This window comes from Lotus japonicus, chromosome 1, assembly GCF_012489685.1.
Source record: "Lotus japonicus ecotype B-129 chromosome 1, LjGifu_v1.2".
In the NCBI taxonomy this organism is placed as follows: Eukaryota; Viridiplantae; Streptophyta; class Magnoliopsida; order Fabales; family Fabaceae; genus Lotus; species Lotus japonicus.
In genome coordinates, this window is record NC_080041.1 from 36604697 (window position 1) to 36657425 (window position 52729).

General features: G+C 39.3%; 1 protein-coding gene across 1 annotated transcript; it reads right to left on the minus strand.

Moving 5' to 3' along the window:
* Positions 1 to 32424: 32424 nt before the first annotated feature.
* Positions 32425 to 34369, minus strand: LOC130734586 (serpin-ZX-like). The gene is made up of 2 exons (XM_057587066.1): positions 33737 to 34369; positions 32425 to 33478 (listed from the first exon to the last, which is right to left on the minus strand). Exons 1-2 carry the CDS (start codon positions 34256 to 34258, stop codon positions 32705 to 32707), a joined length of 1296 nt encoding a protein of 431 aa, XP_057443049.1. The 5' UTR covers positions 34259 to 34369; the 3' UTR covers positions 32425 to 32704.
* Between the last annotated feature and the right edge of the window lie 18360 nt (positions 34370 to 52729).

Genomic DNA, 52729 nt, shown 5'->3' on the forward strand with positions numbered 1-52729 from the left:
ATTGCACTTATTGAGAAAGCAGGTCTGATGAAGACTATTCAGAATGTTGGAAGGTGCTATGAGAAGCTTGTGAGAGAGTTCCTGGTGAATCTCTCTGTTGATGTGGGACTTCCTGATAGTGCAGAGTTCAGAAAAGTCTATGTACGGGCTGAATGTGTATTGTTTTCCCCTGCTGTGATCAATCAAGCACTTGGACGGAGTGCTATTGAATTTTTTGATGAAGAAGTGTCCATGGATGATGTTGCCAAGGAGCTTACTGCCGGTCATGTGAAGAAGTGGCCCAGCAAAAAGTTGTTGTCTACTGGAAATCTGAGTGTGAAGTATGCTATTCTTAACCGGATTGGTGCTGTGAATTGGGTTCCTACTCAACATACTTCTGGTGTTTCTGCAACGCTTGCCAAATTGATCTATAGGATTGGCAAGTCTATGGCTTTTGACTTTGGAACTTTTGTGTTTGAGCAGACATTGAAGCATGCTGATACTTGTGCTGTGAAGCTGCCTGTTTCATTTCCTTCACTTCTTACTGAGATAATCTTAAAGCAACATCCTCAGATTCTGAGGGCAGATGATGTGGCTATGTCTCGTGGAGTTCCAATCACTTTGGATCACCGTTTGTTTATGGAGTCACATGTTCTAGACATTGCCTTACCAACCAGCAGGACATCTGCTCCTCCTGTGACTGAATCTGACGCTAAGGCCATCATTGCTGAATTACTGAAGGTTTCCAAGGCCTTGTAGGAGACAATCAGGGTGAGCACTGCCAGGAAGCTCAGAGTTGATGCGTTGCTACTCAAGCTACAGGAAGAAGAACGTCAAGATGGTGAACACCGTGCTGCTGCTCCGAATGTGAGTAATGAAGAGGAGGAAGGATCTGAAGAGTGTAGTGCAGGAAAGGACTCCAGTTCTGAAGACTAGTTTGTTTTGTTTCTGCTGTATTCGTGCACCCTTTGCAAATTTGTGCTAAAAAGGGGGAGTAGTTGCTAGTATGCATGTGTTTTGTTCAGATGTTTAAGTGACAGATGTTTTCAGCTGTTTTTGAAGTTTCAGAAGTGTGTGAACAGTGTTTTCAGAAGTTTGTGGTTCAGAAGTTGTTTATTTTCAGAAGTTTGTGGTTCAGAAGTTGTTTATGTTCAGAAGTTTGTGGTTCAGAAGTTGTTTATGTTCAGAAGTTAGTGGAAGTTGGTTCTGTTCAGATGTTCGCAGATTACAACCCTCCAGAAGTTTGTTTTGGTTCAGATGTTCATGTTCTCAGAAGTTAGGTGAAGTTGCTTCTGTTTCTACTGTGCTATGTGTGTTCTGAAAGTGTTAGCTCTGGTCTGAAGACAAGTTCAAGACGATGGCTATGTTTGTTTTCTGAAATGTTACTTCTGATGAGCGGTATTTCTGACGGTGCTTCTGATGAGCAGTATTTCTGTTAGCTGTACTTCTGGGTATGTGCTGCCAGCTTCAGATGGTAGTATTTCTGATACGATGATGTTCAAGCTAATCTATTTTGGTGTCATCATGTGCTAAGGCTGATTGTACCTTTGGTTTTGTGTTTGTGCTGCTAAGTGGTTGTTCCGACTATGTCTTCTGAAGTATGGTAGTTGGTTGTGTAGATGCATCAGTTTGAGGGGGAGCTCTGACTAAGGGGGAGAATTGTCTCTCTAGTTTTTTATCCTCTCTGATTGTGAGTTGTTTTAGACAAAATTTGACAAAGGGGGAGATTGTTGGAACATGTTGCCTTGCATTTTGTCAAAACAACTGATTGTCGAAGCAGATGTCGTGGCATCTGACCTCGTGAGGCTAGGACATCTGTCCTCAGCTTGTGTTTCTGTTATGGGCCTTCTGAAGATTTGTTGAAGATATGTTTTGAGTTACTTGAGGAGCAAGTAACTATCTCAGAAGGGTTTTAGTTGTTGGGTTGTTATTTGTTGAAACAATCTTTGTCAAAAGATTGATTTCTATCTTTACTTGTGCAGTAAGAAACCGAATCTATCAAGATTGCGTTTTCAAATTGCTGTTATTGGAATCTGTTTCTTCAGCCCGTGCTAACCCTAAAGCCCATGCTACCGCTGCTGAAGTCTATAAAAGGATGAAGACCTAAAACGTGAAGTCTACCGAAGCTGATAGAGAGAGATCGTGTGTTTTAGGATTTGTTAGTGTGCTTCGTTCTTTGTTATTTGTGAATCCTCTTTGCTCACTGATTCTATAAAGCAAAGTAGGGTTCTGTGTTGTTTGATTACATTCAAACTCTGATTGTTCATTGTGTTTACCAATCACTGTGGCAGTGATTGAGAGAAAGTGAGAGGGGCTCTCATACTTAGGTTGAGATTCTAAGTAGAAATACACTGGGTAGATTAGGAAGTGAACTATGAACTGAGGTGTTCATGAGTGTCTGTAATTCCTGAATCTTGAGATAGTGGATTTCCTTTCTTTGGGTGCAAACCCTCCAGACGTAGGTGAAAGTTTTCACTGAACTGGGTTAACAACTTCTGAGTGTTATTGTTTTGTTGTTAAGTTTTGTTTATTGTTAAGCGATTGTCGAACCTCTTGTCCCAGCATCGTGTAGGACAATCGTATCAGAGGGAACCTGAATTACACACTCTTATGTTCATATTCCTCTAAAATCTAAATATAGCAGATAAGAATCATGGTCTTAAGCACTTTTTGTTGTTCCAGGTTGGTATGTTATTGGATTAATTTAGCAAAATCTCTTTTGTTACTGTTTCTCTCACCCACCTGTATCCACTTTCTTCTCTTCACAGTGCTCCGAACATGACAATTCTTATTTGCTCTCTCATGGTTCTTTGATTTCTGAATAATGTTTTTATTGCTTTGCAATCACCATTCACTTCTAAGTCCTTAATAATTTTTTCTGTTTCTACTTTCTACAACCCTTTTTTCGCCCTCCCCGAAACTTCTTCATTCACGACACTGTTCCAGCCGGGGAGATATTCTCCATTTGGCTATTTATTTACTTCCCTTAAATATGAGATAACTTTGCAACTTGCATTTCCTTTTCAGATTTTGTATGGCGAACACAGCACATGTGAGTGAAAGAATGACAGAGTAGTTCAACACGTTAAAAGCTTTTTAGAATTCAGATTGAACGGCAGATGATAGTTATGATTATGAGGAATGAGTGAATGACTGAATTCAAATTAAATTGGATGCACAGTTAATTGTTGAACATGTATGAGTAACACTGTAACATCATGGGCCTAAACGCGTTACAGGACTTGGAAACCAATTTGCCAATTTCCAATGTCCTTGAAAACTTATCATGTGTCCTTCAATTGTTAGATTGATTTTTGTATATGATATTTTCGTTAGTGATTTTTGCAATTGTTATATTAATTCTTGCCTATTGTTATTTTTCCACCTTTTGGTTCACATATTTTTTTCATCATCCTTGACATTGGAACGTTAACATCGTCCATCCCCATGTCATATGAATTCTGAATCTGAGCGTAACATTAAAACGTTAGTATCGTCCAGTTTTAGTGGATTGTAAGCGAACAACAAAGAAACAAAGGAACGACACCTCGGTAGCGGATGTTATGAATTCTTCTAATTGCTGAATTGGGTAGAAGGAGTCAGTAATGGCTTACGGTCTAGGTGTAATGCTCATGAACTTCATGTAAGGGCCACTAAGAACACATGAGTTAGTGTTTGAATCTTTCATGCTTTGCATTGATGCTTTATTTTTATTTTGTTATATTTTTTGGAGTGATTGTAATTTTGGATTTTATAAATTGAATTGGTTAGTACTATAGACATCAAATTTTTGGTTCAAGTTGTACTCTTTGTGCTTTCGTTGTCCTTTTGTGGTTCTAAATATTGTTTTTTCAATTTAAGCATAATAAATGAGAATTTTAATGTTATGGAGCTTTAAAAAAAATTATGGAAACTGTTTTTGGGAAAATTTAAACATATTGAAACTGAAACAAGAAATTGGCATCCCAATTTATATTTTAATTTGAGTAATGTCAATATGGGTTCACACAACTTAACTGACTTTAGGTTCCATATTTAAATCTCACTTCCCCATAGATTGGGGGTTCAAATTCCCCTCGGGTTGGCAAATCGCAGCTGGTGGGCAACCCTCTTCGGAGAGATCCATCAGTGCTCCTACCTATGAGTGAGCCTTTTCCGGCCACCCCAACATGCATGCCACTCTGAGGTGTTTTCTCTTTATTCTATCATTTTTATAAATAAAAAATTGAGTAATTGAAAAAATTATTGAGATAATGTTGTAAATTAATTGAAGGTTAATGATGAATCATAATAATAAAGAATGGAAGAGTCATGCATAATACTCTCTTCGTTTCAAAATATTAAGAAATGCAATTAATATCGTTAACTTTTTAAAACATATAATTTGTTTCTCTACTTTTTAATATCGTTAACTCTTCATTTATTCTTCTCATATGGGCATTATATGTAAAAACATCAATTAATGTTCTATTGAAATTCTAAGTGGACAGCTATTGTGAAACAAACTTTTTCTTCATAAGTGAACAATTATTATGAAATGGGGGGAGTATATGATATGTAACGGCTGAAATTATTTGTTTTTCAACTGATTTTCCTTTAAAGACAATTTAAACCTCACACAGAAATAATAACTTTTAATTACTCCCTCCGTTCTAAAACTATGTTGGGAGCAATAATAGAAAAGAGAGAAGAGAGAAAGAAATATCACACAGGAATTTTTAACGTGGTTCAGAACACAATGTGTGTACCTACGTCCACAGCTACACTAGGTAGTAATATTTCTCTTTGGTGTGTATAATGCTTACAATGAGGTGCTTATATATAGTAGGAGTAAGTCAACCTCCTCCTTATTCTAAGCGATGTGGGACTTACAAATAGACTACATAAGCAATGTGAGACTACAAATAGACTACATAACATAACAATTCTCCCACTTGGAGTCTAATTGTAGTACTTCTTGTAAGCAATAAGCTAATCTGCTCTCCACCTAGTGTAGCGCCTTCGTCTTCAATTATCCTCGAAGGCCAGCTGAGGCAATGCAAAGCCTCAGCTTATCAGCTGTAACAGTCTTGGTCAACATATCAGCTGGATTCTCTGATCCTAAGATCTTCAACAGAGATAATTCTTCATCATTGATAAGTTCTCTGATAAAGTGATACTTCATCTGTATGTGCTTGCATCTGGAGTGAAAGACAGGATTTTTTGCAAGGCAAATAGCACTTTGACTGTCACTAAACAATGGAGGAACATCTTGTTCTTTTCCCAATTCTTTGAGAAAATTCTTCAGCCATATCATTTCCTTGGCTGCTTCTGAAATGGCAACATATTCTGATTCAGTGGTTGAGAGAGCAACTCTATTTTGAAGTTTAGACTTCCAACTCACAGCAGTTCCTCCTAAAGTGAAAATATAATCTGTGGTGTTTTTTCCACCATCCGAGTCTCCTCCTAGATCTGCATCAGAAAAACCCTGTAAAGTGAGATCGTTTCTTCTAAAGCATAGACACATTCTTGAAGAACCCTTCAGATATCTTTGTATCCACTTTACACCTTCTCAATGCTCCTTCCCAGGGTTTGACATGAATCTGCTGACAACTCCCACTGCATGTGCTATATCAGGTCTGGTACAAACCATAGCATACATCAAGCTCCCTACTGCAGATGCATATGGAACTGTTGACATGTGACTTTCTTCTTCATCTGTTTGTGGGGACTGCTTCTTTGAAAACTTTAAGTGATTTCCCAAAGGGGTGCTTCTGGTATTGACATCTCCAACATTGAATCTATCAAGTAATTTTTCAACATATTTCTCTTGAGACAACTTCAGAACATCTTCTGATCTATTTATGGAAATCCTCATACCAAGGATTTGTTTGGCTGGACCAAGATCCTTCATCTCAAAGTTTTCTGACATCTGTTGCTTCAACCTGTCAATTTCAGTCATATTTGATCCTGCTATCAACATGTCATCAACATACAAAGCAAGAATAATATAACTATCAACAAATTTCTTAACATAGCAACAATGATCCATGTCACATCTATTAAAACCTGAGTTGCTCATAAACTCATTAAACTTTTTGTACCACTGTCTCGGTGCCTGTTTCAGACCGTACAAGCTTTTGTGAAGCTTGCATACAAGATTCTTCGTGCCTGGAACTTCAAAACCTTCAGGTTGTGTCATATAAATCTCTTCTTCCAAATCCCCATGTAGGAATGCAGCTTTAACATCTAACTGCTCCAAGTGAAGATTCTCTGCAGCTACAATACTCAGGATAACTCTTATAGTGGTCATTTTGACAACTGGAGAAAAAATCTCTGTGAAGTCAATTCCTTGCTTCTGCTGAAACCCTTTCACTACAAGCCTTGCCTTGTACCTTCTGCTGCCATCAGATTCTTCCTTCAGTCTATAGACCCATCTGTTCTGTAGAGCTTTCTTTCCTTCTGGTAACTTGGTCAGAGACCATGTTCCATTCTTCTGAAGGGACGTCATCTCGTCTTTCATTGCTAACTCCCACTTGATAGAGTCATTCCCCTGCATGGCTTCACCAAAAGATTCTGGCTCTCCAGCATCAGTTAACAACAAATAATTCAACGAAGGAGAATACCTTTGTGGTGCTTTCGGCGTTCTTGTAGATCTTCTCACTTGAGTTATAGGAGTTTCAATTACTGTTGTTGGCTCTTGTTCTAGCTCAACTTCTACCCCATCATCCTCGTTCTCGGGATTAATCTGGTTTCTTTTGGCTACATCACTTTCTGAAATTTCTTCCAATGCCACTCTTTCAGAAAGTTCCAACTGTTTACTTGAACTCATAGATTCTGCAGAAGACCTGTCTTTATAAAGCACACTTTCATTAAAAGTGACATTTCTGCTTCTAATGATTTTCCTGTTTTGTTCATCCCAAAACCTGTAGCCATACATATCAGACCCATAACCAATAAAAAACATTTTATGGCCTTGGGGTCCAATTTGTCTCTCCTATCGGAGTCTATAAGAACATAAGAGACACAACCAAAGACTTTCAAATGTGAAAGACTTACCTCCTTTCCAGACCATACCTCTTCAGGCAACTAATAATCCAAAGGAACAGATGGTCCCCGATTTATCAGGTAAGCTGCTGTATTAATGGCATCTGGCCAAAACATTTTTGCGAACCCGGACTGGATTCGCATACATCTAGCCCTTTCGTTCAAGGTCCTGTTCATTCTTTCCGCGACACCATTTTGCTCAGGTGTACCTGGTATTGTCTTGATCATTCTGATCCCATTTTCTGAACAAAATTTTTTGAACTCCTGGCTGTCATACTCCCCGCCATTATCAGATTTCAGACTCTTAATCTTCAAGCCTGTCTGATTTTCAACTTCTGTTTTCCACTTTTTAAACACAGAAAACACATCAGATTTACTTTTGAGAAAATAAACCCATACCTTTCTTGTTGAGTCGTCTATGAAGGTGACATAATAGCGTGAGCCTCCAAGAGATTTCACTGGGGCTGGACCCCACACATCTGTATGCACCAGTTCGAGCTTTTCTGATTTTGATTTCCTGCCTGCTTTTGAGAAGCTAACCTTTCTCTGTTTTCCCAAAATGCAATGCTCACAAACACCAAGATCAACATGCTTCAAATTTGACATCTTACCCTTTGATGCCATGATCTTCATTCCTTTTTCACTCATGTGTCCAAGTCTTTGATGCCATATAGATGAGCTATTGACAGCTTCAGTTACTGCTATCATGTCCTCCTCTGCAACCATATAAAGGGAGCCTCGTTTCTTTCCTCGAGCTACAACCAGATTGCCTTTCGTTACCTTCCAAGATCCACCCCCAAAAGTGGTGTGATAACCCTCATCATCCAACTGGCCTATAGAGATCAAATTTCTCTTTATTCCAGGGACATGTCTGACATTATGCAATGTCCATAGAGTTCCATTAGAGGATCTGATATCAATATCACCTCTTCCCACAATATCAAGTGGTTTTCCATTTGCAAGATAAACCTTTCCAAACTTTCCAGAGATATAGTTAGATAATAATTCATTTGAAGGAATAGTATGAAAAGATGCACCTGAATCTATAACCCATGAATCAACAAGACTATCCAAGCTGCAAATTAATGCGTCTGCTACTTCCTCAGTTGCTGCATTAGCAGATTCATCATCATCTTGCCTCTTTTGGTAATTCTTCTTCTTCCTTGGGGCTTTGCATTGATTGGTGAAGTGACCTTTCTTGTCACAATTCCAGCACGTGATGTCGTTCCTGACTCTTGTCTGACTTCTTCCTCTTGATTTTGATTTGCCTCGGCCTTGGGCTTGATTGTGACTCTTCTGGCTACCTCTTCCTCTACTTTCAGTATTCAATGCTGAACCGGAAGCGTTTGAAGACTCTCCTGAATCTTTCCTGCGAATATCCTCGCTTAAGATCAGGTCTCTGATGTCATCAAACTTCAGCTTGTTATCCCTTGCAGAGTTACTGACCGCAGTGACAGTTGCAGCCCAACTATCCGGTAAGGATTGTAACAGACTCAAGGCCATCAATTCGTCGTCAAAGGTAATCTTCACTGACGATAGCTGCGAAATAATTGTATTAAAGCTATTAATGTGTTCAGTTATAGAGTTACCTTCTCCCATTCTGAGATTGAATAGACGTCGTATCAGATGTACTTTATTGGCGGCAGATGGCTTCTCGTACATATTTGATAATGCCTTCATCAGATCTGCAGTATTCTTCTCATTCACAATGTTGAACGCAACATTTTTGGATAACGTCAATCTGATCACACCAAGGGCCTGTCGATCTAACAGATCCCAGTCTTCCTGCTTCATGTCGTCTGGCTTCTTCCCTGTCAAGGGTTGATACAACTTCTTTTGGTACAGATAGTCCTCCATCTGCATCTTCCAAAACCCGAAGTCTCTGCCATCAAACCTCTCAATCTTCACCTTCCCTTCTTCCAGCGCCATTGCTCCCACTTCTTCCTCTAAACTGAGGATCTATCCCACGAACCTAAAGCTCTGATACCAGTTGTTGGGAGCAATAATAGAAAAGAGAGAAGAGAGAAAGAAATATCACACAGGAATTTTTAACGTGGTTCAGAACACAATGTGTGTACCTACGTCCACGGCTACACTAGGTAGTAATATTTCTCTTTGGTGTGTATAATGCTTACAATGAGGTGCTTATATATAGTAGGAGTAAGTCAACCTCCTCCTTATTCTAAGCGATGTGGGACTTACAAATAGACTACATAAGAAATGTGGGACTACAAATAGACTACATAACATAACAAACTATTGTAGTTTAATTGTATGTACGAAGTTTAAGAGTTCATTAATTAATGTTATAATTTGACTGAAACACCCTTATTTAATATGATTTATATGAAACACCCTCTATTTTTTTTTTGGTGGAATATGAAACACCCTTTATGATAATGGGTATGTTAAGAAATGCATGATTATTTCACTTTAAAGTGTCCATAATCACCCCGCGTACATTATTATTTCGCTTAGCTCAAAACACTAATTTACATTTGTTCTGTACTAGGGATGCTTACGTGAGAGAGGGAAAGAAAGTAAACCCTAGCAGAGCACTTAAAATAGCAAAGATGTCATAAAAGGTAAATTCTCATTAAATGTTCAAAAAGTGGTTCGTACAAGGTGATGACCTCCCCTTTTATAGAGGGTGTGGTCATGATATGGACTTTTCCTATATTTGGGCCTGACAATCAGGGCCCAAATCTCTATGCGTATAAGACAAATCCAAAGGAATCTTCCAGCTGGCTTGTGGGTCTGTTTAAAGAGAGGGCAAGATTCCTTGTTGTTTCACCAGTTCCCGCCATGGCTGCCTTCGTTCATTTGATTGCTTGATTTGGGCGGGCATAGGGTATCTCTATGTCCCGCCCAGTCCACATGCCCCCAAGACATGAGGCTCAGGTAGGTTGAGTCGAAATGTCTTTAATATGCTACTTCGTCGCCTGCTTTTATCATTTACTTTGTGCTTCTTGTCGTTATATTGCCGTTCCTCATGATCGCGGACATGTCGCCACGTTCTCGTTCATGGCTACGCTGCCATTTCTGTTTTTGTTGATATGACGCCACCTTTATGTTCCTTATTAACTCGGCATATTTATTTTTGTTGATACGTCGCCATTGTCACAACCGTCAATCACATCTATTCAACTGACACACGTGATCCTTGTTTTCCGGGATTTTCATCATCATTTGCCATGAATGCAGTTTCCGTTTGTGCGTCTCGAGGAGTTACACCTTTTCACTTCACACCTTTTTGAATTTCAAATCCCACGACTCTTCACTAACTATCCCACTCATTCTCTCTCCTCTTTTTCCTCTATAAAAACCCCTTTTTACTTTTCACTTCTTCACTTTTCTGAAACTCTTACTCTGAAACTTCTCTGAAATTCTTGCTTTCTCCTCTTCGAACTCCGGCGAACCACTGTTTACTCCGGTCGTCATCATTGCGCGGTGTTCCCCTTTAGCCGACGTTCTCCTTACCCAATCTTCCATCTCTTCCTCCGGTGAGTTCTTTACACCCTTTCCTCTCGTTTTGTTTTCTCTTTCTGGAAACTGTTCATCTTCTTTTATCTTCTTGAAACTGTTCATCTTCTTCTTTTATCTTTTATGAAATTACCCAGCATGTCTTTGAATAATGTTAGTATTTCTTCCATGGAGCTTTCTTCACCCTCCACAGAGGGGGAAATTTCTGCCCCCACTGTTATTGAAATCCAATCCTCGCCTTCTACTCATGAGGATTCCGGCCCAGCCGGTTCTGTCGATTCTGTCCTTTCTTCTAATGGGGATTTATCCTCGCCCGAATGGCGTAAAAAAGTGCATTTATTTGAAGATAAATGTCTGTGGCATTCCATCTGGTGTAGTATTGGGAGCATCAACTTACCGGGTTTACGAAGATAAATCCCGCCACTTCTAATAACGAAGATCTGCAGTTGAATGTCCTTCCATGCGGCGAGGATGATTGTGTTCTTTTACACAAAGAATCGTCAGATTTCTTTTTCGTTTATGGTTATTTTTTCACTGACTTGAATATTAAACTTCCATTCTCGCCTTTCATATGTCACGTTCTATCCTTTCTGAACGTGGCGCCTTGTCAACTCCAGCCCAACGCCTGGGGTTTTATCCGTTGCTTCGAAATTCTTTGTGAACATTTGAGCTTCACGCCCACCTACCCCTTGTTTTTTCTTTTCTATAAGTCTGTTACCAAGAAACCTACGTCCGTAAAGTGGGTCCCTCTTTTAGCTCGCAAGAAAATGAGCCGATTCACCGCCCTTAAGAGCCACTACAAAGTGTGGCAGAAAAAATATTTCAAAGTTGTTGAATCGCCTGAAATAAAAAACTTGTTTCGAGATTCCGATAATAATCCTCTCTTCCCCTTTTATTGGACGAGAAATCCTCGCCGAAAAATCTTCGTTTCCTATGACGCCTTGGATGATTCTGAGCGAGGGGTCGCCGATTATCTCCACTCATCGCCGGTAGTCTCTGGTCATGATTTGATTGAGGCGTCGAAATCTGGCACCTTAAATCAATTCTTTAGTAAGTTTATAATCTTCACCGATAACTTGCTTTTTTATTCATACGTTACGTCTAACTTATACTTTCTTGTGCAGCCACGATGGGTAAGGGAAAAGTCGACGCCAGCCCACTGAATATGAAAGCATACCTCGCCCAATCTGCTAAAGTAGCGAGAAAAAGAGCGGCGGAAGCCGAGCAAAAGAAGAAGCTTGAAGGTGCTTCGGATTCTGACAACCTCAAGGATCCCAAGCGCCAAAAAACTTCAGGCGCCGTTGAAAAAACTGCTGGTGGTAAACCCCTTCACCAGACAACTCTCAATCCAACTGGTTCGGGCTCCAAGAGTAAACCGGTGGAGAAAAAGAAGGGACATGACCACGTCCCGCAACCCCAACAAGATTCAGGCATGATGATTAACCGCCCGCCGACCCCATTTGGCCATGCTGGCACTAGTTCAGCTATTGGAGGCGAGGCTCCCCCCCCCCTTTGCTAAACTTGTCTGATCCTCACTTCAGTGGTTTGGACTTCATGAATCGAACTTTCGATAACCGGCTTCATAAAGACATTGCTGGTCAAGGCCCCCTCAACATTGCTTCTATGGCCATTCATAATGCGCTTTCCGCCGCCAGTACCATGGCGGGTATGGCTCATTATGTTAAGGACTTGCACGCCGCCAAGAATCATTTTGAGAAGAAGGCGACTGACTATAAGGCTGCATATGAGCGAGCAAAAGTCGACGCTGAAACCGCCAACAAGCATCTAAAGTCTGCTGAGGAGAAATGTGCTAAGTTAACTGAAGACTTGGCGACTTCTGACCTGCTCCTTCAGAAGACTAAATCCCTGAAAGAAGCCATCAATGTCAAACACACTGCTGTTCAGGCTAAGTGCCAAAAGCTGACCAAGAAATATGAATGCCTGAACGCTTCCATTTTAGGGCGCGCATCCCTTCAATTTTCTCAAGGCTTTCTGGCGGCCAAAGAGCAAATCAGTATTGTTGAGCCGGGATTTGACCTTTCCCGCATCGGGTTTTTGAAGGAGATCAAAGATGGCCAGGTGGTCGGTGATGATGATGTTGACGTTGCCCTCCTTCCTCAATTTGATTCCGAGAGTGAACCTGAGGAAGAAGGTGATGATGCTCATGGCGAGGGAAAAAATGGGGATGATGGCGAGAAAGATCCACAAGCTGTTGCAAGTCAAGATAACGACGCCAACAATGAGAACTTAGCTTGATTTTACTTGTTTTATTTTGTTTAAGTGTCTTACTTTGTTTTGGGCTTTGCCCTTTTGCTTCCTTGTTGTTTTAAGAGATGTAGGGGCCACGCCCTTTTTGCTATCTTAATGAAGTTCTTTTTAATTCGACTGTTACCGTTTACCTTTAACTGTTGTTATCTTGACGTTGTTTATTTACTAAATCGTTGTCGTTTATCAGTTGATATACCTTAGTCGATTTTTCGACGTGGCTTGGTTTCTAGTGGCCACTAGAATTGCCAAGGCTTTTGATATTTGATGACGATACTTTCTTATTCCTAAAGGATTATTCGCGGTATTTTGATACCCTGATACGACTTGCGCCGCATAAACTTGCAATGTAAATTAAAACATAAACAATTTCTTGAAATGATTTTTTCATAACTGTTCATAAATGGGAGCAATTGTCCCTTCATTCTTTACATATGCCGCCTCATTAAAAACCCTTCCAAAGAAAGGGAAAAAAGAGTGCGACTTCATTCATTTTGTTGTTGCCTTTAGCTGAAATATTGCTTCAAATGAAAGGCGTTCCATGTTCGTGAAATCTTTTGACCATTGAGTTGTTCCAATTTATAAGCTCCTCCTCCAACATCACCAATTATCCTGTAAGGCCCGCCCCAATTGGGCGAAAGTTTGTTATGCTTGTCGGGTATAGTGTTCTTTCGAAGCACTAAGTCCCCCACCCTCATAGTTCTTGGAACTACCTTCGTTGCAAATTTCCTGGCAACTTTTACCTTCCCCGCCTCATTCCTTAGGTGTGCCTCCCGTTGTTCCTCAGGCAGCATGATTAAATTTGCTATCAAGTTTTCCCCATTGTCGTCCTCATTAAACCGAGTTACTCGCCAACTTTGGTTCTCAATTTCCACAGGGAGCATGGCATCAGTTCCATAAGTTAAACGATATGGAGTTTCCTTCGTGCTTGTCTGCTCAGTTGTGTTATATGCCCATAGGACGCTTGGTAGCTCCTCCGCCCAAAGACCTTTTGCCTCATCCAATTTCCTCTTTAAGCCTTTCAAAATAACCTTGTTGGCTGATTCGGCCTGTCCATTTGTCTGTGGATGTTCTTCTGATGCAAATCTCATTTCAATTCCCATATCTGCACAAAATTCTCTGGTGACATTACTTGTGAATTGAGTCCTATTGTCCATTACCAAAGTCATGGGGACCCCAAATCTGCACACAATACGTCGCCACAGAAAATTTTTGACCTTGGCGGCCGTAATAGTTGTCACTGCTTCCGCTTCTATCCACTTGGTAAAATAATCAACCGCCACAATGATATATTTTAGTTGTGCCTTAGCTACTGGGAAAGGTCCTAGAATGTCAGTCCCCCACATAGCAAATGGCCAAGGTGCCATCATGGTTGTTAACTCCTCAGGCGGGGCTTTATGTAAGTCAGAAAAAACTTGACACTTTACACACTTCTTAACATATTCTAGACAATCCCTCTTCATTGTTGGCCAGTAAAATCCTGCCCTCAAAACCTTTACTGCCAACGATCGTCCCCCTATGTGGCTAGAACATACCCCTTCGTGGACCTCCGCCATGATTCCCAGGGCATCTCTCGCGTCGACACATTTGAGCATAGGAGACATAATTCCCCGCCGGTATAGTTCACCATCTACCAGCGTATAAAAACTAGCCTCTCTCCGCCTTTCTTTCGTATTCAGGGAATTGTCCTTAGGGGGATCTTTGAGGAAAGTTTTGATTGGCTCCATCCACGAAGGTTCGCCTTCAATCACTGACTTCACTGACTTTAATTTCACTTCCACCAAGTCAATACTGGGGCGAGGGAGGGTTTCCTGAATGACTGTTTGATAATTACCCAACCGCCTCGTGCTGGCCAACTTTGCTAGTACATCAGCCCTTTCGTTTTGACTTCTTGGAACGTGTTCTATTCTGATCTTCCCTATCTCCATCATTAATCTACGCACCACCTCCAGGTACTTTGACAGTTGCGGATCCTTGACTTGATACTCGCCCTTTACCTGTTTAACAACCAGTTGTGAGTCGCCTTTAATGAACAATTTCTGAACGCCTAATTCAATGGCCAGCCTTAATCTGGCGATTAGTGCCTCGTATTCTGACCGGTTGTTGCTTGCCTTGAACTCGAATTTCAAAGATTGTTCAATGACCATCTTATCCGGGCTTTCAATAGCTATTCCAGCCCCACTTCCAGTGTCGTTTGAGGATCCATCAACAGACAAGATCCACTCGCCTTGAGTTTTCTCGCCTTCCGTGGGTGTCAATTCCGCCACAAAGTCAATCAAGCTTTGGATTGTAACTTGTCCCCTTGGCTCATACTGTATGTCATATTCAGACAACTCGACTGTCCAGCTGACTAATCGCCCATACAAGTCGGGCTTCTGGAGTACCTGTCTTAAAGGAACATCAGTTTTAACTCTGATTGAGAAACTTTAGAAGTATGGCCTAAGGCGTCTCGCTGTTTTTAGAAATGCCAAGGCCGCCTTCTCAATTTTTTGGTATCGCAATTCAGCACCTTGCAGAGTATGACTTACAAAATATATAATCTTCTGCTTCTTCCCCTCTTCCTGAAGCAACACAGTACTGACCGCCCTATCCGTGACTGCCAAGTAGAGCGTCAAAGGAACGCCTGGCGTAGGTTTGGATAGTACCGGCAACGTTGCTAATGATTCTTTTAATTTGGTAAAAGCTTGTTCACATTCCTCTGTCCATTGAAACTTCGAATTCTTTTTCACACAAGTGAAGAACGGAGCCGCTTTGTCGCCCGCCATCGGCAAGAAACGAGCTAAAGCAGCCATGCGTCCTGTTAATCGCTGTACTTCCTTGACACTTGTTGGGCTTTTCATGTCCAAGATCGTCTTGCCTTTATCTGGGTTTACTTCAATCCCCCTTGAGGTTATCATGAAACCCAAAAACTTTCCCCCTTGAATCCCAAATGAACATTTCTCGGGATTTAACTTCATTTGATATTTTCTTAGCTGAGAAAATGCTTCCTTAAGATCGTCGTCGTGATCCTTAGACTTGGCTGACTTAACAATCATGTCATCTACATACACCTCCATATTTCTTCCAACTTGCTTTGAAAAATTTTTATCCATGAGGCGTTGGTATGTGGCTCCTGCATTTTTCAAACCAAAAGGCATAGTTTTGTAACAATAATTCGCTTGGTTAGTCATAAACGCCGTACTTTACTCATCCGAAGGGTGCATCATGATTTGATTATACCCAGAATATGCATCCATGAGACTTAAAAGTTCGTTGCTGGAAGCCCCGTCCACCAACTTATCAACATTGGGAAGAGGATATGAATCTTTGGGACACACCTTGTTCAGGCTTGTGTAATCCGTGCACATTCTCCACTTCCAATTGGCTTTCTTGACCATCACTACATTGGCAAGCCAGGTTGGATACTGCACCTCGCGAATAAATTGGGCCTTCATTAACTTCTCAGTTTCTACTTGCACCGCCTTGTTCTTTTCATCACTCATCCTTCGCCTTGGTTGGATGACTGGTTTTGCTCCTGGCCGTATTGCCAGTTTATGAGTGATCACGTTGGGGTCAATCCCTGGTACGTCATTAATTGTCCATGCAAAAAGATCCAAATTCTCGCCCAAAAGGGTGATTAACCTTTCCTCTTGTTCTTTTGTTAAACTGCTGTCTATTTTCAAAACCTTATCCTTGACTTGTGCTGATTTTGTTTCTTCCAAAGGTTGTGGGCGGAAGTCATCAGCGTCATCTCTTGGGTCTAAGCTAAACCCTTCGTGTGGAAAAATCTCTGTGATACGGTGGCTTTCCTTGGCGGCCTTTCGCCCATAGAGAGCCACACTTCTTAAGTAACATTCTCTTGTTGCATTCTGATCCACGCGAAGGACCCCAACCTTCCCATTACATGCTGGGTACTTAACAATTAAATGTGCAGTTGAAATTACAGCACATAACTTGTTAAGGGTGTCCCGCCCCAAGAGTACGTTGTAATTGGCCCTACACGCCAATACCAGATACTTCACCTGAAATTTCTTGACAAACTCCCCTTCACCAAAAGCCGTTGAAACTTCAACATATCCTTGCACATTAACACGGTCTCCTGTAAATCCCACCAGGGTTCCTGTATATGGTTTTAAGTCTGACTCCTTTAACCCCAGGCGATCAAAGGCGTCTCCATAAATGATGTCCGTCGAAGATCCCTGGTCTAAAAACACTTTTTTCGTCATGTAATTATTAACCCTGATTGTCACTACAATCAGATCATTTTCATGAGGAATAACATGTGCAAAATCCTGTGGGGTGAATATAATGGGAGAGTGATTCAACCAGCACTCGCCCTCGTACGCCTCATGTACAGAATGTACGGCCGCCACATAACGCTTTCTAGCCTTGCTTGAAATCACGCCCCCTCCAAATCCTCCTGCAATGGATGAGCATTCCCCAACAGGATCGCCCAACTCTGCAACTATCTCCTTTCCTTTGCCTTTGTCCCCTTGAGTTACCTTAGTGGCCTCTGAAGTTGCTGCCTCTTTAACAAAATTCGCCAGATGGCCCGCCTTGATCAACCTATCAATCTCCCGCCTCAGGTTCCAACAGTTGTCTGTGGTGTGACCCAACGTTTTGTGGTACTCACACCATCTGTTTGTATCCACATTAGATGGTGGCCGCCTGGGCGGTGGCGGATATTGCACCGCATTTGTCTGTCCAACTGCTTTCAAGATAGTGCTTAGAGGAGCATTCAATTTAGTAAGTGGGACTGGAGTTGGCGAGGCTCCCTGTTGGCCAGCCGGGGCTGTAGTGGTACCTTGGGGATTTCTGTGCCACGTATTCTGGAATCCAGGCTTGGAATTTTGATAGGGGCCAGGTCTTGGAATACGTGGAGTTTGAGCTACCCTTGTTTCCTTTCCAGTCTTGTGTTTTTCCTGCGAAACTCCGCAAGGCTGGACGTGTTTTTGCCCGTCCTCCCTTTCTTGCTTTTTCTGATCGTCTTGCTCAATCAAAATGAATTCCTGAACGCGAGCACGAAGATCCATCATGTCCCTCGCAGGCCGTCTGGTTAAATCTCGATTCAAATCCCCCGCCCTGAGGCCATTTTTGAATGACACCAGGCACACATCCGGGTTGTCCTCCTCCAGTTGAACAGCCATTTTGCTGAAGCGCGCCATGTAGTTCTTGAGCTTCTCTCCTGGCTGTTGATGTATGTTGATGAGGTCAAACATGGTTGCTTTGGTAGTTTTGTTGGCGGAGAATTGAGTTAGGAATTTAGTAGACAAGTCTGTAAAATTGTCAATGGAGAAGGGCGGCTGTCGGATGAACCATTGCATCGCCATTCCCTTGAATGTTGAAGGTAACAATCTACACTTCACCTCATCTGTCGTCCCCCAATAACCATTTTGGTGTTAAAGTATCGCAAATGTTCCATGGGGTCAGATTCGCCCGAAAAGGCGTCTAAAGCCATCGTTTGCAAATGCTTCGGTATGCCCACCTTTGTGATGGCTGGAACAAAAGGTTGAAACTCGACGACATCCTCGGCCTCAAGGCGTTGTCCTTGCTTATAATCTTGCCGCTGGGTTAAATACTCCACCTGGGCTTGCAACTGCTCGTTTTGGCTTTGTACTTTTTGCAAAGTATCCAACATTTGTTGCAAAGCCGCAGGCGTGATACCCGTCATTACTTCTTGTGTTTTCCTCGGAGCGTTGTTTTTGAGGTCTTCTAGATTCACATATTCAGGCGGCGTTGATCGTTGCCTGACACCTGGATCTGATTTGGCTATCAGATCTGAGGGCCTTCCCGGAGCCAAATTCACCAACGACGCTGGTGACTGCGCCACTGAGTGAACCCCTTCCGAGGAAGCCTCATGTTCCTGCTCTTGAGGTATTGCACGATTGTTGTATCATCCGCCGCCGCGGCCGCCCTGACGACCACCACCTCTCCGGCGATGATCACGGCGGCCCCCACCGCACGAACGGGTTTCCATGGATCGTAACTCTCACCCTCTACGTCAACTGGTAGATCGAGGTTAGACCCACAGACGGCGCCAATGTTCTGTACTAGGGATGCTTACGTGAGAAAGGGAAAGAAAGTAAACCATAGCAGAACACTTAAAATAGCAAAGATGTTATAAAAGGTATATTCTCATTAAATGTTCAAAAAGTGGTTCGTACAAGGTGATGACCTCCCCTTTTATAGAGGGTGTGGTCATGATATGTACTTTTCCTATATTTGGGCCTGACAATCAGGGCCCAAATCTCTATGCGTATAAGACAAATCCAAAGGAATCTTCCAGCTGGCTTGTGGGTCCGTTTAGAGAGAGGGCGAGATTCCTTGTTGTTTCGCCAGTTCCCGCCATGACTGCCTTCGTTCATTTGATTGCTTGATTTGGGCGGGCATAGGGAATCTCTATGTCCCGCCCAGTCCACCATTGATTTTAAAAGTAAATTCTCATCTAATTTAATTTGAATTTGAAAATGTATATATTTTAAAAGTAAATATATAGATAATTTATTATTTAAATTTTAAACCAATTAGAATGAATTATTTTTAATATATAGATTATTTCTCTTTTATTTTAGATTATTTATCATTTAATAATGAATGTATAGATTATTTTGATTTAAATTGTGAATTAAATTGATTATTAAGCAATTTTTTGAAAGTAAATATATAGATTATTTTAAATTTTAATTATAATTTTAAAAGTAAATTGTGATCTAAATTGGTCATCTTACAACAATTATGACAGCCTAGATGATATCAACACATCAAAGTTTTAAACACAATTAACTCTTCAGGTTTGTCTAATCATCAATTAAGGCTTAAAATTAGTGTTCCCGTAATGCTTCTAAGAAATATTGACCAATCAGTTGGAACATGTAATGACACACGTTTGATTATTACTCAAATGGGAACATGTTTTGGAAGCAAATGTCAGACAAATAGTTTCCACCAGATAGGAGAAGTCCTTTTAAATTTCAAAGGAGACAATTTCCTATAACACTCTCTTTTGTCACGACAATAAACAAAAGTCAAGACAATCATTAAAAAATGTGGAGATATATTAGCCAAAATCAGTGTTTCAACATGTCCAACTATATGTAGCATTCTCTAGAGTCATGCGTCGTAGAGGATTAAAAAACCTCATTTGTGATAGTGATGACACAATTCTCATAGTACTTCAAATATAGTTCACTAAGAATTCTTTCGCAATGTCAGGAAATGTGGATCAATACATTCTTAGTTTTATTTTAATGTAATTATTCTAATTACAAAAAAAAAAGAATTCATGTATATTTTTAGCACATATATGTTACTTCAACTACCTGTAAGAAACTATTTAATAAATATAAAAAATCATAAATCGAGCATTTAGGAAAACAAAGACAAATGATTAAAAAAAAGAGCAACTCAAAAAACAAAAACAAACAATTAGTACAAAAAAAAACTTAAAATTTTATAAATTTTTATATTTAAAATAAACATTATTCTTTTAATCCATAAAATATCTTTAAAAAAACAAATTTTAAAACAGAATCTTACAAAAAACAAAAATGAATATCCCCGTGCATCGCACGGGTAAAAGATACTAGTTGTGACATAATTTTGCGCTTACCATTTTTTTTTTTAAAGTTACAGCATTTAACATGTAGCTTGATATGTTTAACAGCACAACTCTTCATAAGTTGTTAAATTTATCTAAACGTTCTTTTAGTATTGTATTTTCACTTTCCCAAATGCGAAGCTTTTTATGTACATTTTAAAGAAATTTTAAACATATAATTGCTGAAGATTTTGGATTTGCCTCATCTAAAATGAGTTTTATTACTTAAATATATTCATGGCTCATGAATATACACACAAATCAGCATCAAAATTAGATCAATACTGAATTTCTTATCAGCATCCTGTGTTTAAAACTGTTTTTTGAAATAAGTTTTTAAACTTATTTTGAAAAGAAGGACAAATTGTTTGACCAAGATATTTTGCAAGGTTAACCGACATGGCGTGAAAATTAAAAGCAAAACAAACTTGGTATTATGAATATTTGGATGTCTATCAGAGTTAGGAGTCCATGGGCCAGACCCACATGTATACTTGTTCAACACTCTAAACCTAATAGTATAAATACAAGGGAGTCTGCACCTAGCAGAGCATCCCATCACACTATTTCTCTATCTCTTGTTCCTCTATTCTCCTCTCTTATTTACTTGCTTACTCTTTATTCATAACACATTATCAGCACGATAGTCTCTCCATAATTTCTAAGTGAAAGAGTAAGTACCACTTCCAGAGTAAGTACCACATCCATGTGGAAGGTTATAATTTTTAATTTTTTCTTCTTCTTCCTTCTCCTTCTTCTTCGAATCATTTATCTATGAGTCCATAAGTACCATAGTAATAAAATATGAATCCTGAAGATTCATTGGAAAAATATATGAATCCTGAAGATTCATAACTTACGAGTCTGGAAGTACCGTAGTTGATTATCCAAAATATGAATTCTGAAGATTCATTGGAAAAATATATGGATCCTGAAGATTCATAACCTACGAGTCTGGAAGTACCGTAGTTGATTATACAAAATATGAATCCTGAAGATTCATTGAAAAAATATATGGATCCTGAAGATTCATAACCTACGAGTCTGGAAGTACCGTAGTTGATTTTCTAAAATATGAATCCTGAAGATTCATAACCTATTGAGATATATTCTCTTTGAGATTCATTGGAAAAATATATGAATCCTGAAGATTCATAACCTACGAGTCTGGAAGTACCGTAGTTGATTATACAAAATATGAATCCTGAAGATTCATTGGAAAAATATATGGATCCTGAAGATTCATAACCTACGAGTCTGGAAGTACCGTAGTTGATTTTCTAAAATATGAATCCTGAAGATTCATAACCTATTGAGATACATTCTCTTTGAGATTCATTGGAAAAATATATGAATCCTGAAGATTCATAACCTACGAGTCTGGAAGTACAGTTTCTTATCTAAAATATGAATCCTGAAGATTCATAACTTATTGAGATATATTCTCTTTGAGCTATGAGAAGTACCATAGTGTAACACCCCGATTTCCAGGTGTCACTTTAGTAACCAAAAATAAACTTTACGCGGAAAACAGGTAATTTTTTTTCGTTTTCTTTCCTTTAAGTCAAAGCGATAAAGAAGTAAAGACAACACCCAACAACTAAACTAACCGATATACAAATATAAACATGTACAGCCTCAGCTGCACTCCCCCGTCACGCGCACTCGCAGTGACTCCAAAGTAGTACGCCCGTAGGCAAATATGTACAAACCCAGAAGTGTAAGTGAGAAAATTATAATTACAAACCACTAGGAGAAAGTCGGCCTCAATATGGCCTAAGCAAAGACCCCTATGGTCCAACTGACTCACTGTGATCCCTCAGTAAGAGAACCACACAAAAAGTCATGCGTCGGGAACCTACCCTGTCCCAAAAGCAAAACGAATCAGAGCTCTACACAAAACATGACGCCAGCCTAAACCTACCCACCCACAACTGCTCACATAACCGAGTCCTCGGCGAACTGAAGACGGCAAGTTGAAGCTCAGCTCCATGCGTCGTAAAGCTCCTTTCGTCAAACGTCCACTCTCGTCAGTCCGGTTCTCCATGACCCTTCCCCGGTACGTCGCTCGATGACCCACAACATCGATCACCCAAGCGGTGGGGGCAGCACGGTCCACAAGCTCATACCTGATCCCCCCCGAGGGAGAGACCATCGAAAACCAGTCGGCCATCGACATCTGGCAGCAGGCCGACCGCCCAAACACAAACATACAACCAAAGCCAAGGCGCTAGGGTCAACTCACGGAAATAAGTAGATATACACTCAGCATGTGATAGGGGGTATAGATATATGTTGATATATGTATATATAAACAATCCTAGCATGTTATGGCTCTAACATTGCTTCAATAAACAAACAGCACACAATTCAAGTCAGCATGAATGTATGCGTGAAATGCACAATATGATCCGGATTTGTGACGCGTTCCCGTTCTCCACAAGTGAAGCATTCCCGTTCTTCACTATGGATGGACCATTCCCGTTATCCATCCTGGATGAACCATTCCCGTTATTCATCCTTGGTGAACCATTCCCGTTATTCACCATATGATGAACCATTCCCGTTATTCATCATTTATGCAAGGTGAACCATTCCCGTTATTCACCATGATATGCACAGGTGAACCATTCCCGTTATTCACCTGATTGATGCAATATGGTTAGCCAAACAACGAATCGTCCTTACCACGAAAGTGTTTAGCTCACAACCCAATCTCAACAAAACCCATGAGTTAGTGTCGGTCAATACAACACAACTCGGAGTTGGTGTCGGTCAATACAACACAACTCCACCAACAAGAATACACAAGGATCTAGTGTCGGTCAATACAACACAGCCCAAACAACAAAACCCAAAATCAAAGTCAGAGTCAGTGTCGGTCAATACAACACGACTCGGAGTTAGTGTCGGTCAATACAACACAACTCCCACCACAAAACCCACAAACAAAGCCCAGAGTCTGTGCCGGTCAATACAGCACGACTCGAACAACACTCCCAAGAGTACTAGAGTACTCGGTGACTTTCAATCATCACCGTAGCTCACCTTAGTGGCTTTCCCGATTCCAAAACTCACAACAAAGGTCGACTTTTCCCCGTCTTTCGTAAATATTTACCCCTTCAGTTTTCCTATACTTCAACGTTAATAACAAATGATTTCAATTCAGATTAGTCAGGTTATGAGTTTATTTCTCAAAGTCTAAGTTTCCCAAGTCTTTAGTTTTCAAAGCTCTATCATTCTAAGTTTTCAAAGATCAACCACCCAAAATACATTTCCCGGGGAAAGTCTAAGTAAACCAACGAATACCAACAAAGGGCTAAGTCTCAAACCCCACATTTGGACTTGCCTAGGGTTGTTCATCCAACCCGAAATATCAAAGATCACCAGATCAATGAATCTCCACTCCGAAGTTGCGTCAAAACGCTCAATCCAACAAAAGCACAACATCACAAGTTATGGAAAACATCATAACAACAACTCATCATCATAAACAACATCAGATAAAGCATAGGTCGAATTTATCGACGCCTATCATGCAATCATAGCTAAATATAGCAAGTTTCCCTAACCTCGAGCTGATCCAGCTTCGAAATCACAAGCTCCTTCACTCAAGTGCTCTGAACCTTCCAAAGTTCCTTCAACTGAACCTCGGAGAAAACAAAGCAGAATCCAAACAATATCGATTAGTTCGATCACAAAACAACACATAAACGATAGAAAAAGCATTAAAGCTTCAGAATACGACATCCGGGTACGAAAAGACAAGTTTTCGAAACCGAAACACTCCCCCCTAAAGGAATAGCCCACGGCCACTAAGGAAAAAGGGGCTTCGGCTCTTTTTCTTCGATCAAATCAATTTACAAGTTAGTTTTAGGGTAAAACTAAGGTAAAGAAACTGTCAGAACAATTTTCGGACAATCGGGTCGAAATACGGCTATCCAGGGGCATTTTGGTCCAAAATAAAGGCTCAAAACTTCAAAGTTATCAGTTCTGAAAACAAATTTGACAGCAATGATCCCCATGACATCCGTGACAACAAATCCTAAAGGCACGAAGGCAGATTAAGTCTTTTCGACAATAAAGTTTCGAAATGTGAGACAAAAAGGGTTTTGAAACAGTTTTTCAGATCCTGGAAAACTGGATCACAATCAGCGATTACTGACAGAGGTTTTAGACTCATGGGAACGTAAGGAACATAACCCAAGCAAGAAATCAGAGAAAACGGACAGTTTTAGAAAAAGCTCAAAACTGTGAGCACAGAAACGACTTCAAAAACGCAACAGAAACAGTAATCAGAGGTAGGATTCATGCTAGTTACCTCGATACCTTGAAGTAGAGACGAACTCCACGAAGATTGGTCGGGTTTTCGCGAAAATTCTTCTCTCCCTTGCTCCCTAGAACTCGCGGCCTTGGAGGAAAGAAAATGGCAAGATTTTGCTTTTTCGAGCTATTTATAGGCGGGCGAAATCGTGGGAAAATGAAAATTTCGCGATTCCGATTTTTGCAGCACGTTCACCGAGGAATTCTAAGAGAGATTCTGGCGTCAGAATTCCAGAACTCAAAACAAGTATCTATGATTTGGGAAAAACGATATCTAAAATCCCAAAGGCGGTGTAAGTTAATCTGTCCCGAAAAACTACTTTTTGCTGTGATGCTCAAACGACAAAACTTCCTACTGAAGAAAGATTGGAAACGTCGAAACAAGTCTGGCATCGCGAACGGAATCTTCGTAAGAAGTCCCGAATAGAAAAATTCTTCATCCATCGCTCGAATCTAGGGTTTCGGAGCAAAGAAATTAGCGTCGGTGGGCATCCGAAAAGTGAAACCTATCATGCGTACAGTCCAGAGTTCCGAAATGAAACGCTGGTCGAAGGAAAAATAAAGAGAATCTTTAAATTTTCCAAGAGTTCGAAATCTCACTTAAAACGTTGCTCTAAAAGCGATATAGCCTATACTGGACACGCTCGCCATAAGGCAGGTGTGCAGACGACTCGCACTAACTCCGAAAACGACTACGCAACATTCCTCAAGCAATTCCTGGACTTTCTTCTTCATTAATCTTTCTCAAATATCAAACTCCTGTCACGCTTACACTGATTCTACGCGTGAGTCGGAAACTAGCTTGTTCTGAAAATCCAGGTCTTACACATAGCATGAATAAACAAAGAAAATTTCTAGAAGAACTAGAAATTTATATGAGATATATTGACGTGAATGAAATATCATGGAATATTGATCATTCTTAATTCCTTCCTTGAAATATTATTGAATCTTTCCACCAGAAGTGGAAGAGGTAAAGAAAGTTCATAAGATACATCATATTAAAATAACGGGTAGAGATCAAGAAAAGAGTCATAAAATATACTATATTTTAGTTATTTAAATTGAATTGATCTCTTTATTGTATTGACTACTTTTATATGATTTGTTACATAAATCATTTTATGATAATTGATTAAGTTAAATTGTGATATCTTATTTTAAATTGAATCATGCTATTTGTTGACTCTATCTTTTTTTTTTTGAAATTGGGTTTCATTCAAAGAGAAGAAGCCACAGAGGCAAAAACATCATCCTGGATGAGAGAGGAAACCTCCAACGGAGCCTCTTCAATCCAAACCAAACAGCCTAAACGAAAAGCAAGTTTTGCCAACGCGTCGGCAACAGAATTGCCGGTCCTACGAACGAAAGTAAAAGTAAAAACATCAAAACTACAAAGCAGTAAACGACAATCCTTAACAACTGTTTCCAAATGGGAGAAGCCACCCTCTCTACGTTCCCAATAGTTGTATAGCACCAAGCAATCCGTCTCAACCCAGATGCGGCGAAACCCCAATTCCTTTGCCAACCCCAAGGCCCAGCGCAAAGCAAGTGCTTCTGCCAAAACCGATGAAAGAACCGGGCCCATGGTCGATGTAGCAGCAGCCAAGACCTCCCCCTCCTTGTTCCTTGCTATAAACCCGAACCCAGCCGCATGAGATTGCAGCAATGAAGCATCAAAGTTCACTTTAAAAATTCCTGCAGCTGGTCGACGCCATGAAGAAACATGCTCGCGGCCATGGCGGTGAGGAGCAGTTAACTGGTTGCTCGACGGGCGAAGGCTAGACGCTCGCAACAGGATCTGATCAACAGAGCTTTGCTTCGCGCTGAAGAGAAGATCATTACGTGCCTGCCACACTGAATATAAGATGGAGAAAAACATACCAATGCCATTACAATCAGCTGCACCCAGAAATTCAGTAAAAAATTCTTGCACAGAGCACTCCTCATGAAGACGAAACCCCAGCGGAGAGGCAAACCAGACCTGTTTGATAAACGGACAAAAAAAAAGAGCATGCTCATGTGTTTCCGGAGCCGCTAAACACCGAGGGCACAATGGATCCATTGCCACTCCTCGACTGTGTAATAACGCACGAACAGGTAGCAAGTTGAGGCATGCTCGCCATGCCGTTTCGCAGCACCTCGGTGCTACCTCTGCCTTCCAAAGTTTCAACCAAAGAGCTGGCCTCATAGCTGGAGCTGAAGAGCCCGATGCCACACGCGCATGATGCTGATTTCGGATGAATTGATAACCTGTTTTGGAGGAGTAGCATCCATCAACAGTAGCTGGCCAGAAAAAGCTATCCTCCTGATGATACATGGGCAAGGGGACAGAAAGGATAGCTGTTGCAGTAGGTGGCCAGCACAGGAACTCAACCTTGTCACGGTCCCACCCCCCTCCATTTGGAAGCATTAAATCCGACACATGAGTGACATGAAGTTCCGCTGCCACATCCTCGCGGTACACCATTGGGGTTGAGGAAGGGATCCATTTATCGTCCCAAGCTCTAATCGTTTTGCCATCCCCAACTCTCCAAAGACCTCCTTGCTCAAAGACCCAAGCTGATCCCAACAAGCTAGACCATGCATAGCTTGGTCTATAACCCTTCTTAGCTCCAAAGATTGTTTGTCGTGGGAAATATACAGACTTGTAAACCCGTGCCAGCATAGTATTTGGCTTCGACATGATTCGCCACCAATTCTTCCCCACCAAAGCGATGTTAAACGCTTTAAAATCTCGGAAACCCAAGCCACCCTTGCATTTGGGTTGGCAAAGAGAATCCCATTTGAGCCAATGAACACATCGATTGTCAACATCACCACCCCAATAGAACCTGCTTATCATGGATTCAATTTGAGAACATAAACCATCCGGAAGGAGGAAACATGACATCACATAAGATGGAATCGCCTGTGCAACCGCCTTCACTAGCACCTCTCGTCCAGCCCTGGATAAAACTCTTTCTTTCCAACCTTTGAGTTTCTTCCAAACCCGCTCCTTAACAAAGTTAAAAATTTGGGTCTTTGACTTACCAATAATGGTTGGTAGACCCAAATACTTGTCAAAATGCTCAACAGCCTTTACATTCATTAACCCTTTAAGGTGATTAAAATAATTATCTGGCACGTTTCGGCTACATGTGAGCGTTGACTTGTCAAGGTTAATGACTTGTCCTGAAACTCGCTCGTAAGTTGAAAGAATTTCCTTCACACTCTCCACCTCCTCTGGCGTAGCTTTTGCAAAGATTACACTATCATCTGCAAAAAGTAAGTGAGAAATCACAGGTGCTGATCGAGCTACCTTAACACCATGTAAAGAAGAGGACATTACTGCTTTATTAATAAGCGCAGAGAAAACCTCACCACAAAGGATGAATAGATAAGGGGACAAGGGGTCACCCTGTCGCAACCCTCTCCCCGGGGCAAAGGGGGTTTGGGGCGCTCCGTTTAGTAAAATAGAGAAATTAACTGTGGTTACACAACTCATAATGAGGTTGACCCAAGAGAGAGGGAATCCCATCTGTGTTAAAACACTCGCCAAAAAAGGCCACTCAACTCTATCATAAGCTTTGGACATATCAAGCTTTAGAGCCAGAACGCCATTACGGCCACTTGTTTTCTTTTTCATAAAGTGAAAACATTCAAACGCCACGAGAGCGTTATCCGTGATCAAACGACCAGGGACAAAAGCACTCTGGGCCTCACAAATAATATCCGGCAAGATTAATTTTAATCTGTTCGCCATAGTCTTAGTGATAATCTTAAAGATAACATTACAAAGACTAATGGGCCTGAACTGGTTAGCATGCAAAGGTTTTTTAACCTTAGGAATAAGCACTAACAAAGTTCGATTTATAATACCTGGTGATATAGAGCCATGTAAGACATGAAGACAGAACTGAGATATGTCCTCACCAATAATATGCCAAAACTTATGATAAAACAAAGCTGGCAATCCATCAGCGCCTGGAGCCTTATTTGGGTGCATTTGGAATAAAGCCTCCTCAACATCCTCTTTTGTGAAAGGCCTAGTGAGGATCTCCAGATGGTGAGCTGTTAGTCGTCCTGCGACTAGGGAGGTCACTGAGTCAATATCAATAGGACATGCAGAGGAAAAGAGAGACATAAAATAGTCAGCTAAAACACGGTAAATGTCCTTGACCTCGTCCACTGTTCTGCCATCCTCAGTTTCGATTTCTTCAATTGAATTGCGCTTCCTGCGTTGGGAAGCTTTCCCGTGGAAGAAACCCGTGTTTCTATCACCATGTCTAAGCCAAGTTGCCCTGGACCTTTGACACCAAACAATCTCTTCCTGTTCCAACAAAGCGTCTAGTTGCCCCTCCACCGTTGTTGTTTCTTCTACCACTTGCTCAGATTGTACACGTCTCTGTAAGGCTTGGAGCTTTACCCGTAAATCAGCCACTTTCCCTGAGACATCCCCAAAGGCCTCCCGTCCCCACGAGCCCAAGTGTTGGCCTACCGAAGCAAGCCGATCAATACAGCTCCCTCCCCCAGAGCTCCAAGCCTCCGCGACAACCTCCATGCACTCCTCATTTTTTTGGAGCCAAACCTCCTCAATTGATTAACTTGATTTGTATCATCTATCTCTAAATAGATCAATTTAAATTCAATATTCTTACGGAAAATATTTAAATCCAAATTATTAACTCAATATGTATATTATTTTGAAGCACGTGAATTAATCACAATGTTTCTGTAACTACTTTTTTCCTATCAATTTAAATTAATAACGCTTTGTTACTTTTTGAAACAAATCTTAATTATTTCCGTTTCTTTTATCTAACCTGATGACAAGATTATATCAAAGTGAAGATAAAAAAAATATTCTTATTGATTTAAAAAAAAAATTTGATCGGTTACTTTTCTTCAAGTTTAACTCGAACCTCAATTTTTTTTCTAAAGATATTTAGATTTTTTCAGTATAATAATTGATTCAATATGTTTCAAGATATATTTGAGATATCAAATCAATTAAATCGTTACCATTATAGTTCCTGAAGAACTATATCATTATCATTATAAATGATCAAGTTGATTGGAAGATATGTGTCTATCATGTAAGCTTCAGAAAGTAGCTATATTAAGGAAGGATTGAGATATTCCCTGAAGTTAATATTTCAACAAACATGACAAAAGCTGTGATCATTTAGATCAACGCAAGGTTAAATGTCTCTGAAGGACATCCAATGGCATATATGGTATTGTTTCATGAAATGAAATTTTTGTGGTGGCTCGCTAGAAGAAACCTATGAAATTTCAAAGCAATATCTTAAAAGGGATCAGTGACACTCTTGAAAAGATCCATTGATCAATAATCTTATATTTTTTGAAGAAACAACCCTAGATGCGGTTGCAATCCTAAAAATGGTATTTGAATCAATGGTTGATGTGACCATGATAATGACTCCTCATATCAAAAGTCTTCTTGACACAATGTAGTGGTCAAACGACGTGTCCTATTGACACAGTGATGAAGCAAATTGCAGTGCAATTGCTAATAGCTTGTTGAGGGGGAGCATAATAATATGGTTGTGACTCACACTTAGGGGGAGAATGTTGACAATTGAAGTGTGAGTTAGAGTCTCACATTGGCGCATGATCTCATGCTTTCTGCCCCCCTTATCACCCTCCTAAATTGATATCAAAGTATACAAATATAAAGAGTATATATAAACATTGTTGCTAGATATTGCTCGGATCAGTAGTAATCCAGACATGTAAAGGTGTCAAACCTATTGCGTTTTCCCATGCGATGGATATGAGTTAAAGGAAATTATGAGATGTAATGCTCATCTTGTGACACAACTGTCATATACACATATTCCTTATTAAATTTGAAAGTCTTGAAGGACTTTATTTACATCTAATTGGTGTAACGATAAACTATGGGTTGAAAATATCAAAATCCTTGAAGGATTTAAAATGCCAGAAAATTTTACTTCAAACATTGAAGTACTATTTTGAATGAGAAAGTTCTATATATGGAACAAATTGAATGTGATTGGCATGACCGGTTAGACCATCCCGAGTCTTATGATGCGAAAGTATATGAATTCATATGAGAACCCATCGAAGAACCTGAAGATTCTTCAATATAATGAATTCTTATATCTTGTTCTCATTACCAATTAATAATTGGTAAAATATATGAGTTTGAATCCCGCATACTCTTGAGTATATTTGATGCGATACATGTGCACGTATTCACTCTTTTTATGGGTCATTTAAGTATTTTATAAATTTATCGATGCATCGACTAAATGACCAAATATATGTCATTAACTCTCAATATTGATAGAGTGAAAATTTCAACCTTGATCAAGTTGGTAAATGACATGATTTTGAATATCTAGTTGCACATGTTCGTGTTCAAATTATCTAGCTGATTTGTTTAATTAAATGCCTCATATTTATAGCTAGACAATTACATATGAGAACAAATATCCTTATTTATGGACATGTGATATTGCAATTAGCAGCATTGACACGCATCAAGCCAACAATATAATTCATTAGAATTCTCCCCATTGCAATCGGTTCATGGTCAGGAACCTAATATCTCTCATCTAAGAATTTCCAATGTGCGTTATATATTTTGAATCGCTCCACCACAACGCACTAAGGTGAGACCACAAGGAAAGCTGAGATTATGTAATCAATTTGAGCCAGTACCGATATATATTTTATATCTTACTTGTTGTTTCTCAGCATTGGGGGGAGAGGAAATTAAGCCGCTCTGAAAATATATATTTTATATTTTATAAATATATTTTATATATTTTCATGCTTTCTGCCCCCCTTATCACCCTCCTAGCAGAGCATCCCATCACACTATTTCTCTATCTCTTGTTCCTCTATTCTTCTCTCATATTTACTTGCTTACTCTTTATTCATAACACTTGGGATGTTTTCAATTTTGGTTTTATAAACTAAAACCCAGAAACTGTTATTAAAATCAGTTTTTTCAGGAGAATTTCTATCAAACATGACTTCCTCTTCTTTTGTTTTGAAAGACTAAGAATTCTTTGGTAAAATAATTATGAAACAAAGTAATTGAACAATCCCTAATAGGCATTACAGAATTGAGAATGTTAAAACATGAAAACACTTTGAGAATGTGTTTGGATGTCAGTTAGGTAAATCAATGGAATTTCATTCCAATTCAATAATATATCAACTTCTCTGTTCATTGCATTTAAAATTCACTTTTGAACTTTAGAAATAGTGCAAGCAATGGAAAAAGAAATGGACTTGCAAGTTGGCTCAAAGAGGCGCACGAGAGCTTTCTAACACCAACACTCAAGTAAGCATCCCATTTAACTGGATTCAAATACAAACACTCTCATTCGTGAGATCAATCTCTTATGACAGAATGAGGAAGAGACTGATATTGCTACTTTCTTTGCTTGAAATCTGATACCATTGCCCCAGTGTATCATATGCGTGTTTGTTATTAATTTATAACTTATTATCAGAAATAAAATCAACCAATGGGGTCATGCCCTTTGGTTATTGTCAATCCCTAACTAAAACTTGGTCTCAAATATCAAAACCATGCGACTCAACCAAAGTATCCATTATAGCAAAGCAAAACCAATGCACAAATCTTCATTGGAAATGCACATTTTTATGATTCTTTGTGTTCAATACTAGTTGAGTAGTTTTATTTTCTTCAGAATAAAACTTCAATCCACTTTATTACTTGCTAACCCCACTTGCAAGGGGTGACAACACAGGTATCAAACCCAGTGTAACATTCAACTCAAGGATAGATAAGTTGCAAAATCCAACACATGAAGCAACAACATTCATAAAAGAGTGCAGTTCAAAATATTAAAAACGGTTAGCAATGAAAATTGTAAAGCTGATCCATGTGTACCATTTTCCTAAATAACATGTCCAACCATTTCTGATAATGGGACCATAAGAAAAACAAAGATAGCATAATAAGGTCTTAAGTTTCACTAACAAGACCATAAGAAAAATAAAGAAAGCAGAATAAGAGCTTAAGTTTCACTAACGATGCTATCATCACCCAGCAAGTGGATTGAGCACCTGCCCTGTAAATAGTATTGTTCCAGTCATCTCTTCTCTGATCACAAACAAGAAAGGGTGGTCAGCTACGAAGTCTACCCGAGTCGGCCTTGGCGACCAACTCCTCGTTGATACTATACCCGCACTTGCTGCTGCAGCTCTAGTGCCTTCTTCATTTACTTCAATGAAAGACTTGTGAAATATGTTGGAAACACATAGGTCAGAATCCACCATTTTTCTCAAATTTGCATCAGATGAGAAAGGCAAAACCACTCCCAGCTCCTTAAGAACAAAAGGAGCTTCAAACCCGAAAGAAATTTTGAATTTGGGAATCCTGAAGTCACCTACTTCTACTTTTTGATGAGGAAGCTTGGATTCGAGGAACCCAGCATTTGAAGTCAATTGCTCAACCAAAGCAGGCAACCCATCTTTTGCATTTGGAAGAAAAATGTACATGGAAAACCGACGCTTATCTTCACCCTGCTTATAAGGCAAACCAAGGACTTTGAATCCCTTAAAAGTACTAATGAATTGCTTCTTCTTGCTGACCATGAAGGGAACCTTGACTGAGGTGCCATTAAGAAGGTGAAAATCATAGTTTCTTGTCATTGAAGCATCAAACTTCTCAAACCATTTACCTTTGAAGTACAATGCATTTGCGAAAATGAGTCTGGTTAAGCTGTCAACTGAACTAGGATCAACAAGGTCTTTGACAAGGCCATCTGTCTCTTTCTGAACCCATGAATTAACTTCGTCCACCACTTTACCCGCCTTTAAAACCACCATCAAATTTAAAATCAATCATCAGAATATAATAACAATATGATTCTTAATTTTAATACAAGCATTTCAACCCAAGAGTTTTTATATGCACAACTATCACGTAATCATCAATTAGATAAAGTACAATATAACAAATAAAATAGGGTTATATACCAAAACAAAATACAAAGTCAGTTTTTGCTAACCCAGAATCAGAAACAGATAAAAATTGGGGAGGGAGGGAGGGAAAATCAAATTATCACTGACCTTATTACGGAAATCAACAGAGGTCAAAGAGGCCTCATAATCAGTAGCCACGAGTTGTTTGAAGGAATGGTGAATAGCAAGGGATTTTTCAACCCACACACCACTAGCAAAACAGAGTTCAGGGCCGCCGACGGAAGAAGTATCAGAGCGCGCCACGGAGATGAGCTTAGAGGCGGAGGAGTTGAGATGGTCGGTGGAATCCGACCCGAGGAAGGACAGAAGCTCATCGAGTGTGGCGCCATCGGAACCGGCAGCGATTATGCTGAGCAGAACGTGAAGCGATAGTGGTGAAAACACAGTATTTTTGTCCTTGTTTGAATTTTTCAAAAACAAATGTTTTGCTATGCTAAGAGCAACGTCCGTTTGGCTTCTGTCTCGGTTGGGCTTCTCATTCGTCGCAGATTCGGATTCTTCCAACTTTCTCTTTCTATTTCTCTTTTCTTTTCTTCCCGATTCCTCCAACTTTCTCTTTCTATTTTTCTTTTCTTTTCCTTTTACATCATTCTTCATCATATTCTTCATTCTTTCTCTTCTATATCTCTATACCACTTTAGATGTCAGTGAAAATTGAGTGCTGATCCTTGTTTATGAAGAAAACCGTCTGTGGTGATGCTTGAGGAATAAGTTTGTGTTTTCTAAGTGGGCCTTAAAAACACTGATTGTGATTCAATACACAATCCTTGAAGATTAAGTTTGTGTTTTCAAGTGAACCCTAAAACACTAGCTGTGATTCAATAATCAATACATGGTGTATCTTAAATAAAATCAAATCTACGTTATTCTTGATCCATTTATATTAGAATTGTATTTTTTTTTTTGTTTATATCAGAATTATATCTATGCAATTATCATAAATACAACTTTAAAAAAAATTATCATAAATACAAATAACTTTTTAATTAAGCGGGATAGAGATGGAAATAGATAGCGTCTATGCAGGGTACTATAGTACTCATTTTTATACTTACGTTTTCAAAAATTACCTGCTTATTCTCATACCTATGTGGGTAGCAATTTGAGTCTCGTCCACGTACCCTTTAAATATCTATGTACTTGTACTCATACCCATTACTCGCAATCAATAAAAATACAAAAATATAACACATTTAGAAAATAAAAACCATTAATTAAATATACAATAAACTCAGATATTTGACAAGTAAATCATTCAAGAAAGTATAACTTTTCTAAAATGTTTCGAAAAAAAAAAACTTTTCTAAAAGACTGTCTCGAGGAGTCCATGAGAGATTTAAGTTCCATTTATGTGCCAAAAAACCTCCTTGTTATTCGTCAACTTCTCGAGCAAAATTGGGAAAATTGGGAAGTACATATACATCATCTCCCTAAAGAAACTTATGCCTCTATAGTTTGTTTAGCTAGTGTTGAAGCAAGTATTTAATGTGGTCTCTCAATTTGGATGTTCATCCACATAGGGTTGACCTTTTTTTGCTAGGGATATCCTAGGTTTGTAGTTTTTTTTTCTTTATTTTTATTTTTTCATTTCCCATTTTTTTGAAAAGAAGTAGGTAAGGAAGTTATGACTTATAAATTTTAAATTTTTCGATATAGCCATGGTAGATTATTAACTTACTTATTTTAAAAAAATTGAAATAAATTAGCAACAATATATTTTTTTTTGACAGCAAAAGTAAATGTATTATAAGCAACTTGGCGAGCCAAGCAAGAAGGAAAACAGAAGGGGAGTGAAGGTTAGTACATCAAAAAGCTAACCAACACACAAAATAGACAACCCCAAACCCAAAAAGAAAACCCCACCTAGTCCAAATCCATATAAACAGACCCAGATCATGATAGAAAGGATCAAACAGTCAGCTCAACCCTCGGAACCTTATGTTATCAGCAATTCCATGGAGGGAAACCTCATCAGAGCAATCATAGACCATCCCCATACGTTTTCCAATGGCTAAAGTTGCCCTCACCCTCGTCATAACCCCTCGAGGACCCCTAGGAAGCGGAGAATCCACAACCATCAGTTGGTTACACTGATGGCTCAAAGAATCCTCCCCAATACCCGTAGAAGAGGAACTCCCAAGCTCCACCACTAACCCCTGTTTCTGCAACTTCTTGGGTCGCCCCCGAGAGCGAGGAGGCACCTTAAAAACCTCTTCCCTAGGGGCAACCCCAACAATCGTAGTAGAAAGACCTCCACCAAGCTTTATGGGACGACCACGACCTCGCCTAAAAAGAACCCTACCAGCATCTTCATCCGAAGGAGTAAGATCAAAGCCATCTCTTACACTAGGCGACCCAATAGAGCCACACACATCAAGACATTACTTTTTTTTTGAAACCAAAGACATTACTTACTCATTTTTTTCTTAAAGTGAGTTAGAAAGTTATAGTTCAAGTTTGTTAATATGCTACCAAATGTGTGTATATGTAATTAAAATAATTAATAATATGCGTGTGTAAGTACGGCGCGGATTAAGTACTATAATACCTATACCCGCTACTTTTTATAGGTATTTACCCATGTCCAACCTTATACTCATCTAATGAGTTTTTAGCCTACTCATAATGCGTATTTTTTATGGGTACCTAATGGATCCAAAACTCACTACCATCCCTACCTAATGACAAAATGTTGGGCTAGCTTTAGAAAAGGAAAATAGAATTTACAGTAGAAACTCTTTGAATTAATAATGTCAGGACCGGAGAAATTTATTATTTTAGAGAGTTATTAATTTATCGATAAATTAATAATTATTAATTTAAAGAGTTTTTAAGTAATTATCCTGTACATACCAAACAAAAATACAACTTTATGATACAATACAAAAAATACAACACCTGAGCTATTGGATGCAATAAGAAAAGTTAGAGATGAGCTCCAAATAGACTTGAACTTTAAAGGAAAACAGACAACTATTGAATCATATTTCAATAGACTGTAATACTTTTTTTTCCAGTTTCTATGAGTTATTAATTTATAATTTTCTTGGGACCGAAAATTATAAAGGGATCTCCCGAAAAATTATTATCTTATTATTTTATCGAGTTTTTCAATTTTTTACATTGGTCCAAGTTGGGACCGATCAAATTTATTATTTTAGAGAGTTTATTAATTTACCGAGTATTAATTTAAAGAGTTTCTACTGTAGTTGGATCTATATCTCAATTAATATAATATTGAAAAAATATAAGAAATCTATGAAATTTAAAACACATATAATTGATACGGCCGCAAGTTAATTTTTTTTTTTCAGCCAGATACCGCTATTGTTAAAATTTATTAGAACAAATTATTTTCACCCAAAACAATCATAACAAATTATTAGTTTTTTTTTTCGAATGGAACAAATTATTAGATTTTCAATTTACCTTTTTTTGAAAATAGATTTTCAATTTGTTTTCAAAAAAAATCAATCAATATATATTAGAAAATAAGAACTTCTATCAGGCTGATTTAATGAAGTGTCATTCTCACGTTAATTCTTAGTGACGTGTCATTCTCATAAAAAAAAATTTACGTGTCATTCTCAGGTTAATTCTCATAAAAAAATACATTTTTAAATTTTATATTTGATTAGGGTTTATGTTGTTTATTTCTTGATTTTATCTTAATTTATTTTTAGAGTACTAATTAATTTTTATGGTACTTTTATTGAATTTTTGGATTTTTAATTAATTCAGGATTTTAAGAGTTTTTATTGTTATTTGCTAGATTTTTGTAGTTTTTGTCTATCTATATTTATTACCTTTTTAAATTTAAGATTTGATTAGGATTTAGGTTGTTTATTTCTTGACTTTATCTTAATTTATCTTAGAATTTATTTAATGTTAATTCCAGGAAATATTTTATTTTACTTTAGAGTTATTTTTAGAGTATAAATTAGTTAGGATCTAAGTTGTTTATTTTTATCTTAAATTAATTAATACTCAAAATAAAATCTCACATGTCATTCTCAGGTTAATTCTCATAAAAAAAAAATTCCCCGTGTCATTCCATTTGATAGATTCTCTTATGTTGTGTTATTTTGTCTCAAAACCGAATTTTAAAATATTTTCCCTAATTATCTAAGATTTACCTAGATTACTCCTTACAAAATTTATTTCCAAAAAAAATCTTGAAACTGTTTTTATTATCTCTTTAAATTAGGAAAAGTCTCAAGCCTAATTTACTGCATATTTACAGGAATCCCATGATTTCTCCTTTTATTCTTTCTCATGATCCACAATATTAAAAAAATGTAATGCTGAGATTATAATCCTATAAAATTTAAAAGATTTTTCCTAATTATCTAAGATACTGCATCAGTCATCTCCTCCTTTATATACTAATATCAATATCAATATCAATATCAATCATCAATCATCAATATATATTAGAAAAGAAGAACTCCCATCAGGCTGATTTAGTGACGTGTCATTCTCACGTTAATTCTCATAAAAAAAATTCCACGTGTCATTCTCTGGTTAATTCTCATAAAAAAAATATTTTTAAATTTTAGATTTGATTAGGATTTAGGTTGTTTATTTCTTGATTTTATCTTAATTTATATTTGATTTATTTTTAGAGTATTAATTAATTTTTATGGTATTTTTATTGAATTTTCGGATTTTTAATTAATTCATGATTTTATGAGTTTTTATTGTAATTTGCTCTATAGTTTTTATCTATATTTATTTAGTAACTTTTTAAATTTTAGATATATTAAAATAAATAAAATCCAGCGTGATCATGCTCCATTTATAAGAGATTCACGTCAAGGAAAAAACAAAAAGATATTCAATAGGTAAATATTTTAAATTTTCTTTTATTTTAACCCTTAAGTTTCCTTAAAAAATTAGCGATTTTAAACAAAAATTAAATCTGATAAGTGATTTAAATCAATAATACATCCCATTAGCAAAAACCCTCTTATAACCCTGCCTATCTCTTATACCATAAAAGACCCTTGTAAGATCAAGTTTTGATCTAGTAGTACAACTCTATGTTTTGATGATTACAAGTTAACATTTTGATATGAACAATTGTGGTACTCTAACGTGTTTTTCTGAGTGTGCTATTTACAGGCTCTGACCTCAACTCAATCTCACACAAATCAGAAGCACTGTGTATAAAGAGCGACCCAAGCAACGCTTTCGCATTCACCATGTTCAGTATGAACAGTGGAAAAGCTTCAGAAGTTCTGAAGTTATACAAACTCTGATGTGGACTCAGTCACTAGAAGTTCTGAAGATCCAGAAAGTCTGATAACCAAGAAACACTGAAGGCTCAGATATTCTGATGGTGTAGAAGACTCTGAAGATCCAGAAGCTGATTAGTGAAATTCTGATATCCAGAAGCAAGATACTCTGAAGACCATGTACTTCCCTCTGAGTTCAGAATCAGAAGAAACAATGGTCAGAGGATCTGGGCTTTCCCTCTGACTCTGATCAACCGGCTTCACAAGTTCCAACATGAAGCTTTCTCCTGATCAGAAGTCTCCTAGGTTTAAAGGTCAAGTCGCTATCCAAGAACAAAAGCAACTGTACCTTCCTGACGACCTACCTAACAGTCTCAGACACAGCAGAAGCTGGATTTTCCAGAACTGCCCTCCAACGGTAGCATTTCCCATGCAACGCTCAACCCTAATCCTTGGAGTATATAAAGAGGCTGAAGACTGAAAGAAGCGGCTAGAAGCATTCACATACGCGCAAGACAAATTCAAATTCTTCTAAGCTTTCTTTCATCTGAAATTCATTGAGTTTACTATTAGCTTTTTAGAAGCAAATCTCTTGTAAACAATTCTTTGATAAACAGTTTGTTTAGTTCCTTTAGGAGATCAAGGTTGATCGGATCCTAGAGAAGACTAAGAGAGTGAATCTTAGTGTGAGCTAAGTCAGTGTAATTGTTAGTCACTTGTAGGTTTCAAGTGCAGTTGTAACTCTTACCTGATTAGTGGATTGCCTTCATTCTAAGAAGGAAGAAATCACCTTAACGGGTGGACTGGAGTAGCTTGAGTGATTTATCAAGTGAACCAGGATAAAATCCTTGTGTGCTTTTCTATCTCTTATCTTTGGCACTTAAGTTCTCGAAAGATTTGTCAAAATCTTTAAGGTGGAAGCTTTATCTTGAAAACGTTATTCAAACCCCCCCTTTCTACCGTTTTTCATACCTTCAATTGGTATCAGAGCGCAAGTTCTGATTACCACACCTAACAGTGTTCAGTGATCCGGGCCGGTGTGAAAAACAATGGCTGCCACCACCAGTGAAACTCAAAGAGATGGTTACAATGCAAAGCCTCCTATGTTCGACGGTCAAAGGTTCGAATATTGGAAAGATAGACTGGAAAGTTTCTTTCTGGGTTTCGATGCAGATCTCTGGGATATTATTGTGGATGGCTACGAGCGTCCAGTTGATGCAGATGGCATGAAGATCCCAAGGTCAGAGATGACTGCAGATCAAAAGAAGCTGTACTCACAACATCACAAAGCAAGAGCAATTCTTCTAAGTGCTATTTCCTATGAAGAGTACCAGAAGATTACAGATCGTGAGTTTGCGAAAGGCATTTTCGAATCTCTGAAGATGTCTCATGAAGGAAACAAGAAAGTCAAAGAATCAAAGGCATTGTCTTTGATCCAAAAGTATGAATCCTTCATCATGGAGCCAAATGAGTCCATTGAAGAAATGTTCTCCAGATTTCAGTTGCTTGTAGCTGGCATACGACCTCTCAACAAGAGCTACACAACAAAAGATCATGTCATAAGGGTCATCAGGTGTCTTCCTGAAAGTTGGATGCCTTTAGTGACTTCAATAGAGCTCACGAGAGATGTTGAGAATATGAGTTTAGAAGAACTCATCAGCATTTTGAAATGCCATGAGCTGAAGCGCTCAGAGATGCAAGATCTGAGGAAAAAGTCCATACCCTTGAAATCTAAATCTGAAAAGGCTAAGGCTGAGAAGTCAAAAGCTCTTCAAGCTGAAGAAGAGGAATCTGAAGAAGCATCAGAAGATTCTGATGAAGATGAGCTGACTCTGATCTCCAAGAGACTCAATCGCATCTGGAAGCACAGGCAGAGCAAATACAAAGGCTCTGGAAAGGCAAAAGGAAAGTCTGAATCCTCAGGTCAGAAGAAGTCCTCACTTAAGGAAGTCACATGCTTTGAGTGCAAAGAATCAGGGCACTACAAAAGTGACTGTCCAAAGTTGAAGAAGGACAAGAAGCCAAAGAAGCACTTCAAGACAAAGAAGAGTCTGATGGTGACATTTGATGAATCAGAGTCAGAGGATGTTGACTCTGATGGTGAAGTCCAAGGACTCATGGCTATTGTCAAAGACAAAGAAGCAGAGTCAAAGGGAGCTGTTGACTCTGACTCAGAATCAGAAGGAGATCCTAACTCAGACGATGAAAATGAGGTATTCGCTTCTTTCTCTACCTCTGAACTGAAACATGCATTGTCTGATATCATGGATAAGTATAACTCCTTATTGTCTAAGCATAAGAAGCTGAAAAAGGACTTATCTGCTGTTTCCAAGACTCCTTCTGAACATGAGAAAATTATTTCTGATTTGAAAAATGATAATCATGCTTTGATCAATTCTAACTCTGTGCTTAAGAACCAGATTGCTAAGTTAGAAGAAATTGTTGCTTGTGATGCCTCTGATTGTAGAAATGAGTCTAAGTATGAAAAGTCTTTTCAAAGATTCCTAGCTAAAAGCGTGGATAGAAGCTTAATGGCTTCAATGATCTATGGCGTAAGCAGAAATGGAATGCATGGCATTGGCTATTCTAAACCAATTAGAAATGAGCCCTCTGTGTCTAAAGCTAAATCCTTGTATGAATGCTTTGTTCCCTCTGGTACCATATTGCCTGATCCTTTACCTGCTAAAGTTGCTAAAAACTCTCTTAAAAAGGGATCCTTCTCTATGTCTAAATATCATGCAAATATTCCTTTAAAATATCATGTTGAGACACCCAAGGTGATCAGAACCTCTGGGGTAACTAACAAGAAAGGACCCAGAAAGTGGGTACCTAAGGACAAGATTATCTATGTTGCAGATATCCTTGATAGCTCCACTGAAACACCAATCATGGTATCTGGACAGTGGGTGCTCGCGTCACATGACGGGAGAAAGGCGTATGTTCCAAGAGCTAAAACTTAAGCCTGGAGGCGAAGTTGGCTTTGGAGGAAATGAAAAGGGTACAATTGTTGGTACTGGTACTATTTGTGTAGATAGTAGTCCATGCATTGATAATGTGTTATTGGTAGACGGCTTAACACATAACTTATTGTCTATAAGTCAATTAGCTGACAAGGGTTATGATGTTATATTCAATCAAAAGTCCTGCCGGGCTGTAAGTCAAATCGATGGCTCTGTTCTGTTTAACAGCAAGAGGAAGAACAACATTTATAAGATCAGATTATCTGAGTTGGAGGCTCAGAATGTGAAGTGCCTTCTGTCTGTTAATGAAGAGCAGTGGGTATGGCATAGACGGTTAGGGCATGCCAGTATGAGAAATATTTCTCAGCTGAGCAAGCTAAACCTTGTCAGGGGCTTACCCAATCTGAAGTTTGCTTCAGACGCTCTTTGTGAAGCATGTCAGAAAGGCAAATTCACAAAAGTCCCTTTCAAGGCAAAGAATGTTGTCTCAACCTCAAGGCCGTTGGAACTTCTGCATATCGACCTTTTTGGACCAGTGAAAACTGAGTCTATAGGTGGCAAGAGATATGGGATGGTTATTGTTGATGACTATAGCCGCTGGACATGGGTAAAGTTTCTAACCCGCAAGGATGAGTCTCATGCTGTGTTCTCTACCTTCATTGCCCAAGTGCAAAACGAGAAGGCTTGTAGGATTGTGCGTGTCAGAAGTGACCATGGTGGAGAGTTTGAGAATGACAAGTTTGAGAGTCTGTTTGATTCCTATGGAATTGCACATGATTTCTCTTGTCCCATAACTCCTCAACAAAATGGTGTTGTTGAGAGGAAGAACAGAACTCTTCAGGAGATGGCTAGAACCATGCTCCAAGAAACTGGCATGGCTAAGCACTTTTGGGCAGAGGCAGTAAATACAGCATGTTACATTCAGAACAGAATCTCTGTGAGACCAATTCTGAATAAGACTCCCTATGAATTGTGGAAGAACATAAAACCCAACATTTCTTATTTTCATCCTTTTGGCTGTGTTTGTTATGTTCTCAATACTAAGGATAGATTGCATAAATTTGATGCTAAATCTTCTAAATGTCTATTACTTGGTTATTCTGAGAGATCTAAAGGTTTTAGATTTTATAATACTGATGCTAAGACTATTGAAGAATCTATTCATGTTAGATTTGACGATAAGCTTGACTCTGACCAGTCAAAGCTAGTTGAGAAGTTTGCAGATTTAAGCATTAATGTTTCTGACAAAGGCAAAGCTCCAGAGGAAGCTGAGCCAGAGGAAGATGAACCAGAGGAAGAAGCTGGTCCCTCTGACTCACAAACTCTGAAGAAGAGCAGAATCACTGCAGCTCACCCTAAGGAATTGATTCTGGGAAACAAAGACGAACCAGTCATAACCAGATCAGCCTTCAGACCCTCTGAAGAGACCTTGCTCAGTCTGAAAGGATTGGTGTCCTTAATTGAACCCAAGTCCATAGATGAAGCTCTTCAGGACAAGGATTGGATTCTGGCCATGGAAGAAGAATTGAATCAATTCTCCAAGAACGATGTTTGGAGCTTAGTGAAGAAGCCTGAGAGTGTCCATGTAATTGGAACAAAATGGGTATTCAGAAACAAGCTGAATGAGAAAGGATATGTAGTCAGAGACAAGGCAAGGCTAGTTGCTCAAGGCTACAGCCAGCAGGAAGGAATAGACTACACTGAAACATTTGCTCCAGTAGCAAGACTGGAGGCAATCAGACTGTTGATCTCTTTCTCAGTGAATCACAACATAGTTCTACATCAGATGGACGTGAAGAGTGTCTTCCTAAATGGTTATATTTCAGAGGAAGTCTATGTTCATCAACCCCCAGGTTTTGAAGATGAGAAGAAGCCTGACCATGTGTTCAAATTGAAGAAGTCACTCTATGGTCTGAAGCAAGCTCCCAGAGCATGGTATGAGAGACTCAGCTCATTCCTTCTAGAGAATGAGTTTGTAAGGGGTAAAGTAGATACAACTCTTTTTTGCAAGACTTATAAAGATGATATCTTAATTGTGCAAATTTATGTTGATGATATTATATTTGGTTCTGCTAATCAATCTCTATGCAAAGAATTTTCTGAGATGATGCAGGCTGAATTTGAGATGAGTATGATGGGAGAATTAAAGTACTTTCTGGGAGTACAAGTTGATCAAACACCAGAAGGAACATATATCCATCAGAGCAAGTACACTAAAGAACTTTTGAAGAAGTTCAATATGCTGGAATCTACAGTGGCCAAGACTTCAATGCATCCTACATGCATTCTGGAGAAAGAAGATAAAAGTGGTAAAGTATGTTAGAAGCTCTATCGTGGCATGATAGGTTCACTTCTATACTTAACTGCATCTAGGCCAGACATACTATTTAGTGTTCATTTATGTGCTCGTTTCCAATCAGATCCAAGGGAAACCCACTTAACTGCTGTTAAGAGGATCCTAAGGTATCTGAAAGGCACCACTAACCTTGGCTTGATGTATAAGAAAACATCAGAGTATAAGCTTTCAGGTTATTGTGATGCTGATTATGCTGGAGATAGAACAGAGAGAAAAAGTACTTCTGGAAATTGTCAATTTCTGGGAAGCAATCTAGTCTCATGGGCAAGCAAGAGGCAATCAACCATTGCACTATCAACTGCAGAGGCAGAATATATCTCAGCAGCAATATGCAGCACTCAGATGCTCTGGATGAAACATCAGCTGGAGGATTATCAGATCCTTGAGAGCAATATCCCAATCTATTGTGATAACACTGCTGCAATCTCATTGAGTAAGAATCTTATCTTGCATTCAAGGGCAAAGCACATTGAGGTAAAGTATCACTTTATTAGAGATTATGTACAGAAGGGCGTACTTCTTCTGAAGTTTGTTGATACTGACCATCAATGGGCAGATATCTTTACAAAGCCCTTAGCAGAGGATAGATTTAATTTTATTCTGAAAAATCTGAACATGGACTTTTGTCCAGAGTGAAGATGGATCAGAACCTCTGACTATGATACTTCTTGATCAGAAGATGTCTAGTCCAGAAGGTAACTCAATCAGAGTGTGTGTACCCATTGGTACTGACTCTGAAGCTGAGACAGCAACACGTGTGTCAGTATTTCTGATGCATAGTTCCTTGTGCCCGTGTGACAGTCTGTCATGTTGCGTGTAGATGTGCTTCTCTCCTGTGTGTGATATGTGTATTTACTGTTACTATCTATCTTTAATTTTCAACCGTTGATTTTAAATTGCTTTTTGAATCAACAACGGTTATTTGTCAAAACCCACTATACACACACGATCTCCTTCACTTTCGGTTTTTACTCTCTCTCTCTTCTGCTATTTCAAAACCGCTTACCCTCGATTTCTCTCTCGATCTCTCTTCATCTTTCAACCTTCATCTTCTACCTAAACCTTCAACCGCTCCAAAAATGGTGAGTCAAACCAGAAGAGCTACTGCAGATGCAACCCAGTTCCCTCATATGGTAGTTGGTCTAGCAACAAGTCAAAGGGGTCCTGAGAATCCGAATCAAGATCAAGGTCAAGCTCAAGAGCAGATTATTCCGATTGCAGAACGGGGCTGTGCCGTTCACTGCGTATATGCTCCTGAGGAACTTCAAGTACTAGCAGAATGGAGATTCGACCTCGACAACCTTGCTACAAATGGGTATGATCTTCGTCCGGAAGTCCAAGCTCAAGGTTGGGGAAATTACTTCAACAGGCTTCGAGGACCGGTGTATGACAAACTAATCAAGGAATTCTGGAAGCACGCCGACTGCGATGATACTCAGGTGGTATCTCACATTCTTGGAAGGAAGATCATCATTACAGAGAAGTCTTTCGTGAATCTGCTGGGTGCAGAAACTGCTCTTGGGTATCGTTTCCAATTCACTGAATCGAAGCCGAAACCCAAGACGAAGGATGAGACCAACAAGGCCCTGTACACCAATTACAAACCGGGCAAGACTAATTACAAAGTGATGGACCTTCATCCCAAGCTCAGGATCTGGCACAAGATTTTGCTCAACTGCATACACCAAAGACCAAAGGGCAGTTCCCCAGACTACATCAACTTCAACCAGAAGGCGATGTTGTTCTTCATCCAAGACAAGAAGAAGATCTGCCTTCCCTACTTCCTGTTCTCCTACTTGAAGGAGTGTATCCGGAAGTCTCGTACCACTGCCTCCATCAAGTCAGCAATCAAGTATATTCCCTTTGGGAGACTGTTGTCTGATCTCTTCATTGAGAGTGACCTCATTCAAGATCTGGTAAATGCTTGATGCACAGAGGATCTGACCACCATTGTCAGTGATGTCTTCACTGCGAATTCTCTAAAGAAAATGGGCCTAGTCAAGAAGAAGATTGCTCCTGCCCATGAAGACACATCTTCTGAAATCAGAAGTAGAAGGGTGCCTCTGAATGACTACCCTCTGTGGACACAGGCAGACAATCCTGAAGCCATTAGGTGCTATGTTGAAGACCTAAGGGCTCAAGGCTATGAAATTGATCTCGATGAATTCTTCAGCAGACTACCGCCAGCTCCAGAGTTTCCTTCTCCTATCAAGAAGAAAGTTCAGAGGAAGATGATCCTAGAAGAATCTTCTGAGGAATCAGATGTCCCTCTGACCAAAGGGAAGAAGGTTGGTCAATCCAAGAGAAAACATGATGAAACCAGCAAGCCAGATGATGGTGATGTTGGTGATAATGAGGATGGTCCTCCTTCTCCTAAGAAGAAGAAGAAGCAGGTCAGAATTGTGGTGAAGCCTACTCGGGTGGAACCAGCTGCTGAAGTGATCAGAAGGATTGAAACTCCTGCCAGAGTGACAAGATCATCAGCACAATCAAGTAAGTCTGCAGTTGCTTCTGATGATGATTTGAATTTATTTGATGCACTCCCCATATCAGCCATGTTCAAACAATCTTCAAATCCACTCACTCCTATTCCTGAGTCCCAACCAGCTGCACAAACCACCTCTCCACCACATTCCCCAAGGTCTTCATTTTTTCAACCTTCTCCTACTGAAGCACCTCTCTGGAATTTGCTCTAGAACCAACCCTCTAGGCCAGATGAACCAACCTCTCCCATTACCATCCAGTACAACCCATTAACTTCTGAACCCATCATCCATGAGCAACCAGAGCCTAACCAAACAGAACCTGGACCCAGAACCTCTGATCACTCTGTCCCAAGAGCATCAGAACGTCTGGCTCCCAGAACCACGGATACAGACTCTTCCACAGCCCTTACACCTGTATCCTTCCCAACAAATGTTGCTGACTCTTCTCCTTCTAACAACTCTGAATCCCTTCGAAAATTCATGGAAGTTAGAAAAGAAAAGGTGTCTACCTTAGAAGAATATTATCTCACTTGTCCAAGCCCTAGGAGATATCCTGGCTCTAGACCTGAACGTCTAGTTGACCCAGATGAACCTATCTTGGCCAATCCTTTACATGAGGCAGACCCTTTGGCTCAACAAGCTCACCCTGCCCCTGACCAACAAGAGCCTGTTCAACCAGAACCTGAACCAGAACAATCTGTGTCTAACCACTCCTCAGTTAGATCACCCCATCCTCTGGTTGAAACTTCAGAACCTCACCTTGGAACCTCTGAACCAAATGCTCAAATGTTTAACATTGGCTCTCCACAAGGTGCCTCTGAAGCTCACAGCAGCAATCACCCAGCCTCTCCTGAAACCAACCTCTCTATAATTCCTTACACTCACCTCCGACCCATATCTCTCTCTGAGTGCATCAATATTTTCTATCATGAAGCCTCATTGATGCTACGCAATGTGCAAGGTCAGACTGACCTAAGCGAGAATGCTGAACATGTGGCTGAAGAGTGGAACAATCTGAGCACTTGGCTAGTGGCTCAAGTTCCAGTTATGATGCAGCTCCTGCATGCAGAGGGAAGTCAGAGGATCGAGGCTGCAAAGCAAAGGTTTGCTAGAAGGGTGGCTCTTCATGAACAAGAACAGAGACATAAGCTACTTGAAGCTATTGAAGAAGCCAAAAGAAAGAAAGAACAAGCAGAAGAAGATGCACGTCAAGCAGCAGCTCAAGCTGAACAAGCCAGATTAGAGACAGAACGACTTGAAGCTGAGGCTGAAGCTCTTAGATGCCAAGCACTTGCACCCGTAGTTTTTACTCCTGCTGCTTCTGCTTCCACTCCAGCTCCTCACGCTGCTCAGAATGTTCCTTCTAGTTCTACACAGCAAAACTCGTCCAGACTCGACATTGTGGAACAACGTCTTAACACTCATGAGTCTCTGCTGATTGAAATGAAGCAAATGATGATGGAACTTCTGCGTCGATCTGATAAACCCTAGCTTTAGGATCTCTTCGTTTTGATTTTTTTTTCTTTACCTATGTTTAATTTCGTTAACCTCTGGCTCTTTCTTGTTAATCTTTACTTTGCTCGTTTGTGATTATCTATGCATATATCTGACATTATGTTTGCAAATTTATTTTTTATTATTCATCATAACCGCTTTTACATCATACATTTTCTTTCTTTTTCCTAAAATCCTAGAATGGAGGATCCCTCCTCATTCTTCTGCACTCCTGGCGCTGCTCTGACCTCTCCTTCTCCAGACGCTCCAGTGCATACTGGATGTTGTTGAGCCTGTCTTTTAGCTCATCCCTCTCCAGAATCTCTTCTGCAGTCTTGAGCTTCTTTTCCAAGATCTCTTTTTCTTCCAGCAGCTTTAGTTCAAGCTGGCTGAGTTCTTGCACCTCCTCCACGAAGGCGAGAAATTCCCTCAAGTCTCTCTTCAACTCTGGACGCAGGTCCTCCTCCAGCAGTGTCAGTGTTAGCTCTGAGATGGTTGTTGTACCCTCTGGATGCCTAATGTTGAGAAACAAGTCCTCCTCAAAGGCTCTCTTTCTCAGCTCCTCTAATGCGATCATGTCTGATGCCATTTTTCTCTGGTATGATGTTGTGAAGCTTACCCCTCTCTCCAACGCTTTATATAGGCTTCACTTTCTCTCTGAAAGTTAATGCTCCTACAGTTTCTCGAGGTTAAGTTCTTGGTAACTGACCCTCCTCTTTACTCCCTTGGCCGGTGGTAAACGTTCTTATCTTGCATTAACTCTTCTATTTATTTCGCCTAACTCTGATTCATGCATCGTTTTCATTTTCTTTAAACTTAGACCTTCTCTAAGGGGGAGTACCTTGTACTTCAAGCTAAGTTTTTCACACCCCAAGCTTTTTGCTTATGACAAAAAGGGGGAGTAAACCCAGTTTTTTATGTGTAAGATGTGTTAGTGTGATTTATTTTTCTTTTGGAGAATTTAAGAGTTCCACCTTTATGACCATAGATGTGTCACTGGGCAAATACAAGGAATACATTTCACTTCTTCTGAAGTGATTCTAATTTGACTCTGATACCTTGTCCGTGACTCTGATTACTTATACGCTCTGATTACTCTATTTTCATCTATGTCATATGTTTTTCACTCTGAACTCTTATATCATTTAGCTCAGAATCTAGACTTTACTAATGTTTTCATCAAGTATTAGATTCAGGGGGAGCTAAGCTCAGAATCAAGCAGTGACTTGAGTTCAGAATGAGCAAGATAAAGTATTCACATCAGGATAAGTCTTGTTCTATATCTCTAAACTCTGAGTGAATTCAGTTTAATGTTTAAGAATTGTTCATCAAAAATCTTAGTTTTGTCATCATCAAAAAATGGGAGATTGTAAGATCAAGTTTTGATCTAGTAGTACAACTCTATGTTTTGATGATTACAAGTTAACCTTTTGATATGAACAATTGTGGTACTCTAACGTGTTTTTCTGAGTGTGCTATTTACAGGCTCTGACCTCAACTCAATCTCACACAAATCAGAAGCACTGTGTATAAAGAGCGACCCAAGCAACGCTTTCGCATTCACCATGTTCAGTATGAACAGTGGAAAAGCTTCAGAAGTTCTGAAGTTATACAAACTCTGATGTGGACTCAGTCACTAGAAGTTCTGAAGATCCAGAAAGTCTGATAACCAAGAAACACTGAAGGCTCAGATATTCTGATGGTGTAGAAGACTCTGAAGATCCAGAAGCTGATTAGTGAAATTCTGATGTCCAGAAGCAAGATACTCTGAAGACCATGTACTTCCCTCTGAGTTCAGAATCAGAAGAAACAATGGTCAGAGGATCTGGGCTTTCCCTCTGACTCTGATCAACCGGCTTCACAAGTTCCAACATGAAGCTTTCTCCTGATCAGAAGTCTCCTAGGTTTAAAGGTCAAGTCGCTATCCAAGTACAAAAGCAACTGTACCTTCCTGACGACCTACCTAACAGTCTCAGACACAGCAGAAGCTGGATTTTCCAGAACTGCCCTCCAACGGTAGCATTTCCCATGCAACGCTCAACCCTAATCCTTGGAGTATATAAAGAGGCTGAAGACTGAAAGAAGCGGCTAGAAGCATTCACATACGCGCAAGACAAATTCAAATTCTTCTAAGCTTTCTTTCATCTGAAATTCATTGAGTTTACTATTAGCTTTTTAGAAGCAAATCTCTTGTAAACAATTCTTTGATAAACAGTTTGTTTAGTTCCTTTAGGAGATCAAGGTTGATCGGATCCTAGAGAAGACTAAGAGAGTGAATCTTAGTGTGAGCTAAGTTAGTGTAATTGTTAGTCACTTGTAGGTTTCAAGTGCAGTTGTAACTCTTACCTGATTAGTGGATTGCCTTCATTCTAAGAAGGAAGAAATCACCTTAACGGGTGGACTGGAGTAGCTTGAGTGATTTATCAAGTGAACCAGGATAAAATCCTTGTGTGCTTTTCTATCTCTTATCTTTGGCACTTAAGTTCTCGAAAGATTTGTCAAAATCTTTAAGGTGGAAGCTTTATCTTGAAAACGTTATTCAAACCCCCCCCCCTTTCTACCGTTTTTCATACCTTCAACCCTTTCTCAGCCTCCTCTGTCGACTCACCATGTCCACCGTCGACCACCACGGCGCCACCGCACTCCCCTAGACCTCCGCTGTTACCCCAGGTGCACGATAACATTGCTTGAACATGCAAATCACCAAGCAAAAATGAGAGGAACTGCTTTAACATTGCTTCAAACTTTTTGAGTATATTTGAAAGGTACCTACTTGAGTGTTTTCTGAAATTGCACGAAAACATTGATTTTTGCTTTTTGTGTTTTCTGAAATTATTGCTGAAATATGTAGTTGATTCTTTCTGGGATCAGCTGGTGACATTTGAGTATTTGGCATCGATTCGCTCGCTGAAAGTAAAATATGAGCAGGTAAATTGTTTTTTTCTTCTCAACCATGACTTTGGGCTGAACTTATAGGTTTGAGCCTACGTGCTTACTTGAAGTGTCTGGATAATGGTGAGACAAAAGATGCTGCTACTGTAGCTAAACTCTGGACTGATTTCCTATAAATGGATTGAACGATTTCTTATAGGTATTTCAATTTTTGCATTTTGGTTTTCTTTCAATTTTTAATCTTATTTTCCATTCTCATTTCTTCATTGCATTGTTGCTAGCCCTGGTGGTTTTTTTTAGTAGAAGTTCCTTCAATCCATCTCTTATAGATTACTACCTATAAGGTTTGATGTATATTAGTTTCAGCTTTGTTTTGTTGGGAAACAATGTTACAAAAGATGAGTTTTTTCGTGGAAGTGCTGCTCCACTGTGTTTTTTAATTCTGATTAGATTAGATTTAGAGTTTTTTCCTTCTTGCTATTAACCAGATTATTATACCAGTCATGTTCATCTCCAAGAGTACGAACTCAAGAGTGTTTTCTCATCACTACTTTGTTACTATGGGATGTGGCTATATTGTTATGGATCAATCAAGTAACTGAGTTATAGTTTTAATTAGATATGATAGCTCTCTTTATCTGTTTATTCTGATTTCAATGCATTGGATATTGAGCGTTTTATGTTGTTTCTGTTACCACTAGCAAGATTATTTTTTAACTGAATTCAATTCCAAAACTTCACTCAATCTTGCATTGGCTTCATGTATTCCTTTGTTTTGTTAATCTGATGCTAACTTTCTTTTGTATTAATCAGGATAAAAATGAAGAACTTTGCTCATGCGCAACAGCAGGGGATATAAGAGTTTTCGTGTATGTTAAGTCTACTTTCATGTAGAAGCTTCCATCCTTCTTTCAAGTACCTCAGTTCATTCTAGCGTTATTTTTTTTCCTGTTAGATGTGTTATTGTAGATTTCGGCACTCGGGTCACAGACAATGGGAGGGAGAGTATTAATTGAAAAATACACATGCTCACTCTTTACAAATTTTTATGTTCAAACTGCTGCTATCGTTGGTATGCATTCTTGCTTATGCATTATCCCAAGATATTGAATCCAAGCTCTGCTCACATGCACCTCTAGAGGGCTTCCCTCGAGGTAGTCTCAACACCCTAAATTGAATTTGACTTATGCTTAAAGTCATTATATATATTGAAGAAGTAAAGTTATCTCGGCACTCAGAGTATTAATTTTTGAAACTTTTCCCTTTTCTAATCCTCATTACTTTACTACTTGACTTACCAGGAGAAATATTATGAGAAGGTGCAACTAAAAAGTGAACAGGAAGTGAATTAAGCTTCTGCTACTACAGAGGGCAAACAACCAACAGGAGAAAATAAAGAAGAAAATGAAATAGGTGAGCTAATGTATGGCTGTTCTTACATTTGAATTTAACTCTAGATATGATATTGTATTTGCAAGTTTTGTGTTGGTTCCAAAGATATGACCATGTAGTGAGATCTGAGAAGTTAAACCTTATAGGTTGCGTGCACCAACAACCTTATATCACTAATAAGACACAATGTTTGCTACTAATTTTTAACATTTGTTTGAGTTTTGACATCCTTAGTAAAAGACCATTATTAATTATGGATTGAT

Excerpts from the sequence above, each read along its gene's own strand:
- LOC130734586 (XM_057587066.1), bottom strand. The coding sequence starts at position 34,258 with ATGAAGAATATGATGAAGAATGATGTAAAAGGAAAAGAAAAGAAAAAT. Across the intron at positions 33,479-33,736 it reads CTGTTGATTTCCGTAATAAG|GCGGGTAAAGTGGTGGACGA; the intron begins GTCAGTGATAAT and ends GTGGTTTTAAAG.